General features: G+C 39.3%; 1 protein-coding gene across 2 annotated transcripts; it reads right to left on the bottom strand.

Moving 5' to 3' along the window:
• Nucleotides 1-2,794: 2,794 nt before the first annotated feature.
• Nucleotides 2,795-43,313, bottom strand: LOC131958380 (arrestin domain-containing protein 17). 2 transcript variants are annotated; one of them, XM_059323393.1, is made up of 8 exons: nucleotides 42,876-43,313; nucleotides 18,776-18,898; nucleotides 8,313-8,390; nucleotides 6,730-6,887; nucleotides 5,734-5,922; nucleotides 5,213-5,389; nucleotides 4,100-4,202; nucleotides 2,795-3,761 (listed from the first exon to the last, which is right to left on the bottom strand). In XM_059323393.1, exons 1-8 carry the CDS (start codon nucleotides 43,039-43,041, stop codon nucleotides 3,544-3,546), a joined length of 1,212 nt encoding a protein of 403 aa, XP_059179376.1. In that variant the 5' UTR covers nucleotides 43,042-43,313; the 3' UTR covers nucleotides 2,795-3,543. The 2 variants fall into 2 exon arrangements, with proteins under 2 accessions (XP_059179376.1, XP_059179375.1); XM_059323392.1 differs by having other exon boundaries at nucleotides 8,313-8,396.
• Between the last annotated feature and the right edge of the window lie 14,665 nt (nucleotides 43,314-57,978).

The following is a 57,978-nucleotide window of genomic DNA, read 5'->3' on the forward strand; positions in this document are numbered from 1 at the left end:
ATTTATACATAATAATAATAAAAAAACATGTGAGTATGTGAGCATAACTTAGATAAAAAATTCTCACTGATTTTATATATTTTAAAAGAAAATTTTCTTTTTTTTAAAAATATAATATCTATTTGTATTCTGGTAACTGCACCATTAAAATAATATAACGGTGGCAGAAATTACCCTTTATACTTTATAGATAAAGTAAGAAAAGTGAAGTTTTAAATTAAAAACATAATTTTTTTTTGTTCAGCCATATGACAATCAGATGAACCTGAGCCTGCAGGAAAATTATGCAGAATGTAAAAATGTTTTAAAGTGATGTCATCGTGAATTTTGTTTAGCAATCAAAATGATGAGCAAACTTAGTTAATTACTAGAATGACAATCAAGTCATGTTTATCATTCAACCTTTACCAATCACAGCTCTAAATTTTTAACTGTGATTTTTATTTAATTAGAAAAACAAAATACTTTTAGCTTCCAAACTTTTTTTACATCGCTAAAATAATTAAATGCAAAGTCTTCACATTTGAGTTGTTATATTTAAAATATGATATAAAATTAATTTTTATCATATCTTTATTTCTCCAAGAAATATTTCTCAAATCATTCTCTAATTTGGATTTTTTTAATTAAAAAAACGTTTATACTTTATGCACAGCCTTTATTAAACATATTTTAGATAATACACAAAAAAATTAAAAAGTTAACAAACAGTGAATTTTAACTATCTAAAAATGTTATGCAAAAATGAATGATTTTACTTCATTGTGCACAATCAGTTATTAGGTCATGTGTTTTTTCAATAATGCTTAGAACTTTTAAACAGTTATTTTAACCACACTGAAACGGAAATCTGATCAAATAATAGAAATATTTTTGTACTCTGAACAGATGATAGCATTAACTTACATTACAAACATTGGCTTATAAACAATTATTTTACATCAAATGAAAAAGATTTCATAGTTGTACACTGAAAGATTTAAGTTGTCTTTAAAACAAAAAAGTTTTTGAAAAAAGAAGAATTTGCATTGTAAAGGCTTGGCCTTTAATTAAAACAATCACATTTCATGGTAATATGTCACACTAGACTAATTAAATTAATTACATAATAGCTGCATTACTTCATCAATTGATATGCAGTTATACTAGTAAAATAATTGTACCAAAGTATAGAAAAACTACTCATCACTTGTCAAATATAAATTTATAATCAGTACTTTAATTTAGAATGCATTCCATTTAAACATGCTTAATATAAACAATAGCATGCACACAAAAATTAATGTGTACTTATTTGCACTTAGTTTGGCATTGCAAACATAAAATATTTTTGATCATCCTTCGTTACTTGTCATGCTTTATTGCATGTTATTCTATTTACTAACCACAATATGATACATATTGCAGTGTGCGACATGTTTTATAATACCAGTGACTTATACACTATTGACTGAACTGTTCCTTACCTCTTTTTTTGTTCCTGTGTTCAACTCTCGTTCATTGGATAATGTTGTTAAAGTAAATGAAAATATAGTTTCACTATGGGACTTTACTGGCCTCAACTTCTAGTTAGAAGTTTATAAGTTATTTAAAAGACAAAAATAAAGTAAATTAACCAGTTTCAGAATAGTTAAACAAATTCAGAACTAAGATGATGAAAAGAAAATGGCATTACTTCATCTGGTAAAGGTTTTTAACACAAATTTAATGAGTTTATAATTTTGCTTTGACTTTATGTAACTGTATTTAAAGCTGAAGTGATAAACTTTGACTAGCAGTTTTTTTTCAAAGAATAAAAATTGGACATTTTAATTGAAATTTCTAAAAGTTTTCTAAATCTACATTTAACAATTAAAAAAAAGTAACTACAAACTTAAGTAAAATAATGTTTTGTTTTGTCTGGCATTCAAAAAGCTAGCCTCAAAAAGTTATCCTTTTTAATATATGTGGACAAATTTTTATTGTGTAGACAGCCCAAAGTTAACAAAACTGTTGTGTAGTATTTATCATAAGTTTGATAAAAAATTTCTTTATGCCAGACAAACATATCTTAAAGTTTAATCATTCAAAACATATAATAAGCTGTAATGTCATTTTTTTTGGAAAAATAAAATAGGTACATTAAATTAATAGAACAGTCTGTTGCAGTGTTGGAAAAGAAAGAAAATTTAATTTTTAATTCACAATTACACCAAAGATAATTATTTGAATTATTTGATGAGGAGTCATTAATCTACTAATTTTGAAAAGAGCTAAGTAGAAGATTTTTTTCATTTCTTAAGTTAATAAGCTTTGTGTTTTGATATTTATATGAATTTGATGCTGCTTTTTAAAGAAAAAATACATCATCTATTGTGAAATGTCTAAATATACCTGTTATTTTTATTCTGCACAAAACATGAAAGATATTTGTGCTGCCCATGTTGTGGTGAGAATTAAAAATTAAAATCTTAAAATACATTTTTAAAAATGTCTATTGTTTTTATTCTACTTTTAGACAGTTTATTTTGTTACTGCTTAGCAATTTTCACATTACCTTTTTTGTCATTTTGTTTTTTAAATAATCTGTATTGATTAAAGAAAGTAAAATTAATATGATGTTTTCAGATAAGTTAAAAAATGATAAGGCATTGTTACATTGCATTATATTTTTAGCAAAAGCAATAGATGGTAATGAGATGAAAAGTTTACAGAATTCGTCAGAGTTTAATACAGACCATTATACTTTTCTATTCTACAGACTATATTTCTCAAAACAAATATTTTAAAGTATTTTTTTTAAATAATTGTATATTTTTTAAAATCTTATTTGATCAAAGCAGAACTAAAATGTAATTAAATTTTAAAAATATAGTAATTTATCTTTAAAAATATATTAATTAAATTTTAAAAATATAAAGATGTATTAAACTAACATAAAAGAACTAAAAACAAGAAATCGAAGAAATTAAAAATATTTTATGCAGAAGAAAAATTTGAACACATAAGGTTAACAATACTGGTTTAGTTATTTGATGTGTTTCATACATGAAAGTGAAATCTTTTTATTCTAGCTGATGTTCTACAAACGTATTGAACATACATATTTTTTCACATCCCTAGTCTGCACATTTAAAACTTAATATTTAGCAACAACAAAAAATATGTCATAGTTTATAAATACTATATTTGGCATTAATTTCTATTTCAATTTAGTTTTTGAGGAATTATTTATATTTATCATAAACAGTTTTATAACAGAAATGCAAAATTGTTTAGCTACATGGTTTTTCAAAGCCCTTTCAATTCCTCTGACTTTTGAGTTTTTATCTTAACTAATACAAAACACAGCAAAGATTTATTTCTGTGTTCAGCAAATGACATTACACATTTAATTTAATATAACTGGAATGCTTTATTAAAACTGTTGTTTTTTTTCTTTAATTATAGCCTAGCTAGATTTTAATTCAATATTTTAATTTTCACATCACAACAAGATGATTATTAATGATTTTATTTGTTTACACAGAAAATGTTTTTAATTTTTAAATGAAGGTTTTAATCCTAAGCTTTTGATTCGTTTACAGCATCTGAATCTGTGCGGCTTTCTCCTTCAGTAGTCAGCAATCTCCTTTTCATCCCTGGACTTTGACGCAGTTTTAAAACAAAGTATTTGTCTTTCCGAATATCTTTTAGTTCCTCATAAAATTTGTACCTAGGGTGAAACACATCGTTTTTAATGGTTTGCTTGGATTCCTCTTCACCGTAATCAGTTGAGCATTCTGAGCACCAGAATAAAAATAGGAAAAAAATATTTTAAGCAAACAAATAGGAAAAAACTATTTTAAGCAAACGGAGCAAAATATGTACAATAGCTAAATCAAAAGAATATTTAAATACATTTTAAATGCATGCTATTACAAAAAAAGTAACATTTTTAAAAATATTTTTAAAATCTTTAATACATTTTAAGCATAAAATATTTAACTACTAAAACCTGAGTAGATCTTAAGAATCTAATTGTGTTAAATTATGGTAAAAAAAAACTGTTATAAAAATAAATGAAATGATGAAATGAAAGTAAAAAAGGGTTAATGTATTTTTTTATGTATGTGATCACCTTGGTAAGACCACCTGACTGGGATGATGCCTCTCTCTGGAACAGTAGCTATAGTTATAGGCACAGCGGCGTAAAGAACTGAATCTGAGAACTGACATTCTATCTGAAAAATGTGAAATTGGGAACTGACATTCTATCTGAAAAATGTGAAATTGAGAACTGACATTCTATCTGAAAAATGTGAAATTGGGAACTGACATTCTATCTGAAAAATGTGAAATTGAGAACTGACATTCTATCTGAAAAATGTGAAATTGAGAACTGACATTCTATCTGAAAAATGTGAAATTGAGAACTGACATTCTATCTGAAAAATGTGAAATTGAGAACTGACATTCTATCTGAAAAATGTGAAATTGAGAACTGACATTCTATCTGAAAAATGTGAAATTGAGAACTGACATTCTATCTGAAAAATGTGAAATTGAGAACTGACATTCTATCTGAAAAATGTGAAATTGAGAACTGACATTCTATCTGAAAAATGTGAAATTGAGAACTGACATTCTATCTGAAAAATGTGAAAATTATAATTGTTTTTTTTTTAAGAAGGAGGAGGGAAAGATTAACAAATGGGTGAAAATAATTAATAATTTTTAAAAATGATTGATGAACAGATAAATTTTATCTTTTAAAATTAAGGAACATACAGACCAACCTATGCTACCATGCTAGTAAAAAAAATTAAAAAGAAAAGTTCTCTTTTTGAACCAAACGGTACATGGGGCATGTGAAGTCGAGTTCACTTATTTCTGTGACCTTGGCATATGAAGTGATAATATAGTCAACACTGTGCCCAGATACCTTTACTTTCCTTAACATGAGGTAGATACCAGAAATGGATGGACTTAGGGTTGTTCTACTGACTTGAACCTGGATTCGAACTTGATACTTTCGTATTAGTAGTTTAGTGCTCTACTACTAGGCCAGAAGGTAGCTATGCTAGTGACACCCCAAAATTTTAGACTTAAAAACACTGACTGCTATGAAGTATCTAACATCTATAACTCCTCAACAATACTCACGGCTACGCAGTATCTAACATCAATAACTCCTCAATAATACTCACGGCTACGCAGTATCTAACATCTATAACTCCTCAACAATACTCACGGCTACGCAGTATCTAACATCTATAACTCTGCATTTGCTCAGCTTAGAAGGACAGGTTGATGGGACGATAAGGCTCAGGTTTTTCCATTGTCGTCTTTGGCCAGGTCTAATGCTTTCATGGAACTCTAAGTCAAGAAGTAGAATAGGCCGGCAGTGACTTTCTCCATAGGTCACAAGCTGCAAACACATCCAGATAAACAGCTGTTTTCACAAGTAATATACTAATTTTTTTTTAAGGACAGCTTAAATTCCATAGTTTGACTTTTTTATTTAGACTTACTTTACTTATTTGAAATCAAATAGGGTGGTGAAAATATCACAGGAAATACACTTTTTGCTTATAAATATTGTATACTGCTATAAAAAAATTTAGTCATTAATTTTAGAGAAAACCACATTGAAAAATCAATTATGGGCTTTAAGCTGTCTTTAAATAACATAATGTATATAATAAAAGACTCCATACTGTGTTTTATACAGTAATATAATTAAATGGTACGTTTAAAAAACAAATGTAGTACTTGTTTAAGCTGCAGTCTGCATGAGCCAGATTTTCTCATCGTCATGTTGTGGATTTGTACATCAGCATGGATTGTTTCCCCTGGAACATATGAGCGTTTGAGTACACAGAGTGAGCAGGAGACTCGAGAAGGTCGACAACACGTCGTGCTGAATGTGCGCTCAGCATGGTCCTCCAATACATGACGTGACTGATAAAAAATATTTCAATACCATTAAAAAAGTATTTTGGTAAAGTTAACATACATGTATTTCAGTACAGTTAAAAGAAAACTTATTTTGGTAAAGTTAAATTGCAAATATATAGAAACATTAAGTCAAAAAGTAATTTTGAAAAGTTAATATACAAATATTTCAATACCATTAAAAGAAAATTTATTATGGTAAACCTAATATATTACTACTGCAGTATCGTAAAAATAAAATGTATTATGGTAAAGTTAACATAAAATATATTTTAGTACTGTTAATATTGTAACACACATTATTTTTTTTAGTGAAAAAATAGTTTTAACAATAAAAATGAATTTGAGATAAAAAACTAATTTATTTACAATTAAGCATAGATTTATTTTGTGACATAAGAGAACTTGTAAAAACTAAAATCTTTGGACTGCAGGTAAGTAGACTTAGTGATCTATATTTCCTGTAACCAAATTTTGGATTTTGGTATCTATTAATGTTAGTATTAAGCTCAGTTTCATATTTGAGTCACAAAAACGGATGAACTCTTTTTCAGCCGCAGATGACAGCTATTAAGTCAGAGAGAAAATTTTATACAATGTTACATTTCTTTTTAGGAAATAAAAACATAATAAAGTAAAGAAAACCTAGACATTTACTTATTGTTGAAGAACACTGTTATACTCATTACTCCATGTTTTTAAAAATTTGCTTATAATTACTGAATCAAATATAGCAAATGTAATTTTTTTTGGGCTCTTAAAAAAATTGAATCAACAGTTTTTTCTTCAAATCAACAACATTTGTAAACATACTGATGGTGATTTTTTCTCATTGTCTCTCTTAGAGTCCAAGTCCCTTAAGACAGTCACAGTTTTCTGAGTAGTGATGTTAGGGCCAGCAACTCTAGTCAAGGCGCCATGAACAGTGTAGCGTATGCTTGCCTCCGGACCCTCAAAAGAGCATGGTATTCCTTTTTTTTTTAAAAGCGTTATTGAAAAAAATTTTACTTACACAGAAAATGTAAACATTCAAATATTGCATAACATTTAAATTAATGTTTTAAATAGCATCATTAAGATTTTAGATTGATCATGTGAAGATGTTAAAATATTTAAATTAATGTTTTAAATAGCATCATTAAGATTTTAGGTTGAACTTGTGAATATGTTAAAATATTTAAATTAATGTTTTAAATAGCATCATTATGAATTTAGATTGTTAAAATAGTTGTATGCTAGCCTGCACATTAATGTGCAACATCTAAATTAAAAGTTTTAAAGTTTCAATGTTAGGTTAAAATAAAATTAACAAAGAAAATGTTTAATACAGCATTCATGCATTTTAATATCATAACAAAATTAAACAGGTTTTATTGTTAAAGTTGAAATTAATAAAGGAATAAAAAAGTTATTTTTAATTCATTTTCAAAATTCTTTATAATATATATATATATATATATATATATATATATATATATATATATATATATATATATATATATATATATATATATAGCCTATAAGTTTATCTAATAATACTTGTTTAACCAACTATATTTATGAGCAAAAGGCTGGTTAGAATGGTAAAGTGATAGCTGTTATTTAATTTATATTTAATAAATTGTATTTGTATTTATTAAGTCAACCTTAGGGGCATAAAACTTCTTAAGAATCAAATAAACATCCTACAAGCCTAGCTATAAGAGCCAAATTCTAGTAGCGCATAGATCTAGACAAGAATCAAATCAAGTTAGTATGGAGATGGAAACTCTAAAAATAGCATATTGATTGTCTTCATTAGAAAGCTGCTGCCCTCCCCTTCCCCGCATTTCTCTACATGCTCCAGTGTTCAGCGTAGCTATCAGCTAATCTGAATTTATAGATTGCATCTTCAAGACAAATATAACTCAGGGGAAATCTCTATAAATTTTTCTCAGCCTTTAATCTTTTGAATCAAGGTTGTTGCAAAATTATAATTCTATTTTCATTTAATTTCCACAATTCTTATTTAGATTTATAATTCATTTAATACAGTTTCCCATGCACGTCAACGATAATAATATTAATATTGCTGGATTGCCTTGCCCTCGGCAGCCTGGCTGGGCAGACTAACCGTTTTGGCCAATATCCTTAATTAAAATAATTAACTTTAAAAAAAAAATATCTTTAACTTTTCGCTGCATTTATTTCACCAGAAATTTACCAGACTCTGATCTACATTATTACATTATCTTTTTTTTAAACATTCAGCCATTCATGTACCACGCAGATAGACATGTCATTCACCTCTCTTTTATTCCTTCTCTCTCATTTTTCCAATTTTCATCCCTCTCTCTCGCTCGCTCCCTAATTCAAATTCTATCACTCTCCACTCTAAGAGATACATTCCTAATTACCTTCCGGCAACTTGTACTGGAATGGAAAAAGATGTCTGCCTCTGTTGAGCACTTCTCTACTTTCCCATCGCCCGTCATCTGCAACTGGCCGCAAATTAAAAACTTCTTTAGATTGCTCATTTGCTTCGTCTTAAATTAAACAAACATTGTCTAAACAAGAAGAGTAAAACATTTTGCATTTTTAGAACTAGCAAAACTTCGTATCAGTTTTTCGACGTTACACTTTTCAGCACTGCTTTTAAAGAAATGAAGCGAGTATGTAGATTCTAAATCTACGAAAACGAAGTTAGATTTTACATTCGTAGATCAAAATAGTGTTAGTAGGTGGACATTGAAAACCAAATGACAACAGAAACCATTGTTTCTTCAAGACTTTTTTTCTCCGGGGGGGGGGGGGGCACTGTTAAAAGTATATTTTCTATATAAATTATATAAATTTCGTTGGGGGGGGGCGGTAAAAAAATTTCGGGGGAGGGGGGGGGGGAGGCAGAGATGCCTGGAAGAAACTCTGTCAGAAACTGCATATAAATAAACTGGACTTAAAAGACCAACTTTGTCTGGCCACACTTACTGGATGTAAAAGACCAATTTTGGCCAAACTAGGTGGATATAATAGACTAAGTGTAGCTGGACATAGAAGACCAACTGCTCAAAACTGGCCACATTGGCTTGACATTAAAGACTAAAATTCCTGACTCTAACCGGTCAATTCAGTTTAATTGTTTCGTAAAGCTTTCTTACATACTTGTGTTATGCGGATTAATCTTTGAACCATTGTGTTACTACCTACAATCTATCTCCTATCAATGTATCAAGGAATCCCATAGATCGCAGAAGATATTGTGAACCAAAATGTGTATCAGATCTAGTTCACCAACCAATTAACCGTGTTTCCCTTCATCCTGCAGTTTTACAAAGTTCTACGTATGCAGGGGGCTAATAAACAACATCCAACGAGACATATTTTTTTCTCTGGAAGCAGATATCGAAGTTATCTACCTTTCTGCCATTACTCACAGCCCTCCCCTGTACAACAGCCTGACGTTAATTAGGCGTAATGCGGGAACGTTTACCTGGCAATGTTCAGCTAATGGCCGCCTAACGGTCCGATTATTTGGCTGAAAACGTACAAGTGGCAATCTACCTTTTTTAGAGGCTAGACCAGCAGTCAGCAACTTTGTTTTTAGGAATAAAATTAAAGGAACCATTCTAAAGTTGTTGGTTTTTTTTTAAAGAAGAAAATGTGTAAAAATTGTTCGTGATATTACATCAAATGTAGAAATACGTAGGCCTACATTTATCTTTTCTTAGTTAAAAGTCTGTACAAAGAGATACATTTGAACTCATTCAAAGAGCAGATGAGCTTTAGATTGCTGAAAGTTGGGCAGATAAATAGATATAACATTTGCATTTTCCCTCGATTCATCTAGTTGGGAGGGGTTAGACTGAGATTGTATATTATTAGCTTTAGGCATTAAACTCTATAAAAATCTATTTAAGTGTCGGTCTATACACGTTTCAATATTCTATTTTAGTGAATCTTGCTAAAAATGTCTCTTCTTTTATACCACGTCAAAGAGTATTAGATCTTTGATGCAGATAAATAATCTTCGTGCGAGATTCTTGAGTGCTTTGTACTTTGACTTTTCTCTTTTGTTTATTTCGGCTGACCCATGACCCCGGCTCAAAGAACCGTTCAGTGATAGAGTTTTTAAAAAAAGATAAAGTTTTATCTCTATGACAGCGCACCATTTATAGCTAACAATTTATATATCAAATGTATAGGCTTGTCTAGATCGTATCGAAAGAAGGGGGTGTACGTTATTGTATGTTTCGGTATTATATTTTGAGTAAGGTTGTTATGATCAGCTCCTGCCTACGTAACTGATATGCCGGCTTTTGTCCCCGGTTGCCGAAATATATTTATTCTCAGATATCCTACAGGGATAAAAATAACTCTGTAATATAATTAGCCTGTATTGTAACTAACAGATTGAAACTATTGAATTATAAAGACGTTTTAAATATGTAAGCTTGTTGATACGTCCTAATATAGCCTATATAATACAACCAATTGGTGTAAGAAATATTTTCCTTTATATTGACACAGCCTAGACTTCGTACCATTGATGAAGATTAATTCGGTAATATTTTAGCGCGCGTCATGTTTTTATGTAGTTTTTAGTTTCTAGAGTAGGTTCACAAAGTCACATCAGAAGTGACTTGTTTTTATCAGACTCTCCCTGACAAAAGTAACATTAATCTGCCCTTTGCTTTCTGCCTCTCCTTTTTTTAAAAAAATTACCCTTTCGAACCTGACGGGCAAGTGGAGTAGAGTTAACCAGTTTCTGTGCAGAGTTTCTTCCAGGCAGTGGCGTAACGAGGTCGGGTGTTACCCGGTGCGGCACTTAATGGTGTCACCCCCCCCCCAGAGGCGTAGCGACCCTTTCCGGGGACAAACTTTCAAATTTCCGATTTGCACCCCCCTCTCAAACTTTCGATTTGCACCCCCCCCCCGCCCTCAAGTTTTTCTCTATATATTTTGCTATTTTTTACCTTGGTGTCACCCCCCTAAATGGTGTCACCCGATGCGGTCCGCACCCCCGCCCCCCCCCCTCGCTACGCCACTGCTTCCAGGCACCTCTTCGAAGAAAGTCTACCGCCATACCCCCCACCCAACGAAATGGAATTTATATAGAAAATATATTCTTTTAACAGTGTCCGCCTCCCCCTCCCCGGAAACTTTAGTCCGCCCCCCCCCCCCCCCCGCCCCCCGAAAATTTCAAGTCCGTCCTTCCCCCCCCCCCCCCCCTCCCCCCCCCCCCCCCCCCCCCGAGAAAGAAGTCTGGGTTAGCAGTCAAGCGCTCTGCCTCGCCGCACTGCCTTTCAATGTTTCTAATAACTATATTAATGCACTGTTTGTATCTTTGGCCCGTAATGAAATCATTTTACAAATAACAGCTAGAAATACACCGATGAATTTTAATTTGCTGTTTGTTCGTTGCCCCTTCGTGTAGTCTATTTCTCTGAGACCACTAATGTATCTGGCGTATACATCATGACTGCAGCGAAATCCGATCAATAACAAACCCACGTGACAGAGGTATATGTTACCGGTGCTAAAAATAATTAATTAAAACTGATATGTAGAACAGCGGTGGACGGGAGTAACAATAGCCACAATAGCAGGGGAGAAAAATCGTTTGATGCTAAAAATAGACATAATTGATTAGCGTGTTGATTGATGCATTCCATAGCTTAACGTGTTTACGGCCGATAATTCGTAATGGCTCAATCGGGGAATATGTGCTAAATAGGTTCTATTCTTCGGTGTTTAAATACCTTATTGTTCTCTATAACACTTTACAGATGAATAGATGCGACAGAACAGATGGGGAATTGTTAATTCTTTAATCCAGACAATAAACGCCTTTGTCTAGACTAAGTCGTGGTGAGAATAAAAATGCGGGCTTTTTCTATTTTTCTGTGTGGTTAATCTATTCCACAGCCCGGTTTTAAAGTGAATTATCTACTAATTTCGATATTTTTGCGAAGGACAACTGGGAAATTGACCAGTGGCGATAATGAATTCTACTAAGTACGAATTGAGTAAGATGTTCAACGGAAATGGAATGTTACTGCTTTGGGCTAAATTGAATAATAGGGTATTAATCTGAATGCTCCCATTCTGTGTCTAATCGCTCTAATTATTATTCAATCAAAGTTTGGAGCTGACCACCGTATTGAGTTTGTCGCCTGAACTATAAGATACTTTCTAATTTAATTATGCATGGTCCGTTGAATCATTAAAGATCACAGAAGATCAAATCTATACGAATATAAATATATGTATATATAGGCCTACATATATACACATATATATATATATATATATATATATATATATATATATATATATATATATATATATATATATATATATATATATATATATATATATATATATATATATATATATATATATACATATATGTATATGTGTATATATATATATATATATATATATATATATATATATGTAACTAGGGGAAGTTACCAGAGACATAAGAACGCAGTACAGCGCTGTCAACTTTGACACGACTGATGTAATAACGCAGGTGTTGGCTGATAACGATCAGAAAGCCAAGGCGTAGTATCTTGGGAAGCGATACGATAAGAACGCAATACGGTCTGTCAACTTTGATGTGACAGGATGCAGATGGCTTATTAAATCGGACTGTACGACAGAAGCGGCGTAATTAACATTCTGATGCAACGATTAGAATCGATTACGATTACGATTATGATAGAACCGAATACGATTACGAATACGAAGGGGATATATAGGAAGGCGACGGCTGAGCTCGCTCTCTCTCTCGATCAGTCAGTCAGTGTGGCAGTATCAAGTTGGTTATTGAACGGGTTAGCCGTATTGTGTTAAGAAGGACGATAGACATGTGCATTCAGTTATGTGAAGACTAGTGAGGACTGTTGGGGGTCAGTTGATTCAGACTATTATTGTGAAGCATTCCTTTTGATTCATTATATTATTGTGAAGCATTTCTTTGATTCATGTAATAAAAGGATCAATAGCGAACCTGCATCTTCGAGTATCTATACTGTGGTCGATGTTGTGTAGAATGAGTGGTTAGACTCGGTAACATTTGGCGTTGTCGAGCAGAACTCGTTAACATTTGGCACTACAGGCAAATAGTCTCGTTACATTTGGCGCTGCGGACATGATGAATTCAACGAGACCTGCCGCTTGAGGCACCCATAGTCAACCTTGTTCATAACTGTGTTTCGTGTGTGTGTGAATTCGGACATTCAGGAACAGTGAAAATTGAGGAACGAGGAAAATTTTTCATACACACACGGTAAGAAAGAACTCTTTTTTTTTTTTACTCAAGGAATAAAATGTCTACTCTGGACGAGAAGCAGACCCATATTGTGGTCCTGCCCAGAGAGTCCCATATTAACAAATTTTACGGGGACGGCGATCCAGCTTTAACCAACAGGTTCAGTGAAGAGGTCAAAGCGGCCTGGGCCTCGAGACACATGTCACCAGAGGAAAGATTAAGACTGCTGATGGGCAGTATAGGAGAGACGGTTAGGGCAGAGGTCAAATGCCACGATAAAACCATCCAATCAGATCCAGATAAGGTGCTGGATCTAATTATGGAGACCTTTGGGGAGAGACGGTCGGGATCGCAACTGCTATCGGGGTTCGTAGGCTTAAAGCAGAGAATGGCGGAGAGTGTGATGGAGTATTCACACCGAATGAACAGGGCCTTTGATTCGGTAAAGGGCAAAACACCTGACATTGATGTACGCCTACTGAGGGACCATTTCATCGAGGGGCTAGCAACCCCGATCTTAAGGAGAGAGTTGAAAGAGGAGGTCCACAAAGACCCGCAGTTGACCTTCCTTCAGGTCAGGAACTCAGCGATCCGCAGGTCCGAGGATGAGGACCAATCGAACTGTTCGGTAGACAAAGTCTCTGTGCCGGAACAGAAACAATCCCCACCCACAGGGACCGGCACGATGGAAACCATGATGGCTCAACTGTTGGCCCACCTGGATAAGGTTGACCAACGATTGGAGAGGTTGGAAAGCAGGTCAACAGCTGAGAATCAGGAAAAGAACGGGACAAAACAGAGACAGGTTGGACGGCCGCGACCCGCCGGTCCATCGCTCCGGTGGACGGCTGACGGTCGACCAATTTGCTTGTCCTGTTCACAACCCGGACATATGACACGGTACTGTCCGGTGAAACGATCGCCCTCTGTAAGGCAGGTCAAGGCTACAGAGCGGCGAGGTTATGGCGTAAGAAACAAAAGGAAACAAACAATGAAAGAGTCTCAAACAAGACTCGAAGAGAAATTATCAGATATTGAAAAAATGAACTGTGAAATGAACTTGAATGTTGAAAAGTTTCAAGTGAACAATTTGTTGGCTAAGAAAAAAAATGATAAGGAAGAAATTGGTAGACTTAATGATGAGATCTCAAGGTTAACCATGAAACTGGATAGGGAAAGTTCATGCAAAGTAAAAGCACAGGAGAAACGTTCATCTGTAGAGTGTCTGTTATCTGAAGAAGAAAATAGAAACTTTGTACCTGGTTTTGCAAAAATTGCCGCACCGTTGCATGACTTAAGAAACAAAATGACAAAGAAAAACAGTAAGGAGAAAAAGAAAGGTAAAACACAACTGATAGGTGAATTATGGACTGATGAATGCCTGAACTCGTTTAAGCTCTTGAAAAAGGCTTTGACAGAGACGCCGATATTAGGATACGCGGACTTTGACAAACCATTTCGGCTAGAAATTGACGCCAGCTCTAAAGGTCTGGGAGCTGTGCTATCACAACAACAAAAGCAAGGTTTCAGGGTTATTGCGTATGCCAGTCGAGCTCTGAAGGAATCAGAGAAGAACATGACAAATTACAGCGCCATGAAACTAGAACTTTTGACATTAAAATGGGCTGTGACTGAAAAATTCAGGGACTATCTATTAGGTGCTAAATGTGTGGTATACACTGACAATAACCCCTTGAGTCACCTAAAGACAGCAAAGTTGGGATCCATCGAACAGCGATGGGCAGCAGAATTGGCACTCTTTGACCTGGAGATAAAATATCGCCCGGGGCGGTCCAATGGCAATGCGGACGCTTTATCAAGGAATCCGTACGAGAGACCGGGCGATGAGGAAGAAACGCTGACAGGAATAGGTGAGGTCAGAGCGTCAACAGATATCCCTCACGGGGTGCAAGTGATGCAAAACGGACAGACCGGGGTGGAGCACATATCCACAGAGCCCGGACATATGGACATTAGTGATTTTAATTGCCTTAATAATAAAGAGATAAGAGATGCCCAGAGAACGGATAGTGGCTTACAGCCGCTGTGGAAACACGTCCAGGAACAAAAATTCCCAGGAAGAAGGGAAAGAGAACAATTTGGTCGGGAAACAAAGAAAATACTGAGTCAGTGGGACCGTCTCAGTATAAAGGATGGTGTTCTCATGCGGAGAATTCATGACCAAATTGATGGGACAATACACCAGGTGGTGGTGCCTGGACAATTACGAGAAGAAGTGCTAAGGTTGGCACATGACAGGGCAGGACACCAGGGTCAGGACAGGACGCACAAAATATTACGACGGAGGTGTTACTGGCCCAATATGGAGATGGAGGTCAAACGCCATTGTGAGGCTTGTGTGAGGTGTCAGCATGCGAAAATGCCAGTTGTCAAAATGAGACAGCCACCAGGACACCTACTAGCGACAAAACCACTAGAGATTGTGGCTATGGACTTTACGTCGTTGGAGCAATCATCGGATGGGACGGAACATGTGTTGGTAATGACTGATGTATTCACCAAATGGACTGTGGCGGTGCCCACACGAGATCAGACTGCCAAAACAGTGGCAAAGGTCTTAATAGAACATTGGTTCATCAAATATGGCATACCAAGACAATTACACTCTGACCAAGGAAGGGCCTTTGAGTCAGAAGTAATTAACCAACTGTGCAGCCACTACGGGATCAACAAATCTAGAACAACCACATTTAATCCGAAAGGAAACGGACAGTGCGAGCGGTTCAACCGCAGCATGCATGATTTGCTGCGTACCCTAGAACCTGAACAGAAAAAACGTTGGCCTGATTTTCTCCCAGAGTTGGTATATCTATACAACTGCACCCCCCATGCCACAACCGGCTTTTCGCCACACATGTTGCTGTTCGGACGGGAGGCTCGACTCCCTCTTGACTTGTTCCTAGGAAAAAAGGAGAGTATGACTGGCTCATACACTGCACTGGAATATGTGAATGAACATATGAGACGAAATAGAGAAATGTACAGGGTAGTACAGGAAAGACTAGAACATGAAGCACGGCGAAGGGAACCGCCGGTACAGACAAAGGACCCGCCACTCAAACTGAACGACAGGGTATTACTGCGTAGCCACCCGTTAGGCAGAAACAAAATCCACGACCTCTGGGGACAGGAGATATGGCAAGTCGTGGAGATGCCTAAAGTAGCAGGTGGCCCCCTTAAGATAAGACCCATCGATCACACCAAACCGGATCGGTGGGCGAATATTGCTCAATTAAAGAAATATTGTCATAGTCAAGAAGAGCAGTTACACACAAGGAAACCCAAGACAATTAGGGAACCGGAAACTATAACGGAAATTCACATACCCATCCCGGAACCATGTCACCATCAACAGAACAACAGCGATACACAAGTGGAGGATAACGGCAACGAAGAGGATCCCGTTCCTCCCAGAAGCAGAGAGACAGTAGACCATCAGATAAGTGGTCCGCGGAGAAGTTTGAGAAACAGAAAGAATACGAAATTTTTTTGTCAGCAACCATCAATTCTTTCATGGTCGCGCTGGTATGACAACAGACTGTTCAAAAAGTCATACAAGTGAACTGGTGAAGGCACCAAACGAAAAAAGGTGGATGTGAATTCTAGAACTGTTTTGTGTCTGAGGAAGATGATGTAGACACATTTGATATGTGAAATAGGGTGCGATTGACTTTGAAGGACTGCACCTGCCAAGCGTTGTTTGTGGTTGATAACACACAAAAAAAGGCAGGGGTGGATGTAACTAGGGGAAGTTACCAGAGACATAAGAACGCAGTACAGCGCTGTCAACTTTGACACGACTGATGTAATAACGCAGGTGTTGGCTGATAACGATCAGAAAGCCAAGGCGTAGTATCTTGGGAAGCGATACGATAAGAACGCAATACGGTCTGTCAACTTTGATGTGACAGGATGCAGATGGCTTATTAAATCGGACTGTACGACAGAAGCGGCGTAATTAACATTCTGATGCAACGATTAGAATCGATTACGATTACGATTATGATAGAACCGAATACGATTACGAATACGAAGGGGATATATAGGAAGGCGACGGCTGAGCTCGCTCTCTCTCTCGATCAGTCAGTCAGTGTGGCAGTATCAAGTTGGTTATTGAACGGGTTAGCCGTATTGTGTTAAGAAGGACGATAGACATGTGCATTCAGTTATGTGAAGACTAGTGAGGACTGTTGGGGGTCAGTTGATTCAGACTATTATTGTGAAGCATTCCTTTTGATTCATTATATTATTGTGAAGCATTTCTTTGATTCATGTAATAAAAGGATCAATAGCGAACCTGCATCTTCGAGTATCTATACTGTGGTCGATGTTGTGTAGAATGAGTGGTTAGACTCGGTAACATTTGGCGTTGTCGAGCAGAACTCGTTAACATTTGGCACTACAGGCAAATAGTCTCGTTACATATATATATATATATATATATATATATATATATATATATATATATATATATATATATATATATATATATATATATATATATATATATATAAAGAAATGCCTCAGCCTTCAGTCGCTGACAACAAACAGCTGTAGCTATGATAACAGTCCCGTGTAACGCCCATGAGACCAGTTCTACTAAAAGCTACATGACTCCACAATTATTCAAATCTCTTGAGCTTTCCTAGCTCCCAGAGCTTCTGACTAGTCCCATCAATAATCAACGAAAAGATATATATATGTGTGTGTGTGTGTGTATGCTATATATGGGCTGCATATATATATATATATATATATATATATATATATATATATATATATATATATATATATATATATATATATTCCTAGTGATTCCAGCCATATCCAAATCTCCGCATTGATCCCGTGGTGCCAGAAAAAAATGCCAAGTTTTAACGATCTGCAAACACAGTCCCTGAGGTCATATGTGCCTGATGACGATCTTTCAGCATTAAAAAGATTTTTTTCGCTCGACGGCCCGGGGTGCTGGGCACTGGGTGAATACATAGGGCGCCAGACTCACAGCAGGGCGCTGTCTAATAAATAGCAATCACGGTTTTATTGGGGGTTTATTGTTTTTATTAAAGGGGAGTTTACTCGAGCTGTTGTTTTGTTTGGTGGAACCTGTTTGTTTGTATTCGAGAGGACTCATGCAGTGTATGGTCTAGAAATCGGTATTTATTGGGTTTTTTTTTTATATTGTATACCAGTATTCGAAAGTATGTATAAATTGAGTATTTATTTACGTACATTTATCCCAAAAAAAATCTGGTTAATAAATACAATCAAACTAGTAATAATAATAAGCCCCATGCGCGGTCTATTTATAAATTAGAAATTATCGTTGAAACATCTACTTTAAACTGCTTGTTGTGAAGTTCCATCCGACATAGACCCCCCCCCCCCCCCCACACACACACACAGACACACAAAAATTCAAAAAATTCAATCCGATTAGATTCCTTATTTCTCTTAGTCCCCCCCCCCCCCCCTTCTTGGTTAGTACTAACAAACCCCTTTATCCCCTCCCACGAAGACACCCCAAAAAGCCGACCCCCATCCCCAACCCCCACCCCCTCCGGTGGTAACAACAGTACTCACCCTTCCCCCAGAGGCAGAACCTGTCATCAAAGTAGATCTCCTCCTTCTCGTGTTCCACTTCCGTCTTCCAGCCAATCTCCCGCCATTTCGCCCTCGCTGCCCCGCGGAACCTCAGCTCGACCCCTGTGGATGGGAGAAAATATTAGACTAGACCCCTGTAGATGAGAGAAAATATTAGACTAGACCCCATCTCGACCCCTGTGGATGGGAGAAAATATTAGACTAGACCCCTGTAGATGAGAGAAAATATTAGACTAGACCCCATCTCGACCCCTGTGGATGGGAGAAAATATTAGACTAGACCCCTGTGGATGGGAGAAAATATTAGACTAGACCCCTGTGGATGAGAGAAAATATTAGACCAGACCCCATCTCAACCCCTGTGGATGGGAGAAAATATTAGACTAGACCCCTGTGGATGGGAGAAAATATTAGACTAGACCCCTGTGGATGGGAGAAAATATTAGACTAGACCCCATCTTGACCCCTGTGGATGAGAGAAAATATTAGACTAGACCCCTGTGGATGGGAGAAAATATTAGACTAGACCCCATCTTGACCCCTGTACATGAGAGAAAATATTAGACTAGACCCCATCTCGACCCCTGTGGATGGGAGAAAATATTAGACTAGACCCCTGTGGATGAGAGAAAATATTAGACTAGACCCCATCTCGACCCCTGTGGATGGGAGAAAATATTAGACTAGACCCCATCTTGACCCCTGTGGATGAGAGAAAATATTAGACTAGACCCCTGTAGATGGGAGAAAATATTAGACTAGACCCCATCTTGACCCCTGTACATGGGAGAAAATATTAGACTAGACCCCATCTCGACCCCTGTGGATGGGAGAAAATATTAGACTAGACCCCATCTCGACCCCTGTGGATGGGAGAAAATATTAGACTAGACCCCTGTGGATGGGAGAAAATATTAGACTAGACCCCTGTAGATGAGAGAAATATTAGACTAGACCCCTGTACATGAGAGAAAATATTAGACTAGACCCCTGTAGATGAGAGAAATATTAGACTAGACCCCTGTGGATGAGAGAAAATATTAGACTAGACCCCTGTAGATGAGAGAAATATTAGACTAGACCCCTGTACATGAGAGAAAATATTAGACTAGACCCCATCTCGACCCCTGTACATGAGAGAAAATATTAGAATAGACCCCATCTTGACCCCTGTGGATGGGAGAAAATATTAGACTAGACCCCATCTCGACCCCTGTACATGAGAGAAAATATTAGACTAGACCCCATCTCGACCCCTGTGGATGAGAGAAAATATTAGACTAGACCCCATCTTGACCCCTGTACATGAGAGAAAATATTAGAATAGACCCCTGTAGATGAGAGAAATATTAGACTAGACCCCTGTACATGAGAGAAAATATTAGAATAGACCCCATCTCGACCCCTCTAGATGAGAGAAAATATTAGACTAGACCCCATCTCGACCCCTGTGGATGGGAGAAAATATTAGACTAGACCCCTGTGGATGAGAGAAAATATTAGACTAGACCCCATCTCGACCCCTGTGGATGGGAGAAAATATTAGACTAGACCCCATCTCGACCCCTGTACATGAGAGAAAATATTAGAATAGACCCCATCTCGACCCCTGTGGATGGGAGAAAATATTAGACTAGACCCCATCTCGACCCCTGTGGATGGGAGAAAATATTAGACTAGACCCCATCTCGACCCCTGTACATGAGAGAAAATATTAGAATAGACCCCTGTAGATGAGTGAAAATATTAGACTAGACCCCTGTAGATGAGAGAAGATGTTAGACTAGACCCCATCTCGACCCCTGTAGATAAGAGAAGTAGTTAGACTAGACAACCCTAGACACTGTGAAAGTCAGGGACAGAGTGACGACCTAAACACTCCCTGGCTGACCCTCACAACAAGTCACCTTTGTTTACAAGTGCACTTTGAAGTTTTAATAATTTAATCACGTGATTTAGTTAAATCATTCAATGCAGACTCCCCAACTAATCACAAACACTAAAAAATAATTTTCGCACTTAAAATCTGAAATGTCATCAAACACAAGACGAAAGCGTGAGTGAGCATACGGAGTTGCCGGTTAAATTTTCTTAATTGCTGGACTTTTGCGGTTTCCCCGACTTCCATTTGTCAATTCAAATCAATAAACTCGAACTCAATTTTTTTTTTAGGTGCCAGGTTTTGACGCGGCGTTTAAAAGCCAGAATGAAAAATTATTACAGAATAATTTTTGTCATTGGCTTTGACAATTAGGTCAGTATATATTGGGGTTATGGTTTTGAAAGTTTGCTCAGAACTTCAAATAATTTAGTAAGGGTGTTATTAAAGTAATATTTTTAAAACTAGGACAAATTGTTTTGTTTTGTGTAGGACCGGAGGGAGGGGGGAGCGGGGGTTGATTTAGTGTGGTGGTAGGACATACACCTGTCAGCATAGCGTCTTAATTAGGGTTAAGATAATCCTTTAAGTAGTTTTGTCAGTCTCTTATTGTAATAAACACTAATGTTCTATCACCCCCCCCCCCCCCCACCGCTACCCCACACTCTGTGTTGACAGAGTTCAGACAAGATTTTGGAAAAATATCATATTTTAAGAAAAATTCAACTGTAATTTTGGGTTGTAGGCTTTTTGTGACGATGTGTGACGGAGGGGGTGGGAAGCGGGGGGGTAAAAATCGTCCAAAAAAGCGTGACGTCATTTATGGATGACCCCCTAAAACCCCCACCCCACACAAGAAAACATTCAAGTACTAAAACCCATAAATCTCATTACATTGTGCTGATGCACTTATACATTCCCTCTAATACAAGCCAATGTTAATTTACTTCGCTTCAAAATGTATCTATTTTTATCCCAATTCCACCGGCCATTAACTCATCCGGTCAAACAATTGAAGGTTGCGTACCTCGCTTACCCACGATTATAGGTATCTCTGTAACTGCCCATCCACTGAGTTATCTCTTTGATGATGGGACAGGTTGCGTTTTATTCCTACCCAGATTGAAACACTGTGTTCAAGTTAACGACCATTCTCTGCAGACGTCAATACCTAGCCTCTCAGCCTACTCAGTGCTCAGATTGTGGAGCGATTGAAAACTTTTTTTTGTGGATTCCTGGTTTTAGAACAGTTCACTTAACGTCAGTCACAAGTTAATCCTCATCACGTGATCACCGAAAGCACTTAATCTGACCAATCAAACCACGCTTAGAGATGGATCGGAATAAAGAGAATATGAAAACAAAACGTGCCCAAAAATAATGATGGGAAAGAATATATTCGAGAAAAGAAATCGAAACTAGGACACGTGTGTAAGTCCCTATTTGTAGTGTGCTCCGCTGACCGTAAAGGAAAAATGCACGTGTGTTCGTGTGTTAGCAAAATGTATTTACCAAAGTCGGAATAATGTCGAAAACAAAAGAAAATTTTTGTAACAAAAATAATACTTCAAACTAAATCAAATATAGCCTTCTAGTCCTAATAAGTCAACTCTAATTCTAACGATATGAATGATGTAGTTCACGTTTATTTTCATTCCCTAGTCGTGTGTTGAAGTTAAGGGAAAAACTTCCATAAACGGTAGACACATTATTAAAAGAAAAATATTCATGCAGCAGTTATATTTGTAAGTTACATTACATTTAAAAACTTTCCATTTCAATCGCGCCTAATTATAAGCTCCTAAACTTGAGATGTATAAGGATTAGTGTGTTTAATGTCTTCTATCTCTAATGAAAGTATTATTTCTATTAAAACTGTTTCTCTCTATCATTTCCTCACAACTCTCAAATTCCTTATACTTATATAGCTATTGAACTTTGATTAAACTTTTTAATCAAGCTCTCCTATAGGAACTTATATTTCCATTTTACACAACTACTCTCAGAAAAGTCGTTTCATTTTAGCTCCATTCACAATTATCCTCTACGTTCTATTCCCTCACGATTACTCCCTCTTCACTAAACAATTCTCCCTATCTAAGCGATTGTCTCCCTTCAGTACGATTTGTCTCCCTTCACAATCATAGTCCTACTCTCCAGTTCCAGAGATTATTCCATGTGAAGCCCTTTAATCCCGGCACCGAACCAGGATTTCAGTCAAGAGCCTCGCAACAAAAATCAGCCCACCTATATGCCACAGCGGAGCCACAAAATTCATTATCCCCCTCTGGGCACGAATCAAGTGGCCCCTAATTCAATACTACCCCCACCCGTCGGGTCGGAGCATAATAGCCGTCGCTGGGCTAGAAAAGATATCTCATTAGGACGGGAGGGGAGGGGGTGGTGAGATTAAAGCAAGAGGGGGTGGGGGGGGGGGGGGTTCGAAAAGTTTCAGTGTCGGTTGGATTATAAATTGTAGCAGTATACATGTGTATACCTGGATACACAGACACACATACACGCATATATATATATATATATATATATATATATATATATATATATATATATATATATATATATATATATATAAAACAGTACAAAGAAACTGCTGTGTGTTTCGACACAGTTTTCAGTTTGTTCGTTTACAGTCGTATTTTGAATCAAACAAATCCGCAATGATCCAAAAAACAAAATCCATTAAGGAAAATATTTTTAAAGGTTTCTTTTTTTTTTTTGACACACAGAGATGGTGTTCTTCTTTCTGTTCCTGCTAGCACCGTCGAGTGATGATAAACATCACACATCATAGTCTAATGATGATCTAACATCCACACATCACAGTCGAGTGATGATCTAACATCACACATCATAGTCTAGAGATGAACTGACATCAGCACATCACAGTCTAGTGATGATTTAACATCAGCACATCACAGTCTAGTGATGATCTAATATCCACACATCACAGTCGAATGATGATTTAACATTCATACATCACATTCTAGTGATAAACTAACATCACATATCACAGTATAGTTATGAACACATCCATACATTTCTGCAAAGTGTTTATGTATCACACACAGCGTTGGTCAATAGATCATAGTTCCACCATGCCCCATAAAGAACCGACACAACACATTTCTATCTGACTAACTGAGATCAATAATGGTTGGTATTTATTCATAGATCCTCGTCAACTCTACTCCCATTACAAGGCCTCGTTTTAGGAAAAACGATTTACTCAAATGCTTTTTTAAAGTTAAATTATAGGTGTTTAAAATAATTGAAATGCAGTGTAAAAACACATTGTAATGGTCGCATATTAATTTCCAGAGGATAAATGTATATTGACGATTTTTTGTAAATAAGATAAACAAACGACAGCTTTACTATTAAATCCCATTTCTCATAAATTAATATCATTTTTAATACCACCGGACATCAGTAAGAAAAAAAAAACGAAGAACGATGTTTTGTATAAAATCATAACAATTATGTGAAAATAAGGTAATTTATATACATTCTGCACATTAAGTTACATTTTGTTGGGTTATCATACGAGACATATTGAGATAAAACACAGCTTATTCAAAATGTAGACAGCCGCAGCATACAAAGGGTTATTTTATTATTCTGTTTTAATGTATTTAGACAACAACGAAACAGAAAAATTCCACATGAGGAAGATGAGTATCGCCAGTCACTAACCATAATCCACTAGATTTCTTCTTCCCAGTAGACCACAGGTTCCCATACATTTTCGAGTAAAAAAGTAAAGCAAAGTTCCCTTTTCAAACCTGATGGTCTATAGGGCAAGTGAAGTGGAGTTCACTTGTTTCTGTAACCTCGGCATATGAAGAGATAGTGTGGTCAGCACTATGACCAGCCGCCTTACTTTCCTTAACGTGAGTTAGGTACCCATCAGAGTTGGGTGGACTCAGGGACGGTGTTCTGACTTGAATCCGGATTCGAACTCGAGACTTACGGGTTAGCAGTCCAGCTCTCTACCGCTAGGCCACTCCATCCCATTTTCGAGTGGCGACCCCTTTTTATAAAACCCAAACGACCCGTAACCCTATACAATGAAAAAAAACGCTATTGTTTGGTTTACTCTACACGTCGCTGACCCCCATAAATCCTGTAGATTATAAACCGGTGCAGTAGACAAATATATCTAGAGTATCCCTACCTGTGTACAATTTGACCAACTCGCTTCCCAGGTAAGAAAAGTTCTATTAACCATATACGTCCCAGAAGGAATAGAAAGGTGGGTTAAGTTGACCACTGGGACAAATGCCCACTCACTCGATCTAGGGAAAAACGAATCGGCGTGGGCGTTACTTATCTAGATGTGGCTTCCTCTGAGGTTAATTCAGCCATCATCTGGCTGTTATCAACATTTCACGGCGGATGACTTTTCCCTTATGTAGATTTCATCACATTTCACGGTGAGCGATTCAGCCATACTCTACTTCCCCTGCACGAGCAGACACAACGTGCACTGTGTGCGTGAGCGGACAATTTCCCGCGTGCATCCCCTAAATAGCCTGTGCTGGCCACATAAGCCAATCGCCGTCATTCAACGGCTTTCGTGTGATAAACTTGTGAGCTCTTCTAAGCTCAGCCATGATTTATCAGCAATTTACAGCATCAGTTGGGCTCTCATCTCCCTCCTTCTCATAGCATCCATTTAGCTAGAGAGGTGAATTCATGTTGTGTTGCATCCGTTTAGCTAGAGAGGTTAGACCTGTTTACATCCATTTAGCTAGAGACGTGAGACCTGTTTACATCCATTTAGCTAGAGAGGTGAGACCTGTATACATCCATTTAGCTAGAGAGGTGAATTCATGTTGTGTAGCATCCATTTAGCTACAGAAGTGAGGCATGTTTACATCCATTTAGCTAGAGAGGTGAGAGGTGAGACCTGTTTACATCCATTTAGCTAGAGAGGTGAGACCTGTTTACATCCATTTAGCTAGAGAGGTGAGACCTGTTTACATCCATTTAGCTAGAGAAGTGAGACCTGTATAGCATCCATTTAGCTAGAGAGGTGAGACCAGTTTACATCCATTTAGCTAGAGAGGTGAGACCTGTTTACATCCATTTAGCTAGAGAGGTGAGACCTGTTTACATCCATTTAGCTAGAGAGGCGATACATGTTTACATCCATTTAGCTAGAGAGGTGAGACCTGTTTACATCCATTTAGCTAGAGAGGTGAGACCTGTTTACATCCATTTAGCTAGAGAGGTGAGACCTGTTTACATCCATTTAGCTAGAGAGGTGAGACCTGTTTACATCCATTTAGCTAGAGAGGTGAGACCTGTTTACATCCATTTAGCTAGAGAGGTGAGACCTGTTTACATCCATTTAGCTAGAGAGGTGAGACCTGTTTACATCCATTTAGCTAGAGAGGTGATACATGTTTACATCCATTTAGCTAGAGAGGTGAGACCTGTTTACATCCATTTAGCTAGAGAGGTGAAACCTGTTTACATCCATTTAGCTAGAGAGGTGAGATGGTGTTGGGTTGTGTGTGATGGTGTGGGTTTGTCATTGTGAGGTTGTGTCATGGTTGTAAAGTCGAGTGATGATTGAGGTATTCTCCACTTTTTAATGTAACTTTTCACCTTACTCGAAATCTTATTTCACCTTTGGTTACCATTGAGTTGGTTGAAGTATTTCGTTTTTTTTAAACCACTTCTCATCTACCAACAAACTCCCAAAGTTGTGCATTAAAAAACTCCCAAAGTTGTAGCATAAAAAAACTCCCAAAGTTGAACCAAAAAGCCTTTTCATGTATTGTAAGTCAAGTTTATCTCTCATTTTATCATTGGCATCGTCTTCTACCTCACTTCCGTATTTCTTTTCTCCCTTTGTCTTTTTCTTTCTCTCATTCTAAATCTCGTGGTTTATTTTTTAAAACTCTGCCTCTCTTTCTCTCCCCGCCTCTCTCCTCTCTGTTTATCTCAACCTCTCTCCGTATCTCTCTGTCTCTCTCCAACATTGTTACAGAGAAGCAGAGCAGACATCTTGAGAAGTTCCAGATCAGACAGAAGAGTCCTGGGACTTGAAGCACAGCGGAAAGAATCAGAAGTTAAAGCAGAAGATCTTACAGCAGGTGTCTGTGGGAGAAGGGTGTTGGGGGGGGGGGGGGGGGGGGGGAACGTTAAGCCAAACGCCTCAATGAGCGAATCTTCTATTGATTTGCTATTGATCAAAGCCTTCAGGGTTGACGCAGATTCTTGACATTCAGGGAAGGCATGTTTAGATGTCTTTGATGTTACATGAGAGAATAATATCTGGTGCATTAATAAGATTAAGAGAATATATGTATTTAGCTGGTATAATAAGTAAATTGGTAATTTGTGGGATTAATTAGTTAGTTAGGATTAGAGTTATGGCATTGACCATGAGTATAGCGTCTGTTTTTATTTAGTTTTTTATAAAAACATATTACACAAACATTTACTGATTTTTATTCGCGTTTTACTAGATTTTCATGTCTAAATGTGTAGATTTCGATGTAGATCAAATGATTCATGTCCATAATTGATTTAGTTCACATGTTGCGACCCAACAGCTCAAACCTTTATCTCAGAATAAGTTCAGAATTCGTAAAGCACTAAATTTTTTATATTATATTGTAGACCTAAAACTGTGTTAAGCTCAAATACTTTTTGCTCCAGAATTTAATTAAACGAGTTAAACGAGCTCAAATTGTGTATGTCTCACAATACGTTACACTCAAGTTAACCTATCAATATAAACGTAAGTTATTTTTTCAGAACAATTTTAATATCTTCAATTAGCATATACTACCATATATATATATATATATATATATATATATATATATATATATATATATATATATATATATATATATATATATATATAACGATGCACACCAAGAAGCCGACAGAGATTTACACATTGGTTGATTTGGAACTCTAGAACGTGTTTGCCTGCGGTATCTCGCTGAGATTCTCAGCGTGAGTTTCATGTCAACAGCACAGTTAATTCCACTACGCTGGGGAAACTCAACTACCGAGGGAAGGACCAAATGACAATTGGAAGGACACACTACTAAGCGTGTTGTATGTATATATATATATATATATATATATATATATATATATATATATATATATATATATATGTATATATGTGTGTGTTTATATGTATATACATATTAAATACATATATACATATTATATATATATATATATATATATATATATATATATATATATATATATATATATATATATATATATACATACATACATACATATGTGTGTGTGTGTGTGTGTAGAGAGAGATAGAAAGGCAGAGAGAGAAGAGGTGGACGAGAATTTTTATTCTTTTCTTGTATTCCATTAAAAAATATGAGCTAACCAATGAAAACACTCCTTATGATTGTAACTTACCACGAGCAATCCTGCTCGACTAATCGGATTGCCTGTACGTGATTGCCTGAATGGGATTGCTCGGCTGTGTGAAGGGGTGGGGTACAGAGTGCGTCAAGTACAGGGTCGACCTGATTCTGTTCTAGCATCGATACGATTTGGCCATTAGAGCACGAGCAATTAGCCAGCGAGTAGTGATTAATCCAGGTCAAGTAGAGGTTCGGTGTGCCATTGTTTTAAACACATCTCAAAGTTTTACATAGAAAATGTTAGCATTAAAGTTCCAACATGTAGAACAGAAGTAACATCTATTAAATCAGCAGAGATAAATTTAAAGACTTATGATAACTGTTTTTGTTTATTGGGTATTTTATATGTCATTGGACATTTGAAAATAATGGATGTCTTAAAATTTTGTGAGAAGTCTTGTAGTACTGTTAGAAGTTAGAAAAAATGTCTGGTTTAGTTAAATGTCTGGTTTTCTGAAATGTCTGGTGATAAAATGTCTGGTTTTCTGAAATGTCGTATGAAAATCATTTTTCGTATCTATAAATGTTATTAAATATCTGAAAATTTTTATTAAATATCTGAAAAACATTGTTGAAATCTGAAAAATGTGAGTATCTGAAAACAGATCTTTGAAATATTGTAGGATATCTGTAGCGGTTGTAGCATACAGCAGCACTGAACAAACCCTTGGAGCTAATTAACCAGACACTGTGCGCCAACACAAGACAAGCCTCTTAATTAACTACGGGATAGTGCAGGTCAATAACGCATTCTGGGGATACCTCACCGTCTTTAGCCCGAGGGATGTGACAAGTATGGTGGAATCGTCGAGTGGGGGAACAGGGTGGGGGTGTTCTAAATTCAGTCTAGGCTACATTCCGTACTCCTGATATGTGAAATGGCCCAAAAGGGTAGATGATACGGACAAATAGGATATAAAACTACACGGACCCAATGGTGTATGTTGTGATTAATTAGTATAAATGACTCCTATTTGTAGGAGAAGTAAATACAAATTAGGATAAATGCAATGATCGAATAAGGCAGAACCTCATTGATAAAAACACAATCACATGTAGGCGATAGCTTAGGAGTCAAAACTTGATAAAGACAGTGAAGAATAGCATAAAGCCAATGAGAGATAGATCTAGCTTAATAAAGACAATCACATAATAGCATAAAGACAGACAGAATAGCATAAAGGCAGACAAAATAGCATAAAGACAGAATAGCATAAAGACAGAATAGCATAAAGACAGAATAGCATAAAGACAGAATAGCATAAAGACAGTCACGATAGCAAAAAGACAGTGTGACCTACTTAGGTCTAGTAATGTTTTATTTTGACATTGTCATAATACCATATATGGATTGATGGTGCAACAACCGGGTTTTTTCCACTGTCTTATTAAGAATGTCTAAGACTAAGAAATTTTCCATCAAGATCTGATTGATTGATTCAGATCAGATGACCACCCCAACCAATGGCTACATGAGTTGAGGATAATCTCCCCTGTTGCCTAAGTCTTTAACTAGATCGCACACAGGCAGCACGAGGCAGTCCATCTTGACCAGGCCGTCCATATTGTCCGGCAATTCATTCTGACCATTTGAACGTGAGAGAACTTAAGTCCTGAGTGTGCTATGCATTCTTAAGTTGTTTTAGTATTCTAGTATTATATTACTTGAGGCCAAGTGATTCTTGATGCTATAGCAGTGTTGTGTGACCTGTGGCTATTTTTATACAGTGCTAGAATCTGTGATAGTATTTTTTCTTACGCTTTGTAAGTTGGGTTTTGTTATTTTCTAAATTAAATATTTTATCTCGTTTAACCTAGTGTTCTGCCACAACTGTGTTCGCTTATTAAAGGTTGTATGCAGATTGAATGAGTTGTTAACTTCAATGGTATCACTAGTTTTCCCTAGACATCGAAATCGAGCCCTAGTGTGTTGTTGAGTTAGTGTTCATTCATTTAGGCTTTATGTCATTTGCATATAACCCCAAAAAAGAATCCGGGGGCGTTCACCATCTATCTGGCTGGTAGATAGGTGTCCGTTACAACAGAATAGCATAAAGACGATGATCTAGCTGAATAAAGACAGTAACCACAGCTCTCAAATCGATGTTGTTTTTCTCTCCCTCTCCTAATCTGGACACCGTGATAAAGGGAAGCCACTGAGTATCAGAAGTATGGTTTCTGTCATGTCGGTCCTACTAAAGAAAAACTGACACGAGGCGGTGGAGGACCATCTCGACAAGATAATCGGTTGTTAAAGTTTTGACAAGATGCTTGCCTGGCTTCACTGTCTGGGTAACGACCTTGTGAGTGGCCGGGGGCGTCTGGAGTTCAAAGGTCAAACAACTGTTTATCGATCTGCGATTGGACAATATTTTTTTTCGAAACTGTTTACATTTCAGAGTGTGTAAGTTATAATTTTTTCGTACGTCTACTTTAAACTAATGTTAATACTACAAAACTTTTAATTACTAATTATTTATCACCAGTGTTAATTTTTTTAAATAAAAAATTCTTCGTTTTTAAGTTATTTTCTTTATCCGGCATAATCCCAAACTGTGTGGTTGTTATTTCATCCAGGAAATGATCCGTATTTTTATATTAATAATGAGAGTATTGTCCCTTGAATATAATTGCTTCCCCTATCTGTGGGCTTTCATACACAGCCAAAGACCTTCACATTGATAATATTTTTGTTTGTTCTCCTGTTTTATAATTTAGACGTCCTAAGAGTAAATCCGAAATATTTCTAGCACACGATTTAGTGATGCTGTTTCCTCGACAGTAATGCATGTCGATTTTAGTGTAACTTTTGCTTAATTCCTCTAAAGGTCTGCTAAATGACATGTTCTTCATCAAATGTTGCAAGTCAAACATAAAAATAGCCTTGAGTATACGACAGCTATAATATTTTATTTAGTATCACTCAGAATAAAAGTTTGGTGAATATTTTTTTTTGTAATGTTCCTTTTCGCTAGGTTTAGTTCTTTCTGGATTTTAAAAAATTAAGTTGTCTTGACAGTGTTCTAAATAAAGTAATCCGACCCCCCGCCCCTCACTTTCAACTAAAATATTTCAAGTGCGCATTAACTATCTACCACTCCACCACCCCCACCACCCCCTACAACCCAAACACACACATTCACATACAATAGCCATATCGCCAGCTACACTTCTATAAAAGCCACAGCCACCTCTACAGTTTCTTTCATCATCTCGCAACAATGTAACAGCACTACTACACAAAGTAATACCGCGATAACTTATATATATATATATATATATATATATATATATATATATATATATATATATATATATATATATATATATAATATATATATATATATATATATATATATATATATATATATATATATATATATATATGTATACATATACATATATATATATATATATATATATATATATATATATATATATATATATATATATATATATATATATATATATATATATATATATATATATATATATATATATATATATATATATATATATATATATATATATATATATATATATATATATATATATATATATATATATATATATAAAGTATTTTCCAAATTACAAATAATCAAATCCTTTTCCTTTTTCATCCCAGATCTGGCTATGGCAGAGTACGTTTTTATATCGGTATGAAATGAAATGCAGATTTTTAGACTTCGTTCTGGAACATTCAGTTTCAGGTGTTGTAAAGCAGTGAGATAAAACTTTCATTGCCATAGATACAGGACAGCAATGTGCTAGAAATATTGGCCATTCAGTTTCAGGTGTTGTAAAGCAGTGAGATAAAACTTTCATTGCCATAGATACAGGACAGCAATGTGCTAGAAATATTGGCAGACGTGGTTAGTCAGGACAAATATTAGCCGGAGGCGGGAGGGGGGTGTAGAAATAAACATAAAAGGAGTGAGGTATAGATAAATAATTGGGAGGAGATGGGTATAGAAAGTATAGATAAATAAATGGGAGAGGAATATAGACAAAAAAATGGGAGGGGAAGGGTATAGATAAATAATTGGGAGGGGAGGGGTATAGATAAATAATTGGGAGGGGAGGGGTATAGATAAATAATTGGGAGGGGAGGGGTATAGATAAATAATTGGGATGGGAGAGGAGAGGAATATAGACAAAAAATTGGGAGGGGAGGGGTATAGATAAATAATTGGGAGGGGAAGGGTATAGATAAATAATTGGGAGGGGAGGGGTATAGATAAATAATTGGGAGGGGAGGGGTATAGATAAATAATTGGGAGGGTAGGGGTATAGATAAATAATTGGGAGGGGAGGGGTATAGATAAATAATTGGGATGGGAGAGGAGAGGAATATAGACAAAAAATTGGGAGGGGAGGGGTATAGATAAATAATTGGGAGGGGAAGGGTATAGATAAATAATTGGGAGGGGAGGGGTATAGATAAATAATTGGGAGGGGAGGGGTATAGATAAATAATTGGGAGGAGAGGGGTATAGACAAATAATTGGGAGGAGAGGGGTATAGACAAATAATTGGGAGGGGAGGGGTATAGATAAATAATTGGGAGGAGAGGGGTATAGACAAATAATTGGGAGGAGAGGGGTATAGACAAATAATTGGGAGGGGAGGGGTACAGACAAATAATTGGGAGGAGAGGGGTATAGACAAATAATTGGGAGGAGAGGGGTATAGACAAATAATTGGGAGGAGAGGGGTATAGACAAATAATTGGGAGGAGAGGGGTATAGACAAATAATTGGGAGGAGAGGGGTATAGACAAATAATTGGGAGGAGAGGGGTATAGACAAATAATTGGGAGGAGAGGGGTATAGACAAATAATTGGGAGGAGAGGGGTATAGACAAATAATTGGGAGGAGAGGGGTATAGATAAATAATGGGAAGACAACTCCTATCAAACCTGATGTACATTGAACAAGGTATGAGTGACAAGGGAAGAACACCATGCTGACATTGTGGAATTAAATAGCGGACAGGGCATGGGGGAGGGTTGTTTGAAATAAAGGGGAGCTGGCAAGATGGCGTATGGATGGATCAAATATTCTATGGACATTGACAGGGGCGAGGGGAGACAACAGGCTACACAGACATACAGGGGTTATGGAACTTGAGATGTTGGAAATATTAGAGACTCTATTCGTAAAGATGGGATTTGGCTACAGGGGGTTTGGTGGACGGGTGGGCATATTGTTGGATGGTATGACGTGTGGTTGGATGGTATGACGGCCAGTTGGTTGGGTGGTATGACGGACAGATTGCTGGATGGTATGACGTGTGGTTGGATGGTATGACGTGTGGTTGGATGGTATGACGTGTGGTTGGATGGTATGACGTGTGGTTGGATGGTATGACGTGTGGTTGGATGGTATGACGTGTGGTTGGATGGTATGACGTGTGGTTGGATGGTTTGACGGACAGATTGCTGGATGGTATGACGGACAGATTGCTGGATGGTATGACGTGTGGTTGGATGGTATGACGGACAGATTGCTGGATGGTATGACGGACAGATTGCTGGATGGTATGACGGACAGATTGCTGGATGGTATCACGGACAGATTGCTGGATGGTATGACGTGTGGTTGGATGGTATGACGGACAGATTGCTGGATGGTATGACGGACAGATTGCTGGATGGTATGACGTGTGGTTGGATGGTATGACGGACAGATTGCTGGATGGTATGACGTGTGGTTGGATGGTATGACGGACAGATTGCTGGATGGTATGACGGACAGATTGCTGGATGGTATGACGTGTGGTTGGATGGTATGACGGACAGATTGCTGGATGGTATGACGTGTGGTTGGATGGTATGATTGACAGATTGCTGGATGGTATGACGGACAGATTGCTGGATGGTATGACGTGTGGTTGGATGGTATGACGTGTGGTTGGATGGTATGACGGACAGATTGCTGGATGGTATGACGGACAGATTGCTGGATGGTATGACGTGTGGTTGGATGGTATGACGGACGGAATTGGATGGTATGACAGACAGAGGATATGACTGACAGAAAGTTGTATGGTTCGACAGATAGATTGCTGGATGTGTGTAGATTGACGCATGTAACATGATAATATTGACGGACTTATGTATGGATCAACTGATGAATTATCGTCCGACACTGGAGATGGATGCATAGACGGGTTGATTGAAACCGGGTTGGGTTCTCGCAAATTTCCCAAATGACCAAACCCGCGGGAGCCCGACCAGGTAGTAAATTATGAAAGAGTTCCGTCCCTACGTGGCCTATTATCGTCCGATATACGAGCGCCAACAGTGGCAGCTGATCCATGCATCTTAATGTGGAAAGGTCAAACAATAAAATTATCAGCCCCAATTTTCGGCTTGTCTATGTTTTCGGTACCTGACTTGATCGGATATGTTTTACGCGATAGATATATTATCTTACAAAACAAAGGACAAAGAGGCATAAAATGCTTCCCGCGACATTGGGGGTTTATTTCCGTTTCGGTTAATACTTCATCAATATTGCAGGGAGGAAAATCATTTTAACTTATCGATCGGTTCGTGGTTGAATACTGGCTATAACAATTTGGCTTTAGTGTGTCAGTGACATTTCAACCTGCTGGAGAAACAAATCGTAGATGAAGTAGAGCTCATCGACTCATTAACTCTAGCTTTCTAAATCGGGTTGTATTTAGCGCGGGGGGAAAAAATATACAAATATTTCACATTATTAGGGTCTGTCTTTATAAAGGAAACTACCTATTATATCTTTGACATAATTGGCTAACCATAGATCATTCTTATTTAGGTCGTCACGTGATGAGCTAGGTTGGATTTCTTTATTTCTTAATGGCTTTACTGTATGCAGCCGTCAGATTACTATAACCCTTTAAATACAGGCTGCTGGTATAAGGTACAATCTGTCCCTTAGATTGTCCTACATGGTAGTACGTACAAGCACAGAGCGAAGACTGGTTACAACTGAGACAAGGAGTACAGTGTCACGTGGGTTACTTGCATTCTTTTAATTTCTTACAATTGCAGAAGACAATCGATTTCCTCGCATGCAATCCTTTTATTCTCTCCCATTTTCACTCACTCTCTCCTGACTCCCCCCCCCCCTCTCCCCCAACCCACAAACAGAAAGAACCCTCCTTCCATCTCTCATCCCATTTTCTCTCTCACTTTCACTCACTCTCTGCTGCATTCCCCCCCCCCCCCCAGCACATAGAAGGACCCCCTCCTCCCGTATCTCACCTCTTTATTCCCTCTCACTTTCCCTAACCATCTCTTGCACCCCCCCCCCCCAGCAAACAAACAGACGGACCCCCTCCTCCCATCTCTAACAAACCCCACCTCTACTCACCAAGTGTACAACAAGCTGACATATCGCCACTAACACACAAACACAAACACACAAGGTCCTATCAGCCTGTATAAAACTAATCACAAAGAAACATTTAGCCCTGAAGACGGTTGATGAATTATCTCCTTATATTTCTGACAATGGGGTTTGGCTTTTCTTTGGGATAATAGTGATCTATTGTGTTTTCTTTAGATAAGGATAGCGAAATTCATTGTGTTTAAGAAGAAGGGAATTATTTGGTTTACTTTAGTATAACGGAAATCCAACTCGATCACTATTTTAAGCTGCAAACATCGCTAGTGTTTTCCTGTTGTACTGTATATTTTAGTCACTTGCACCGCCATAAAATTAGATCTCCTGATATGTAGTTACCTGAGCATTAGTGTTGTCTTTTTCAATCTTTGTAAAGAGTGAGTTGTGTATTTTATTCAACACGAATCCATCTCATTAAGCTGAGTACTTGACTGTGAGTTGTTGAATTATGTGTGAATTAGAATGGTCATCTAATTATGAGTTGTTGAATTATGTGTGAATTAGAATGGTCATCTAATTATGAGTTGTTGAATTATGTGTGAATTAGAATGGTCATCTAATTATGAGTTGTTGAATTATGTGTGAATTAGAATGGTCATCTAATTATGAGTTGTTGAATTATGTGTGAATTAGAATGGTCATCTAATTATGAGTTGTTGAATTATGTGTGAATTAGAATGGTCATCTAATTATGAGTTGTTGAATTATGTGTGAATTAGAATGGTCATCTAATTATGAGTTGTTGAATTATGTGTGAATTAGAGTGGTCATCTATTGATGAGTTGTTGAATTATGTGTGAATTAGAAAGGTCATCTATTGCAAGGAAAAAGTCAAATGCGTGAACTAGAAACATCATCATAACAAGCTATATTGGCTACCTTCAAATGTAGGATGGCCATTAAGAGTTGTTGAATTATGTGTGAATTAGAATGGTCATCTATTGCAAGGAAAAAGTCAAATGCGTGAACTAGAAAAATCATCATAACAAGCTATATTGGCTACCTTCAAATGTAGGATGGCCATGTTCATCATCTAGACTGGTCATCTTCAGAGGTAGGACGGTCACTATACGACTAGATTGGTCATCTTTATAATTAGGATGGCTATTTTCATCTGATAGATTCGTCATCTTTTCGTACTTGATTGTAAAATATTTTCAGAACTAGAATTCAAAGAACAAGCGTTTCTACAACTATAATCTTGCATATAACCACCAGTTACTGACTCGACATTTGGAAATGTCAATCCTTCTAACAAGATATTGATGCTGTGTAGTCTGTTATTCTACTAGATCTATATTTCAGCTTCCACTTTTGGTGTTGTGTATTCCAGCCTTCTACTAGATCTATAATCAACATCCTCTTTTTTTCTATGCTTTGTATTCCGTCTTTAACTAGATCTATATTCAGCATATACTTTAAGATGCGTATTTCATCCTAGTCTAATATTTCAATATCCGCTTTTATTTTGATGTTTTTAATCCTTTTATTCTACTAGGTCTATATTTCAGCATCCACTTATTGTTATGCTTCATATTCCTTCCTTTTACTAGATATATATTTCAACATATATATTTAAGCTTGTGTATTTCGTTCTTTAACTAGATTAATATTTCAACATCCACTTATATTTTGTTACTTTTTACTCTGTCATTTACTAGATCTGTATTTCATCAAGTACTATTTTTTAGTCTAGCTTTCTACTAGATCTATATTTCAACATACTTTTTTAGTCCTTTATTCAACTAGATCTAGATTATATTTCAACATCCACTTATTTGATACATTTTAGTCCAGTCTTCTACTTGATATGTTTTTCAACATACTTTTTAGTCCGTCCTCCTACTAGATAAATATTTCAACATCCACTTTTTAGTCCCTCCTTCAACTAGATCTATATTTCAACATTTAGTCCGTCATTTAACTAGATATATATTTCAACATTTAGTCCGTCATTTATCTACATCTATATTTTAACATCCACTTTTTAGTCCTTACTTCAACTAGATCTATATTTCAATATCCACTTTTTTAGTCCTTCCTTCAACTAGATCTATATTTCAACATCCACTTTTTAGTCCTTCCTTCAACTAGATCTATATCCATTTATCTTCTATACACAGCCTGGTGTAGTGTTCTGTGCATGAATTCAGGACTTTGTTTACTGTTGGATCACAGGACTTGTGTGTGGGGTTGTGGGGGCCTGTGTGTGGGGTTGTGGGGGCCTGTGTGTGGGGCTGTGGGCGCCTGTGTGTGGGGTTGTGGGGGACCTGTGTGGTGTTGTGAGGGCCTGTGGGGGGACCGTGAGTGGGGATGTAGTGGCATGTGAGTGGGACTGTGGGGGTCTGTGTGTGGGCCTGTAGTGGCATGTGAGTGGGCCTGTAGTGGCATGTGTGTGGTGTTGTGGGGGGGCTGTGTGAGGCTGTGTGGGACCGTGAGATGGGATGTAGTGGCATGTGAGTAGTGCCAGAGCAAGCACTTTTTTTGGTTCCGTATCGATCTAGAGCTAACCTAGATGAAGAGTGATGCTTTTATCGTCACGTTTGCGGTCGTTGGGGCGTCGCCTATGTTGATGGACGGGAACGGTCCTGACTCAATTTGGTCTGGGTGGGGCTAGAGTTGTGTGGGGGTGGGGGTGTGAGGTGGGTCAGCGTAAATTTGGAGAGGGGATTTTTTTTTTTTTTTTTTTTTTTTTTTTTGGTGGCTGTGAGGAAGATGTAGGGGATGTTAAAGTGAAGTGATTGGGTGTTTTTTATGTCAGGAGAGGAAGATGTAGGGGATGTTAAAGGGAAGTGATTGGGTGTTTTTGATGTCAGGTTTTAAGCGAACTTTTGGCTTCGTGTTCCGTTGGATTTTTTTTTTCGGTGAAGTGGGTGAGTTTTTAAATGGCAGCATGGGAGATTGAGGCTAATTTTGCCAGTATCGCTATCCTAGAGCTAGTATCACTACCCTTAAGCTAGTATCACTACCTCAAAGCCAGTATATCTACCCTGAAGCTAATATCACTACCCTGAAGCTAATATCACTACCCTAAAGCTACTATCACTACCCTTAAGCTAGTATCACTATCTTAAAGCTAGTATCACTAAATCTAGTATCACTACCTTGAAGCTAGTGTCACTAACCTAAGTAGTATCACTAAAACTAGTATCATTACCCTAAAGCTGTTATCACTACCCTAAAGCTAGAATCACTATCCTAAAGCTAGAATCACTAAAGCTAGTATCACTAAAGCTAGTATCATTAACCTAAAGCTAGTATCACTGCCCTAAAGCTAGTATCACTCAAGCTAGTATCACTGCCCTAAACTAGTATCACGATCCTAAAGCAAGTATCACTAAAGCAAGTATCACTAAAGCAAGTATCACTAAAGCAAGTATCACTATCCTAAAGCTAGTATCACTAAAGCTAGTATCACTACCCTAAAGCAAGTATCACTATCCTAAAGATAGTATCACTAAATCTAGTATCACTGCCCTAAAGCTAGTATCACAAACCTAAAGCTAGTATCACTGCCCTAAAGCAAGTATCACTATCCTAAAGATAGTATCACTAAATCTAGTATCCCTGCCCTACAGCTAGTATCACGATCCTAAAGTAAGTATCACCAGCTGGATTGCTGATATAAATGTGATCCCATTTTTGCCTAAACCCGCACATTGAGCCAACTTAATCTTTAAAACTGCCGAGTCATCAGATAAAGCTAGTCGTATTTATCTTAAGTAAAACCCTCATCGCTATTTTAATATCTTGCTTCTCTGGGGGAAAAATGTATAAATAACAAACAGGAAAATAGCCGGTTACCATAACAACGAAACACCCGTTTTGTATTCCCGTCGACGCCAGATTGTCAATCAATACAACTAAACGATAATTATATTAAATACCGCTTGGTGAGTTTGTTTTTTTAAAACTTGACCTTTGACTTTTATCGTTAATTTTTTATAGCAGCTGCTGTCAACATAGATACATAAATTATGATAATGCAGCTATTTATAAAATTTGCTGGTTCTTGTTTGATTAGCGCTGATACTAGCATTGCGTGCGGCTAGACAGAGTTTCTTGTTGTTTGTATAACTAAACGAACTAGCCAGAAGATTGTGTTGTATATCTAGCATACTAACATTAGTTATTCACGAGGTAGGCGCCTGTTAATATATCGATTTTATTGATTACGACACGTTAGTCGGTTTGGTTAGACTTAGGGTTAAGGTTAAGTTTAGAGAAAACTGATGTCTACCAACTAGACTGCCCATAAGGTTTTTGTTTACTTGTAGTTGTAATATACACAGAATTGTTGTGTAGTTGTAGTTGTAATATACACAAGTGTTTTGAGTATCTGTAGTTGTAATATTCTCAGGATTGTTGTGTAGTTGTAGTTGTAATACTCAAAGGATTTTGTGTACTTATAGTAGTAATATTCACATTTGTTGTATAGTTGAAGCTAGACTATTGACAGGTTTGTTGTGTGGTTGTAGTTAGACTATTGACAGGTTTGGTGTGTACTTGTAGTTGGGCTATTCATAGATTTGTTGTGACTTTACACCTCAGCTATTTAAACATTTTTTTTCTTATTTGTGCATGATCTAACTATACACACATTCTCTGTTCACTGTAGCTGACCTAAAACGTCACACATTTTATCTTCCCATGCACCTCAAATTACCAACTATTTCTGTCTAGCTGCGCGTGCAATGACCTCACCGTGCCTCGAGAACTACAAATTGTTCTTCTGCAAGCGATCGTCGTTACAAAATGTTCTCCTGCAAGCGATCGTCGTTACAAAATGTTCTCCTGCAAACGATCGTCGTGCTAGCGTGCGGACAGCTACGTTTAGACCAACCTCGGTGGACAAAGGGTGAGGCGGTGTAACCTTTACGGTAACCGATAGGCCGCGACTCCACCGGTGGAGCATTAACGAGGTGGGGAGGGGGAGGGGGGGGACAGGGTGTTCTATCATTATAAAGAATTCAATAGCTCACAACCGACTCGCACGCACGCGCATTCATCTCGTGCTCACGTTCAGCGTGTGGCTATCAACCCTAGAGCAGATACGGTTACACTGTGGATCCAGACCATTTTTTATTAAGTTTTAGTTTCCGTGATTTCAGAAACATGAAAGAAAAGAGCCTAACATTTCCTTTGAATGATCTATTCGGTTTCGGAGTATCAAGCGGTGGAATGGCCTTCCCTCTCACAAACACACACACTTTCCCACACACACTTACCCACATACACCTCTATTCCAATATCCTCGAATTGTCTAATTCTATAATTAATTCTGAGGAAAACTATTACATCAACATAATAAAGTTACCTCTTTACTAATTAGGCTCATGAAATCATGTTGTTATTTATCTAAGTCAATTTGTTTTAAATAACATAACTGATAAATAATCTCAGCACTTATGCTATAAAACCAGGAGGGCACCACTTTATTTCTACTGGAGCATGAGATTCATTTTAATCAAACTGGAATACACAATGCTCATTTGATTTGCCATAAATTCTACAAGATAAAGGGTCAATTTGTAATATATAATAAAAGGTGAGGCCCCATTTGTAATATATACAACAAGAACTACATTTAATCTGTACGTTTTTACAGAATAACTTAGATAAGCTTGTACTAAACTAACCCATTCCTATCTAAATTTAAAAGCTTCATAACAAATCTCGACCATATTTCATATTCGCTTCACGACTATCCGGTGAAGTGGGAAGAAAACTGGGTCGTATCAAGTGGGATGTTTTCATGGCCTATCCTAATGACCACAACACCGCTAACAGCTAAGGTACCATTCTATATGTAAATTAAACGGCACTCTAAGGAAATTGGGTCAAGATGTCGCCTGTTTGTTGTTCTCCCGGGAGTGCCCGAGGGAGCCAGTGAAGCGGCTGACCAGTCTGGGACTTGATGTGTCCGTCCCGTGTCTGGGGACTGCTAAACTGTCACACAGGAAACAGGGCTTTTAGTTGGATCCGACTGAGAGATTGTAGCTTTCAAATGTAAACATTCTTTTTTTTTCCCCATAGCCCTGGTATCTAAGGAAACATTCTTTTTCTCTATAGCGCTAGTATCTAAGGATTCTCTGTAACCCTAGTATGTAAGCGAAGGTGGAGATTTAGGCGGAAAAAAAAGTGGAGCTATATTTGTATTTAACAAAGTAACAAATTGCTGCTATTATAATGCTATAACTAAGTTGTCTTACATAAAGGACGTCACACGCATCGAACTTGAGTTCGAACTTTTGTAGCGATATGAGACAATAGGAAGTGTTTAGAAAATAAAGCTTCGCATTTTTTTTTTCAAAATTATTTTCAGTTTAATTTGCATTTTTAAAAACAAGGTGATAAAAATTGATAAATCAACCTAATCTCTAGTAGCGTTATTTTTTAGAGGGTGGGGCTGAATTTTTTGACGATGACAAAAGGAAGTCCAAACAACCCCTGAAGCTTTTTGTCAATAGTCACTTCATAAGAAACGTATGTATTGATTTACTTCATTGTAAAAATATTGCGCTTATCAAGTTGAGATTTTAGATGCATACCCCATTTGCATTGTTTTATTTAAAGTAAATCTTGGTATTGATTGATATAATGTACTGCATGTTAGTACACGTTCATACAAGGAGCAAAGGAAACGCAACATTTCGCATTTCATTTTTACATTGCGGGTGATTTTTTAATATCTATTTTACCATCTCACGTTATAAAGGTGTTGGTGTGGTCGAGTCTGTAAAACTCATGGTTGCTAAACCAAAAAGTCTCGAGTTCGAACTCGTTAGCTGGGGACAGCCACTCTTCTAGGAGAGACAACTCCAAAATCAAATAACTGCTGCCTTGTAGTTTGTTCTTGGTTGGACAAAGGCTATGGAAGCAAATCCAAAAAGAAAAGCAGGCTGAAATCGGAGTCAATGGCCTCAATGGCGCATAACCAGTTGACACGTATACTTAATTGTGTTGGAAGGGATTGCACTTTTTAAAGAAATGACAACTCACACATATACTTTTACCAAGTCTTTTTTAGAGAATCGGCAACTCAAACAAATACTTTTACCAATGCCTTTTTTAAGAATTGACAACTAATAACTCACACATATACTTTTACCAATGCCCTTTTTAAAGTATTGACAACTGACACATACACTTTACCGTTGCCTTTTTTAAAAAAAGACAACTCTAACATATACTTTACCATTCCCCTTTTTAAAGACATGACAACACACACATATACTTTTACCATTGCCCTCATTAAAGACATGACAACACACACATATACTTTACCAATGCCCTCATTAAAGAAAAGACAACTCACACATACTTTACCAATGCCCTCATTAAAGAAAAGACAACTCACCTGCTATGGTCACTGGGGCGGCCACGTGCACGATGAGCGCCCCCCTGATGCGATCACCTGAGTAGTAGACGAGGTCAGCCTGCTCCAGACTCAGCTCCAAGATGGCGGTGCTGGTCATCTTGTCATGAAACGGAAGTAAGGGACTATTTGTCCCGCAGCATATCATAGTGAGTTCGCGGAGTGATCTCGCCACATTTCAACAAGTGAAAAACCACATAAAGCCTGTTGCTTGTTATTCTTGTTTGATTTCAAATCCAGTTTAAAATTCTATTTTTAGATCAACTGAAAAGCATTCCATACCTATGAACTTTCATAACTGAATGCGTTTTGGTTTTTTCGTTGTAAATACAGTTGTTAAATAAAACTATCACCATAATTAGAATTTCTTAGAAAGATATTTCCTTTTGTTTAACTTTAATTTCTCAGCCAAAATTGGCATTTAAACACTCGAAATAAATAAGTACAGCACAATAGATTACATTTCTACATCGGGTGATTAACTTTCATATAGATAGAATCGAAGCTGTATGATTTTTAACGTTATGGCTTTAACTTTAATATAGATATTATATTTGAGATCAGATAAAGTTATATATATATATGTGATTTTTTTAATAAAGGAAATGATCCAAACACACCAGGAAATTGCACAGCAAGGAAGACTCAACTCCGTATTTGTAAATCTATGCCAAATTTGATATCGCAGCACTGTGAAATTTTTCCATCATGAAGTAACACTGATCTGGCAATGTTCTAATCACACGGGCGGGTGAAGAAGGGGGAGAATTTAGTTCCCTTGAGCTACGTTCGGGCGACAACTAGCCGGATGTGACGTGGCGCTGAGGTGATCTGTGCTGAGATGGTTCCTGATGGGGTAGAACTGCGGGAGGGCAAACACTCGGGCTCATCAGAATCCATGGGCTCAAAGACGAGTACTGTTGGGGCTGGCGTCAAGTGTGTGATGATGTAAGGTATCAAACCATTATATCAGATACCCTATGGGTATTCTTGTGGAGCAGAATATCTGGGAAAAAGAGATAAGATACATTTGGTTATTTATATATATATATATATATATATATATATATATATATATATATATATATATATATATATATATATATATATATATATATATATATATATATATATATATACATATATATATGCATATATATGTGTATATATTTTTATGTATATATATATATATATATATATATATATATATATATATATATATATACATAAAAATATATACATATATATATATATACATATATATATATATATATATATATATATATATATATATATATATATATATATATATATATATATATATATATATATATATACATATATATATATATACATATATATATATATATATATATATATATATATATATATATATATATATATATATATATATATATATATATATATATATATATATAATTTAATGGATACTAATTATCACCCTCTTCCTGTTAGGTTTTACCTCGAACTTGCAAAACATTTGTTGCATTTAAAATCGATCTGACACAACAATTTTTTTATTACTGGACGAATACGAATTATTTGATGTTTGATCGTTTACGTCAAACTTTAAAAAATATTAAAATATTTTGCATTTAAAATCGATCAGGCACCATATTTTTATTACTGGGCGGATACGAATTATCGCCCTCTTCCTGCTTGTTTTACGTCGAGCTTGTAAAAATATTTTGCATTCAAAAATCGATCTGTTTCCACATCGATTTAAGCATAACACCATAGGTCCCGATCTCAACCACACACAGACCATAAAACTATCATCGCCATTTGCAGCGACGAAATAAAATCAGATTTAATTTTAGAACCCCGAGCCTTTCTGTAGGTGTAGGACCCAAGCCTTTGTGTGTAGTAGGACCCAAGCCTTTCTGTGGGTGTAGGACCCAAGCCTATCTGTGGGTGTAGGACCCAAGCCTTTGTGTGTAGTAGGACCCAAGCATTTCTGTGGGTGTAGGACCCAAGCCTTTCTGTGGGTGTAGGACCTTTTGGTGTAGGACCCAAGCCTTTGTGTAGATGTAGGACCCAAGCCTTTTATGTGGTTTTAGGACCTGTGGGTGTAGGACCCAAGCCTTTCTGTGGGTGTAGGACCCAAGCCTTTCTGTGGGTATAGGACCCAAGCCTTTCTGTGGGTGTAGGACCCAAGCCTTTCTGTGGCTTTAGGACCCAAGCCTTTCTGTGGATGTAGGACCCAAGCCTTTCTGTAGGTGTAGGACCCAAGCCTTTCTGTAGGTGTAGGACCTGTGGGTGTAGGACCCAAGCCTTTCTGTGGGTGAAGGACCCAAGCCTTTCTGTGGGTGTAGAACCCAAGCCTTTCTGTGGGTGTAGGACCCAAGCCTTTCTGTGGGTGAAAGACCTAAGCCTTTCTGTGGGTGTAGGACCCAAGCCTTTTTGTGGGTGTAGGACCCAAGCCTTTCTGTGGGTGTAGGACCCAAGCCTTTCTGTGGGTGTAGGACCTGTGGGTGTAGGACCCAAGCCTTTCTGTGGGTGTAGGACCCAAGCCTTTGTGTAGATGTAGGACATGTGGGTGTAGGACCCAAGCCTTTCTGTGGGTGTTGGACCCAAGCCTTTGTGTAGATGTAGGACCCAAGCCTTTTATGTGGTTTTAGGACCTGTGGGTGTAGGACCCAAGCCTTTCTGTGGGTGTAGGACCCAAGCCTTTCTGTGGGTGTAGGACCCAAGCCTTTCTGTGGGTGTAGGACCCAAGCCTTTCTGTGGCTTTAGGACCCAAGCCTTTCTGTGGATGTAGGACCCAAGCCTTTCTGTAGGTGTAGGACCCAAGCCTTTCTGTAGGTGTAGGACCTGTGGGTGTAGGACCCAAGCCTTTCTGTGGGTGAAGGACCCAAGCCTTTCTGTGGGTGTAGAACCCAAGCCTTTCTGTGGGTGTAGGACCCAAGCCTTTCTGTGGGTGAAAGACCTAAGCCTTTCTGTGGGTGTAGGACCCAAGCCTTTTTGTGGGTGTAGGACCCAAGCCTTTCTGTGGGTGTAGGACCCAAGCCTTTCTGTGGGTGTAGGACCTGTGGGTGTAGGACCCAAGCCTTTCTGTGGGTGTAGGACCCAAGCCTTTGTGTAGATGTAGGACATGTGGGTGTAGGACCCAAGCCTTTCTGTGGGTGTTGGACCCAAGCCTTTGTGTAGATGTAGGACCCAAGCCTTTTATGTGGTTTTAGGACCTGTGGGTGTAGGACCCAAGCCTTTCTGTGGGTGTAGGACCCAAGCCTTTCTGTGGGTGTAGGACCCAAGCCTTTCTGTGGGTGTAGGACCCAATCCTTTCTGTAGATGTAGGACCCAAGCCTTTTATGTGGTTTTAGGACCTGTGGGTGTAGGACCCAAGCCTTTCTGTGGGTGTAGGACCCAAGCCTTTCTGTGGGTGTAGGGCCCAAGCCTTTCTGTGGGTGTAGGACCCAAGCCTTTCTGTGGGTGTAGGACCCAAGCCTTTCTGTGGGTGTAGGGCCCAAGCCTTTCTGTGGGTGTAGGACCCAAGCCTTTCTGTGGGTGAAGGACCCAAGCCTTTCTGTGTGTGTAGGACCCAAGCCTTTCTGTGGGTGTAGGACCCAAGCCTTTCTGTGGGTGTAGGACCCAAGTCTTTCTGTGGGTGTAGGACCCAAGCTTTTCTGTGGGTGTAGGACCCAAGCCTTTCTGTGGCTTTAGGACCCAAGCCTTGTGTAGATGTAGACCCAAGCCTTTCTGTGGGTGTAGGACCAGTGGGTGTAGGACCCAAGCCTTTCTGTGGGTGTAGGACCCAAGCCTTTCTGTGGGTGTAGGACCCAAGCCTTTCTGTGGGTGTAGGACCCAAGCCTTTCTGTGGGTGTAGGACCCAAGCCTTTCTGTGGGTGTAGGACCCAAGCCTTTCTGTGGGTGTAGGACCCAAGCCTTTCTGTGGGTGTAGGACCTGTGGGTGTAGGACCCAAGCCTTTCTGTGGGTGTAGGACCCAAGCCTTGTGTAGATGTAGACCCAAGCCTTTCTGTGGTGTAGGACCCAAGCCTTTCTGTGGCTTTAGGACCCAAGCCTTTCTGTGGGTGTAGGACCCAAGCCTTTCTGTGGGTGTAGGACCCAAGCCTTTCTCTGGTAATAGTGTTGTGTTTAAAAAAAATCATATACATGTACCTTATATAAGCTTCACGCCAGATGGCCCATAAAATACTTATAATCAATATCTTAATTTTGTTTACGTGGAAATTCTTTTTACCATAATCGTTTCTAATCGTATACTCAAATTAAAAATGGTCTGTTGATTATTTCACTAATAACTTCCCGTTGCTTAATTAGTTACTTGAATTAATTTTATCATCTTCAAAGACTTGTTATTAGATTTTAAAGTCTTTTGAAGTAATGATAAAATACAATCAATATTTATAGGAAATTCTTGTATTAAGTTATAAAACATTATGTGAGTTGCAATTTTTTTAAACTAGTTATTAGAAAATATGATTTTTTTTTCTAAATTTCCGGCTCTTTGAACATTAGCAGAAGATTTTACAACTGACCAGTCGAGTAAAAATTGTTCTGGGGATTTCCAGACAGACTGGTGCCAAACTGGAATCGTTGTGATACGAGCAGATTGGATTATTGCCCTTGGGGAGACTAGGTTGAAATAGTTTTCGTAACGGTCGGTAAAATAATAAATCATATGAGTGTTTTATTTAATGTTCTACTTGGTTGAGGAATGTAAATAGTTTAAGGTCACCAAGATGTCTTCACTCACTCAGATGTCTTAGGTCATCCAGATGTCTTAAGTCATCCAGATGTCTTAGATCACCCGATGTCTTACATCACCCAGATGTCACCCAGATGTCAACAGATGTCTTAGGTCACCCAGATGTCTTAGATCACCTAGATGTCTTAGATCACCCAGATGTCACCAGATGTCTTAAATCACCCAGATGTCACCCAGATGTCTTAGATCACCCAGATGTCACCCAGATGTCTTAGATCACCCAGATGTCACTGAGGTGTCTTAGGTCTCTCAGATTTCTTAAGAAAAAATGAGAAAATGTGCCTGGTCTGTGTGTTATAACCAGATCCACAATTGAAATCAATAATAAAGAACATTCGTCTGATAGTATATATATATACATACGTATATATATATATATATATATATATATATATATATATATATATATATATATATACATATATATACACACATTATATATATATATATATATATATATATATATATATATATATATATATATGCACTCACCCAGACGATACGATAAAACCTAAATATTAGATAATCCAACAGATAAGAACGCTCCAAACTTGCAACTCAACTGGTGAGCATCCAGACGTTACGATTAACCTAAATATTAGATAATCCAACAGGTAAAGAAATGTAACGCTCCACACGTGCAACTGGTGAGCGCTTCACGTACGCATGTAGGACACATGCCTCTCCCTGCCGCGTGTCGGGAACTAGATTTTTTAAACTTGTATCAAAGACCTGCACGACGTATGATAGGCTTGCATCAACATTCCCGCCTTGCGAACTGGCTGTGAAAATATTGCCACGAACAGCAGACGGCTGTTTTGAGACGCGGGTTCCAGATCTAGGTTCCGCGGTCGCCAGGAAATCGGCATCATTAATTTATTTTTAAACCTGTTCGTTTTGATTTGAGTTTTTTTATCTGGTTAATTAACAGGTGGAACACGTGTGTGCACGTTAAAAAGTTTAGCCTAGTGTGCTGTATAGTTGAGCTTAGTTTGCTGTAAAATTGAGTTTAGTTTGCTATAAAGTTGAGCTTAGTTTGCTGTGAAGTTGAGCTTAGTTAGCTGTAAAGTTGAGCTTAGTTTGCTCTAATGTTGAGCTTAGTTTGGTGTAAAGTTAATCTTAGTTTGCTGTAAAATTGATTTTAGTTTGCTGTAAAGTTGAGCTTCAATTGTTGTAAAGTTGAGCTTAGTTCGCTATAAAGTTGAGCTTAGTTTGCTGTAAAATTGAGCTTAGGTTGCTGTAAAGTTGAGCTTAGGTTGCTGTAAAGTTGAGTTTAATTTGCAATAAAGTTGAGCTTAGTTTGATATAAAGTTGAGCTTAGTTTGCTGTAAAGTTGAGCTTAGTTTGCAGTAAAGTTGAGTATGTATTTCCTAATGCCTACTAAAACAACAGAGATTTCCCTTATAACTCGGCTCGGCTTTGTTTAACACAAGAGCGAAGAATGAATAGAGGAAATCAATAAAATTAATCCGCTTAAGTTATTATAATATTTTGTATTAAATTACATTAGCTCTAAGCTCACACTTTTTTCTGTTCGGTAACAGATGAGACTTTATTAGCGGCTAAACTGTGAGGCAAACGGGTTGCTTTCACATAGTTACATGTGTCAAAATTACATTCACAAATAAAAATATTTACATAGAAATCCGGTAGCAAATGATCCACGGATTTAAAAAGATGTTCTGCTAAAGTCCACCATTGAAACACAAAGTCTAGATTTAGGTTTGTAAGAACGTCCGTAAAGGAAATATCACTTACAGGAAAGGCAGAGTTAGTGAGTACAAGGGACGGGGCAGCAATCTATTTTTCTCAAAGGGGGGGGGGGGGCACTTGAAACTTCCAGGGGGCGGGCGGATGCTGGTTAAAGTATAAATACTTTTTTCTATTTTGTCCGGGAGGAAGGGGTGGACGTAGGCAATGCTCCCTCACAGAGTTTCTTCCAGGCATGTCTACCGCCCCCCCCCCCCCGAACGAAATGGAATTTTTATAGAAAATATATACTTTTAACAGTGTCTGTCCCCCCCCCCCCCCCCCCCCCGGAAATGTTAGTCCGCCCCCCCCCCCCCCCCCCGGTAGATAAAAGTCTGGAAGAAATGCCTGAAAGGAACTCTGTTGAAATGGGTGCTCAGTATGTATAGAAACAATGTGAAAGTGACTAAAAAGAGATAGTAGAGTATAATTGGCTTGTTTATGGGGCAGGACTACGACAAGGGCGAGAAGACCGAATCAACAACAGTGAAGTTGCCTTAATATAATCTTATAATGAAATGAAACTTTAACAACTAAACTTACATTCTTTCTCCTTTTTATTCCCAACAGACGGGCTAATTTATTTTTAATAACTTGGCACAATCTGTGCCTACATTCATAATTAATTTGAAACACAATGCAGCAGTGTAGAAAAGAGGTCGCGGTTAAATCATGGTGGTAGGGATGGGGGGGGGGGGGGGGATGCTACATGGCGCTTGTGGACAAAGATCAATTAATTTTAGCGCGCTGTGTCTCTAATTAACTTAATCACGGTGCACGCGCTTACAGACGAGGCTTAGGGGACTAGGCTAGTGGCCAGTGGCCAGAGGAGACTGTCCTGCTACATGGCCAGTGGCCACAGGAGACTGTCCTGCTACATGGCCAGTGGCCAGAGGAGACTGTCCTGCTACATGGTCAGTGGCCAGAGGAGACTGTCCTGCTACATGGTCAGTGGCCAGAGGAGACTGTCCTGCTACATGGTCAGTGGCCAGACAGTCAGGAGACTGTCCTGCTACATGGTCAGTGGCCAGACAGTCAAGAGACTGTCCTGCTACATGGTCAGTGGCCAGAGGAGACTGTCCTGCTACATGGTCAGTGGCCAGACAGTCAGGAGACTGTCCTGCTACATGGTCAGTGGCCAGAGGAGACTGTCCTGCTACATGGCCGGTGGCCAGAGGAGACTGTCCTGCTACATGCCCAGTGGCCACAGGAGACTGTCCTGCTACATGCCCAGTGGCCAGAGGAGACTGTCCTGCTACATGGTCAGTGGCCAGAGGAGACTGTCCTGCTACATGGTCAGTGGCCAGAGGAGACTGTCCTGCTACATGGTCAGTGGCCAGACAGTCAAGAGACTGTCCTGCTACATGGTCAGTGGCCAGACAGTCAAGAGACTGTCCTGCTACATGGTCAGTGGCCAGAGGAGACTGTCCTGCTACATGGTCAGTGGCCAGAGGAGACTGTCCTGCTACATGGCCAGTGGCCAGAGGAGTCTGTCCTGCTACATGGCCGGTGGCCAGAGGAGACTGTCCTGCTACATGGCCAGTGGCCAGAGGAGAGTGTCCTGCTACATGGCCAGTGGCCAGAGGAGACTGTCCTGCTACATGGCCAGTGGCCAGAGGAGACTGTCCTGCTACATGGCCAATGGCCAGAGGAGACTGTCCTGCTACATGGCCAGTGGCCAGAGAGTCAGGAGACTGTCCTGCTACATGGCCAGTGGCCAGAGGAGACTGTCCTGCTACATGGCCGGTGGCCAGAGGAGACTGTCCTACTACATGGCCAGTGGCCAGAGGAGACTGTCCTGCTACATGGTCAGTGGCCAGACAGTCAGGAGACTGTCCTGCTACATGGCCAGTGGCCAGAGGAGACTGTCCTGCTACATGGTCAGTGACCAGAGGAGACTTTCCTGCTACATGGTCAATGGCCAGACAGTCAGGAGACTGTCCTGCTACATGGCCAGTGGCCAGAGGAGACTGTCCTGCTACATGGTCAGTGGCCAGAGAGTCAGGAGACTGTCCTGCTACATGGCCATTGGCCATAGGAGACAGTCCTGCTACATGGTCAGTGGCCAGTGGCCAGAGGAGACAGTCCTGCTACATGGTCAGTGGCCAGTGGCCAGAGGAGACTGTCCTGCTACATGGTCAGTGGCCAGAGGAGACTGTCCTGCTACATGGCCAGTGGCCAGAGGAGACTGTCCTGCTACATGCCCAGTGGCCAGAGGAGACTGTCCTGCTACATGGTCAGTGGCCAGAGGAGACTGTCCTGCTACATGGCCAGTGGCCAGAGGAGACTGTCCTGCTACATGGCCAGTGGCCAGAGGAGACTGTCCTGCTACATGGTCAGTTGCCAGAGGAGACTGTCCTGCTACATGGTCAGTGGCCAGACAGTCAGGAGACTGTCCTGCTACATGGCCAGTGGCCAGAGGAGACTGTCCTGCTACATGGTCAGTGGCCAGAGGAGACTGTCCTGCTACATGGCCAGTGGCCAGAGGAGACTGTCCTGTTACATGGCCAGTGGCCAGAGGAGACTGTCCTGCTACATGGTCAGTGGCCAGAGGAGACTGTCCTGCTACATGGTCAGTGGCCAGAGGAGACTGTCCTGCTACATGGTCAGTGGCCAGAGGAGACTGTCCTGCTACATGGCCAGTGGCCAGAGAGTGAGGTAACTGTCCTACTACATGGTCAGTGGCCAGAGGAGACTGTCCTGCTACATGGTCAGTGGCCAGAGGAGACTGTCCTGCTACATGGCCAGTGGCCAGAGGTGACTGTCCTGCTACATGGTCAGTGGCCAGAGGAGACTGTCCTGCTACATGGCCAGTGGCCAGAGGAGACTGTCCTGCTACATGGTCAGTGGCCAGAGGAGACTTTCCTGCTACATGGTCAGTGGCCAGACAGTCAGGAGACTGTCCTGCTACATGGCCAGTGGCCAGAGGAGAGTGTCCTGCTACATGGCCAGTGGCCAGAGGAGACTGTCCTGCTACATGGCCAGTGGCCAGAGGAGACTGTCCTGCTACATGGACAGTGGCCAGAGAGTCAGGAGACTGTCCTGCTACATGGCCAGTGGCCAGAGGAGACTGTCCTGCTACATGGCCAATGGCCAGAGGAGACTGTCCTACTACATGGCCAGTGGCCAGAGAGTCAGGAGACTGTCCTGCTACATGGCCAGTGGCCAGAGGAGACTGTCCTGCTACATGGCCGGTGGCCAGAGGAGACTGTCCTACTACATGGCCAGTGGCCAGAGGAGACTGTCCTGCTACATGGTCAGTGGCCAGAGGAGACTGTCCTGCTACATGGCCAGTGGCCAGAGGAGACTGTCCTGCTACATGGCCAGTGGCCAGAGAGTCAGGAGACTGTCCTGCTACATGGCCAGTGGCCAGAGGAGACTGTCCTGCTACATGGCCAGTGGCCAGAGGAGACTGTCCTGCTACATGGTCAGTGGCCAGGGGAGACTGTCCTGCTACATGGTCAGTGGCCAGAGGAGACTGTCCTGCTACATGGCCAGTGGCCAGAAGAGACTGTCCTGCTACATGGCCAGTGGCCAGAGGAGACTGTCCTGCTACATGGTCAGTGGCCAGAGGAGACTGTCCTGCTACATGGCCAGTGGCCAGAGGAGACTGTCCTGCTACATGGCCAGTGGCCAGAGGAGACTGTCCTGCTACATGGTCAGTGGCCAGAGGAGACTGTCCTGCTACATGGCCAATGGCCAGAGGAGACTGTCCTACTACATGGCCAGTGGCCAGAGAGTCAGGAGACTGTCCTGCTACATGGCCAGTGGCCAGAGGAGACTGTCCTGCTACATGGCCGGTGGCCAGAGGAGACTGTCCTACTACATGGCCAGTGGCCAGAGGAGACTGTCCTGCTACATGGTCAGTGGCCAGACAGTCAGGAGACTGTCCTGCTACATGGCCAGTGGCCAGAGGAGACTGTCCTGCTACATGGCCAGTGGCCAGAGAGTCAGGAGACTGTCCTGCTACATGGCCAGTGGCCAGAGGAGACTGTCCTGCTACATGGCCAGTGGCCAGAGGAGACTTTCCTGCTACATGGTCAATGGCCAGACAGTCAGGAGACTGTCCTGCTACATGGCCAGTGGCCAGAGGAGACTGTCCTGCTACATGGTCAGTGGCCAGAGAGTCAGGAGACTGTCCTGCTACATGGCCAGTGGCCAGAGGAGACTGTCCTGCTACATGGCCAGTGGCCAGAGGAGACTGTTCTGCTACATGGCCAGTGGCCAGAGAGTCAGGAGACTGTTCTGCTACATGGCCAGTGGCCAGAAAAGACTGTCCTGCTACACGGCCAGTGGCCAGAGGAGACTGTCCTGCTACATGGCCAGTGGCCAGAGGAGACTGTCCTGCTACATGGCCAGTGGCCAGATGAGACTGTCCTGCTACATGGCCAGTGGCCAGAGAGTCAGGAGACTGTTCTGCTACATGGCCAGTGGCCAGAGGAGACTGTCCTGCTACATGGCCAGTGGCCAGAGGTGACTGTCCTGCTACATGGTCAGTGGCCAGAGGAGACTGTCCTGCTACATGGCCAGTGGCCAGAGGAGACTGTCCTGCTACATGGCCAGTGGCCAGAGGAGACTGTCCTGCTACATGGCCAGTGGCCAGAGGAGACTGTTCTGCTACACGGCCGGACGTAAAGAGTTAAGGACTGCAAAAGTGTCTATGGGACAGTATTCGTTACTTATGTTCAAACAAAACGGCAGATAGATAGGATTGACAGGACCCCAAATATAATTGTACCACCTTTTGTTGATAGGCTATGACTGCTGTTGATGAGTTGAGCTACAAATAGAAATGCCCCCCCCCCCCCCAACGATCCAATCCAAGTTTAATAAAATGACACAAAGAAATAAAACCGATAGGCCTCTTCACACTAAAGAATACAGAACGAAATTGAACGTATTGGCCTCTCTTTACAAAATAATACAAAAAGAAATAAAACGTACAGCCCCTCTATACACAAAAATAAAACTGAAAGACCTCTCTATCAAGAGAGATAAAACTAAAGACCTCCTGTGAGTAAGCTTGAGGGATCAATAAGTTCATGTGATAGCTCCTAGATCTATCAGTCCTTGTCAGTATAAACATTTTCGGTGAAATCTAGTTTCAAAACATCTTTATCTATAGAGGGTTTGCAAGCAATTAACGTTGGAAGTGAGTATTAGCCAAACCTTAACTTTTTTATTTTTACTTTTGTATTAACTAGATAATGGTTCCATTTAGTTTTGTGTTTATATGCCTTAAAAAGTAATACTATCACCATGTATGTAAATCCTTTATATGTGCACAAACACACACACTCTCTCTCTCACACACACACACACATAAAGAGACACACAAAAACTTGATTACGACATGACCCGATATCCAGCCACCCCTCCCCTCCTCCCCTAAAATCCAATACTACACCATCTTTACCCAGAGTTCTCTGAGATCGCCTTGCAGCCCGCAGCAAAAAATAAATAAAATAATTCAGACCTCAGTTCTACAGACCTCAGTTCTACAGGCCTCAGTTCTACAGACCTCAGTTCTACAGACCTCAGTTCTACAGACCTCAGTTCTACAGACCTCAGTTCTACAGACCTCAGTTCTACAGACCTCAGTTCTACAGACCTACAGACCTACAGACCTCAGTTCTACAGACCTCAGTTCTACAGACCTCAGTTCTACAGACCTCAGTTCTACAGACCTCAGTTCTACAGACCTCAGTTCTACAGACCTCAGTTCTACAGACCTCAGTTCTACAGACCTCAGTTCTACAGACCTCAGTTCTACAGACCTCAGTTCTACAGACCTCAGTTCTACAGACCTACAGACCTTAGTTCTACAGACCTCAGTTCTACAGACCTACAGACCTCAGTTCTACAGACCTCAGTTCTACAGACCTCAGTTCAACAGACCTTAGTTCTACAGACCTACAGACCTCAGTTCTACAGACCTCAGTTCTACAGACCTCAGTTCTACAGACCTACAGACCTCAGTTCTACAGACCTACAGACCTCAGTTCTACAGACCTACAGACCTCAGTTCTACAGACCTCAGTTCTACAGACCTCATTTCTACAGACCTACAGACCTCAGTTCTACAGACCTTAGTTCTACAGACCTCAGTTCTACAGACCTCAGTTCTACAGGCCTACAGACCTCAGTTCTACAGACCTACAGACCTCAGTTCTACAGACCTCAGTTCTACAGACCTCAGTTCTACAGACCTACAGACCTTAGTTCTACAGACCTCAGTTCTACAGACCTACAGACCTCAGTTCTACAGACCTCAGTTCTACAGGCCTCAGTTCTACAGACCTACAGACCTCAGTTCTACAGACCTCAGTTCTACAGACCTCAGTTCTACAGACCTCAGTTCTACAGACCTCAGTTCTACAGACCTCAGTTCTACAGACCTACAGACCTCAGTTCTACAGACCTCAGTTCTACAGGCCTCAGTTCTACAGACCTACAGACCTCAGTTATAAAGACCTACAGACCTCAGTTCTACAGACCTCAGTTCTACAGACCTCAGTTCTACAGACCTACAGACCTCAGTTCTACAGACCTTAGTTCTACAGACCTCAGTTCTACAGACCTCAGTTCTACAGACCTCAGTTCTACAGACCTACAGACCTCAGTTCTACAGACCTACAGACCTCAGTTCTACAGACCTCAGTTCTACAGACCTCAGTTCTACAGACCTCAGTTCTACAGACCTACAGACCTCAGTTCTACAGACCTCAGTTCTACAGACCTCAGTTCTACAGACCTCAGTTCTACAGACCTCAGTTCTACAGACCTACAGACCTCAGTTCTACAGACCTCAGTTCTACAGACCTACAGACCTCAGTTCTACAGACCTACAGACCTCAGTTCTACAGACCTCAGTTCTACAGGCCTCAGTTCTACAGACCTACAGACCTTAGTTCTACTGACCTCAGTTCTACAGACCTCAGTTCTACAGACCTACAGACCTCAGTTCTACAGACCTACAGACCTCAGTTCTACAGACCTCAGTTCTACAGACCTCAGTTCTACAGACCTCAGTTCTACAGACCTCAGTTCTAAAGACCTACAGACCTCAGTTCTACAGACCTCAGTTCTACAGACCTCAGTTCTACAGACCTACAGACCTCAGTTCTACAGACCTACAGACCTCAGTTCTACAGACCTACAGACCTCAGTTCTACAGACCTCAGTTCTACAGGCCTCAGTTCTACAGACCTACAGACCTTAGTTCTACTGACCTCAGTTCTACAGACCTCAGTTCTACAGACCTCAGTTCTACAGACCTACAGACCTCAGTTCTACAGGCCTACAGACCTCAGTTCTACAGACCTCAGTTCTACAGGCCTCAGTTCTACAGACCTACAGACCTTAGTTCTACAGACCTCAGTTCTACAGACCTCAGTTCTACAGACCTCAGTTCTACAGGCCTTAGTTCTACAGACCTCAGTTCTAAAGACCTACAGACCTTAGTTCTACAGACCTCAGTTCTACAGACCTCAGTTCTACAGACCTACAGACCTCAGTTCTACAGACCTACAGACCTCAGTTCTACAGACCTCAGTTCTACAGACCTCAGTTCTACAGACCTCAGTTCTACAGACCTCAGTTCTAAAGACCTACAGACCTCAGTTCTACAGACCTCAGTTCTACAGACCTACAGACCTCAGTTCTACAGACCTCAGTTCTACAGACCTCAGTTCTACAGACCTCAGTTCTACAGACCTACAGACCTCAGTTCTACAGACCTACAGACCTCAGTTCTACAGACCTCAGTTCTACAGACCTCAGTTCTACAGACCTCAGTTCTACAGACCTACAGACCTCAGTTCTACAGGCCTACAGACCTCAGTTCTACAGATCTCAGTTCTACAGACCTCAGTTCTACAGACCTACAGACCTCAGTTCTACAGACCTACAGACCTTAGTTCTACAGACCTACAGACCTACAGACCTCAGTTCTACAGACCTCAGTTCTACAGACCTACAGACCTTAGTTCTACAGACCTACAGACCTACAGACCTCAGTTCTACAGACCTCAGTTCTACAGACCTCAGTTCTACAGACCTACAGACCTCAGTTCTACAGACCTCAGTTCTACACACCTCAGTTCTACAGACCTACAGACCTTAGTTCTACAGACCTCAGTTCTACAGACCTACAGACCTTAGTTCTACAGACCTTAGTTCTACAGACCTTAGTTCTACAGACCTTAGTTCTACAGACCTACAGACCTCAGTTCTACAGACCTACAGACCTCAGTTCTACAGACCTCTAGTACAATTGTAAAAACGACTAGGCCTATACAACATAACACATTTACATATGTAGAAAGAACAGTGGCGTCACTAGGTCGGGTGTCACCCAGTGCGGTGGCTAGTGTGTCACTCAAAACCCTTCAATAATTTTCTTGGTGTCACCCCGCTCCCTTAATTTTTAGCAATAAACTATACGATTTTTCGAAGTAGTGAGTATCGCCCCCCCCCCCCCTTTTTTTTCCCTTCCTTCTGACGCTATTGGACAAGAAGAAACTTTGAATATTTACAATAATAGCTCATAAAAATCATAGTGGCGGGAGGGGGGGGGGAGAGAT

The sequence above is a fragment of the Physella acuta genome, unplaced genomic scaffold (genome assembly GCF_028476545.2).
Source record: "Physella acuta isolate Inbredline_101_S28 unplaced genomic scaffold, ASM2847654v3 ptg001322l, whole genome shotgun sequence".
NCBI lineage: Eukaryota > Metazoa > Mollusca > Gastropoda > Physidae > Physella > Physella acuta.

Coding starts and splice junctions, on each gene's coding strand:
- LOC131958380 (XM_059323392.1), bottom strand. CDS start 43,041: ATGATATGCTGCGGGACAAATAGTCCCTTACTTCCGTTTCATGACAAG. Junction 5,923..6,729: donor ATGAGAAAAAATCACCATCA/GTATGTTTACAA, acceptor ATTTTTTATCAG/TCACGTCATGTATTGGAGGA. Junction 4,203..5,212: donor ATGTTAGATACTGCGTAGCC/GTGAGTATTGTT, acceptor CACATTTTTCAG/ATAGAATGTCAGTTCTCAGA.